This window comes from Corella eumyota, chromosome 1 (genome assembly GCF_963082875.1).
Source record: "Corella eumyota chromosome 1, kaCorEumy4.1, whole genome shotgun sequence".
Lineage (NCBI taxonomy): Eukaryota > Metazoa > Chordata > Ascidiacea > Phlebobranchia > Corellidae > Corella > Corella eumyota.
This window is the reverse complement of record NC_137490.1, coordinates 2,394,531-2,464,733: the sequence shown is the minus strand read 5'-3', so window position 1 is coordinate 2,464,733 and position 70,203 is coordinate 2,394,531. Positions and strand designations below refer to the sequence as shown.

General features: G+C 24.9%; 10 protein-coding genes across 17 annotated transcripts; 9 read left to right on the top strand and 1 right to left on the bottom strand.

Annotated features, from left to right (window-relative positions):
* The first annotated feature begins 3,691 nt into the window (after positions 1 to 3,691).
* On the top strand, positions 3,692 to 5,787 carry LOC145764057 (scaffold protein ILK-like). Its single transcript, XM_082575625.1, has one exon. It carries the CDS (start codon positions 3,892 to 3,894, stop codon positions 5,233 to 5,235), a length of 1,344 nt encoding a protein of 447 aa, XP_082431751.1. The 5' UTR covers positions 3,692 to 3,891; the 3' UTR covers positions 5,236 to 5,787.
* Positions 5,788 to 5,872: 85 nt separating this feature from the next.
* On the top strand, positions 5,873 to 8,922 carry LOC145764058 (proteasome subunit alpha type-4-like). The gene is made up of 6 exons (XM_082575626.1): positions 5,873 to 6,089; positions 6,342 to 6,534; positions 6,898 to 6,986; positions 7,344 to 7,474; positions 7,696 to 7,818; positions 8,420 to 8,922. Exons 1-6 carry the CDS (start codon positions 5,996 to 5,998, stop codon positions 8,579 to 8,581), a joined length of 792 nt encoding a protein of 263 aa, XP_082431752.1. The 5' UTR covers positions 5,873 to 5,995; the 3' UTR covers positions 8,582 to 8,922.
* A 24,712-nt stretch (positions 8,923 to 33,634) lies between these two features.
* Positions 33,635 to 39,956, bottom strand: LOC145760715 (E3 ubiquitin-protein ligase E3D-like). 4 transcript variants are annotated; one of them, XM_082574530.1, is made up of 11 exons: positions 39,830 to 39,956; positions 38,696 to 38,838; positions 38,398 to 38,560; positions 37,693 to 37,802; positions 37,311 to 37,441; positions 36,841 to 37,001; positions 36,443 to 36,569; positions 35,616 to 35,718; positions 35,202 to 35,403; positions 34,699 to 34,794; positions 33,635 to 34,346 (listed from the first exon to the last, which is right to left on the bottom strand). In XM_082574530.1, exons 1-11 carry the CDS (start codon positions 39,901 to 39,903, stop codon positions 34,184 to 34,186), a joined length of 1,473 nt encoding a protein of 490 aa, XP_082430656.1. In that variant the 5' UTR covers positions 39,904 to 39,956; the 3' UTR covers positions 33,635 to 34,183. The 4 variants fall into 4 exon arrangements, with proteins under 4 accessions (XP_082430656.1, XP_082430658.1, XP_082430657.1 ...); XM_082574532.1 differs by having other exon boundaries at positions 35,202 to 35,400; XM_082574531.1 differs by having other exon boundaries at positions 36,443 to 36,566.
* Positions 39,957 to 43,846: 3,890 nt separating this feature from the next.
* LOC145763402 (uncharacterized) lies at positions 43,847 to 46,346 on the top strand. Its single transcript, XM_082574842.1, has 4 exons — positions 43,847 to 44,373; positions 44,499 to 44,583; positions 44,866 to 44,962; positions 45,350 to 46,346. The coding sequence occupies exons 1-4, from the start codon at positions 44,237 to 44,239 to the stop codon at positions 46,183 to 46,185; spliced, it is 1,155 nt and encodes a 384-aa protein (XP_082430968.1). The 5' UTR covers positions 43,847 to 44,236; the 3' UTR covers positions 46,186 to 46,346.
* Positions 46,347 to 48,174: 1,828 nt separating this feature from the next.
* LOC145763378 (uncharacterized) lies at positions 48,175 to 51,235 on the top strand. Of its 3 annotated transcripts, XM_082574815.1 has the most exons (6): positions 48,175 to 48,391; positions 48,496 to 48,580; positions 48,868 to 48,964; positions 49,037 to 49,492; positions 50,559 to 50,621; positions 50,890 to 51,235. In XM_082574815.1, the coding sequence occupies exons 1-5, from the start codon at positions 48,255 to 48,257 to the stop codon at positions 50,570 to 50,572; spliced, it is 789 nt and encodes a 262-aa protein (XP_082430941.1). In that variant the 5' UTR covers positions 48,175 to 48,254; the 3' UTR covers positions 50,573 to 50,621; positions 50,890 to 51,235. The 3 variants fall into 3 exon arrangements, with proteins under 3 accessions (XP_082430941.1, XP_082430940.1, XP_082430939.1); XM_082574814.1 differs by lacking the exon at positions 50,890 to 51,235 and having other exon boundaries at positions 50,559 to 50,650; XM_082574813.1 differs by lacking the exons at positions 50,559 to 50,621; positions 50,890 to 51,235 and having other exon boundaries at positions 49,037 to 49,910.
* Positions 51,236 to 51,746: 511 nt separating this feature from the next.
* LOC145763347 (uncharacterized) lies at positions 51,747 to 54,246 on the top strand. Its single transcript, XM_082574778.1, has 4 exons — positions 51,747 to 52,273; positions 52,399 to 52,483; positions 52,766 to 52,862; positions 53,250 to 54,246. Exons 1-4 carry the CDS (start codon positions 52,137 to 52,139, stop codon positions 54,083 to 54,085), a joined length of 1,155 nt encoding a protein of 384 aa, XP_082430904.1. The 5' UTR covers positions 51,747 to 52,136; the 3' UTR covers positions 54,086 to 54,246.
* A 1,828-nt stretch (positions 54,247 to 56,074) lies between these two features.
* LOC145763454 (uncharacterized) lies at positions 56,075 to 57,811 on the top strand. Its single transcript, XM_082574897.1, has 4 exons — positions 56,075 to 56,291; positions 56,396 to 56,480; positions 56,768 to 56,864; positions 56,937 to 57,811. The coding sequence occupies exons 1-4, from the start codon at positions 56,155 to 56,157 to the stop codon at positions 57,791 to 57,793; spliced, it is 1,176 nt and encodes a 391-aa protein (XP_082431023.1). The 5' UTR covers positions 56,075 to 56,154; the 3' UTR covers positions 57,794 to 57,811.
* Positions 57,812 to 59,526: 1,715 nt separating this feature from the next.
* Positions 59,527 to 61,778, top strand: LOC145763308 (uncharacterized). Of its 2 annotated transcripts, XM_082574747.1 has the most exons (5): positions 59,527 to 60,175; positions 60,300 to 60,384; positions 60,668 to 60,764; positions 61,150 to 61,362; positions 61,516 to 61,628. In XM_082574747.1, coding segments are annotated over exons 1-5 (534 nt in total). In that variant the 5' UTR covers positions 59,527 to 60,038; the 3' UTR covers positions 61,518 to 61,628. The 2 variants fall into 2 exon arrangements, with proteins under 2 accessions (XP_082430873.1, XP_082430872.1); XM_082574746.1 differs by having other exon boundaries at positions 61,150 to 61,778.
* A 2,190-nt stretch (positions 61,779 to 63,968) lies between these two features.
* Positions 63,969 to 65,705, top strand: LOC145763433 (uncharacterized). Its single transcript, XM_082574876.1, has 4 exons — positions 63,969 to 64,185; positions 64,290 to 64,374; positions 64,662 to 64,758; positions 64,831 to 65,705. Exons 1-4 carry the CDS (start codon positions 64,049 to 64,051, stop codon positions 65,685 to 65,687), a joined length of 1,176 nt encoding a protein of 391 aa, XP_082431002.1. The 5' UTR covers positions 63,969 to 64,048; the 3' UTR covers positions 65,688 to 65,705.
* Positions 65,706 to 67,420: 1,715 nt separating this feature from the next.
* On the top strand, positions 67,421 to 69,672 carry LOC145763282 (uncharacterized). Of its 2 annotated transcripts, XM_082574744.1 has the most exons (5): positions 67,421 to 68,069; positions 68,194 to 68,278; positions 68,562 to 68,658; positions 69,044 to 69,256; positions 69,410 to 69,522. In XM_082574744.1, coding segments are annotated over exons 1-5 (534 nt in total). In that variant the 5' UTR covers positions 67,421 to 67,932; the 3' UTR covers positions 69,412 to 69,522. The 2 variants fall into 2 exon arrangements, with proteins under 2 accessions (XP_082430870.1, XP_082430869.1); XM_082574743.1 differs by having other exon boundaries at positions 69,044 to 69,672.
* The last annotated feature ends 531 nt before the right edge of the window (positions 69,673 to 70,203 follow it).

Here is a 70,203-nt window from a genome sequence, read left to right as displayed (position 1 = left end):
GTTAAACATTTCGAAGCAAGTTTAATACTTTTATTTTTTTGATCACTATTTGGCCAGTCTGTTGCCTTACCATATACTTTAATTGCTTTTAAATAACAATTTTCGGCCTCGTTATACAGTTTCATGTTTTTATATGCAACACCCATATTATGGTAACATATACCAAACACTTTATATAAACAAGCATCGTCGTTTAACTGGTTTGACATAAGCGATATCGCTTCTTTGTAAACTTGCACAGATTTGTCGTAATCACCGATTTTACTACAACATGTACCGATATGTTTTAAACACCAAGCTTCATTCACACATTTCTTTACACGATCAGCGTTAATTGTTGTCTTAATTTTCTCGCGTATTTCTTCCAATAGTGGAATGCCGTGTTGTTCAAATTCGATTCGTTCAGATTCTCCCATCGACTTAGCTACTTCTTGCATGGCCCATGCAACCCAAGCTAATTTGTTAACTTTTTTGTTTGGGTCAAAATGTTGACATAAGTTAGCACCACATCGAATTAAAGTCATTGCCGTTCGGTTTGCTTTTTTAACTGTTAGTTGTTCAGCAAAACTCTTTATGTTATTAATTATGACTTTACACTCATCCGGTTTCGGTTGAAGTGAAGTTGTCATGGCAACAATCTCACTGCACATTTCTTTCGTTTCCTCCATTTTATTCATCTCGTACGAACATTCTGCGATTTTAAACATTGTTTTTATACCTTCTACTTCTGTGACGTCATAAAGAATTTGATCGAACGCCGATTTAGCTTCGGAAAAGTTTTTTGATTTCATGAAATTTTCTCCCAATTCTTAACAAACAAAAAAATGTTGATCCAAATTTAGAGAAATTTAACAAACATATTAAACAAATATATGTATGTGTTTAACTATTAACTAATTATTCAACAAAATGTAATTTTTTTAAACAAACCTTTTAGTTGTTCAATTTCAAAACTATTTTTTCTTTGTTTTTTTGTTGTTAAATTTTGCATTTTTGTTGTTAGTTGATTGACTTGGTTGTTGTTTGGCTAAAATTGAATAGTTAGTTTTAACTATTTTTTGATTTTAATATTTAGCATAATTTAAAGAATTGCAAAAACTTTGAAAATGCACTTTTTCAGAATTTTTTAATCTAAAAAAGCTGTAATTGGTACAAATATTTACTAAATTTATTTATTTCGTGCTGATTTTATAAGTTAAAAATATTGTTTACAACCACCTTACTCTATGTACGTTGTGTATGTCGTTTAAACAGGGTTTAAATTAATAATTATTGTTAATTAACCTTGTTAAGTTGTTCTATGACGTTTTCTAAAGTTCGGTTTCGGGGAAGTTCCTTTGCTCCAAATGTTTTTCGGCAATTAGGACAACTAAACATATTTATAATTTAGTTAGGCTATAAGGTAAATAAAGATTCTAGTCAGATATAACTAATATTGTTATTAACATAACACTAAAAATTTTTATTTTATTATCTTTTATTTTATTTATTTTATTTATTTTGTTAAAATATCAACTAACCTTTTATTTAAACCCCCAGGTAATTGATCCAAACAAATCTTGCATAAATTATGTCCACATGGTAACATCATTATCGGTTTCTTAAACGTTTCCAAGCAAATTGGACAATCCAATTCGGCTTTAACTCGGCTATTCATTGTTTTTAATTTCAAAAAAATATTCTTTACTAACAAAAAGTTAAAACTGATGCTATTAACTTAATTTTAATGTTTTTTTTTAAATTGTAAGCTGGTGTAACATTAAACTAAAAACTCCTTTATATATAATAACAAAAGTAAGGATTTACTTCGCGTTGATTGGTCGACTTTGTTTGTCATATACTTGTGTTGTAGTAGTCGTATATTGTTTTAGCACTTTAACTTATTTGGTTGCCTGTCTTCTCGTTTCATTGTTTAAACCATGTTATGTACACATCAGTACTGCGTGGTGTCGTCCAATGTTTGCCAAGTTAAAAAATTTAATTAAAATATTTTTCATTTTCTTTTTCATGGCATTATTTTAAGCGACATATTCTCAGATTTAGTTGAATTTAAAGTGAAATGCAATTGACCAAATGCCACATTAGGGTATATAAATGAAACGTAAAACTATCGATGCCATATTCAATATAAATCGCGTGATTTCTTAAATGTTTTCTTTATTTTTGTTTTATATATCTTGATTCTCGATGTGGGAAGGTCAAATGCGCGACCTAAACATAGAGTAACATTAGTTACTCCGACCCAGTCTCGAGTTATCTTTGGTAGTTTGAGATATTATATTGAAAATAATTGCCCAATTGTTATGTTGTTGATTAAGTACTGGCTCAGGAGGGGTTTTAATCGTTCATAGCAACTTACGTAAGTGCGGTACAGCATGAGATCAGTGGGGATTGAACCCACGACCTCATGTGTGGTGTAGCAAGTGTTCTTACCACTACACCATGCTGCCGGTTTAAATTAATAAATTTAAAATTAATAAATTAATAACTTTAAAAAAAAAAAACAGTTTCAAAACCTCCTTAATTTAACATTTTTTTTCTCGATAATAACAAGAAAACATTATTAAAAATTTTATCGATATTTAAAATAATTTCCCAAAAATAGTCAATAATTTTTACAAAAATATAATGTTACAACATTTTTTGTGGAAGAAAATGTAGGCCAGCAATTCTTATGTAGGCTAATAGATTGGATGTAAACTTTTATTTTTATACACACTTAAATTTTTTTTCTAAATTTAAGTAAATAATTTTTTTTTATTATTTTGACGTTTTGTAAGGTCCGGCTTCGGGGAAGTCCCTCCGCTTCGAACGTTTTTCGACAATTAGGACAACTTAAATTTATATTAAAAAGCAATTAAACGTTAATTTGTGGATGAAAAGATGTTAAAAATAAAATAAGGAAAATTTTGTTAAAATATCAACTTACTTATTATTTAAACCTACAGGTAATTGATCCGAACAAATCTTGCATAAATTATGTTCACATGGTAACATCATTATCGGTTTTTTAAACGTTTCCAAGCTAATTGGACAATCCAATTCGGCTTTAACTTGGCTATTTATTGTTTTTATTTTAAATCTAAACGACGTTACTTTAATTGTAAATACAGTCTATGTCAATTCACTTTTCTTATGGTAATTATACTTTTAAAATTACACAGTTTGAGACTTTGTTAAATATCGTAAGCTACAACAACACACAGCAAATATGTTCTCTATAAGGGAACAAAAGACAAGACGTAAAACTCAAATGAAGTGACTGGAAAAGTTTTGTATAAAAGTTGTGATAATAAATTGAAACTTTGCGAAGATTGTAATTTAACATAAGTGAAACACTGAAACTAATTAAGATTTTAGCCCAGATGTTATTAAAAATTCATACTTTATTGTTAATTATGTTTTAGTTTTTTTTGCATTAATTCAAATATATATTGTAAGCTATGTTATTTAAATTGTTTATGCTTAAATTGTTTTATTATCCATTTTCAGTTTGTTTAATTAAAAATGCTTAAAGGATGCTTAAAATTAATTTAAATAAAATTTATGTAAATTTTTTCCCTTTCACATTGAGGATAAATACCAAAATTTAATATACTCGTTATTATGGTTGATTGCACAATGACGTAAGGAAATTGGAATAAAACATCGAATAAGGTAAAAACGTTTGAAACCAGAAATTTTAGTTAGTTTATAACATTGCGAATTAAATTAAAATGCCTAAGTATTAAATAAATTAACTTCTGTTTTGGTAAGTACTTAGTAAGCAACAAACGAGAGGACAGACTTGCTATATTTAAATTGTGTCTTAAACTTACAGTCAAATATTTTTCAGTTTGTAATTATTTTTTAAAAACTTTACGCGTCAGACTTTGCAGTCAATTTGTAGCCATGAATGACATATTTAGCCATTGCAAAGATGGCAATTTAGTTGCTGTGAAAGTTTGGCTGGACAACACGGAAAATGATCTAAACCAAGGGGACGATCATTTGTTTAGTCCCTTACATTGGGCAAGTCGCGAGGGTCACACCCATATCGTTGATATTTTAATCACACGCGGGGCTCGAATAAATGCGGCCAATATGGGTGACGATACCCCCTTACACAATGCAGCACAGATGGGGCATCTTGATATTGTAAAAAAACTGATTCAGTTGAAATCTGATGTCAACGCATTAAACGAGCATGGTAACACACCGTTGCATTATGCCTGTTTTGGTCAATATGCTGCTGTGGCTGAAGAATTGGTTATGAATGGGGCATTGGTTACGATTTGTAACAAATACGGGCAAACACCACTTTCTAAAGCAAGACCTATGATGGCGAGAAAATTAACTGAGTCAGCGAAATCTCTCGGACAAGACTTGGAGGAGGTTGCATTTAAGGACACCGTGTGGAAGGGAACAACAAGGACCCGGGCAAAGAACGGAACACTTCGGCATGAGAATGTTGATCTTCGACAGTTAAACCTGAAAGGAAAAATTGCTGTTTCGCATTCTGGAGAAACATGGAGGGGTCGTTGGGGTCAGCAGGAGGTCATTACAAAGATCCTCAAAGTGCGGGAAATTACGTCAAGGAAAGCACGAGAATTTCATGAGGAATATCTTCGGTTGCGAATTTTCTCACATCCTAATGTTCTGCCTGTAATGGGTATAGTAAATGCACCGAAAACTCTTGCTACAGTCAGTCCTCATGTTATGGTTGGTTCTTTGTACAACGTAATCCATGAATCAACAGTGACTGTGGATCATACACGATCTGTTGAGTTTGCAACCGATATCGCAAATGGAATGTCGTTTCTTCACTCCCTCGACCCAATAATTCCTCGGTTACATCTTAACAGTCGACATGTGATGATAGATGAAGGAATGCAGTGTAAGATTAACATGGGGGATGTTAAATTCTCTTTTCAGGAGCCTGGTAAGCTTTATAATCCAGCTTGGATGGCACCGGAAGCACTACAGAGGAAACACGAAGATATTAACCGGAAATCTGCCGATATGTGGAGTTTCTCTATTCTGTTATGGGAGATGGCAACTCGTGAGGTTCCATTTTCTGATCTTTCGAACATGGAATGTGGGATGAGAATTGCTTTAGAAGGAATGAGGGTTTCTATTCCACCTGGGATATCTCCACATATCTGTAAGTTGATGAAGATTTGTATGAACGAAGATCCCACAAAGAGACCAAAGTTCGACATGATTATTCCCATCTTGAAAAAAATGGTCACCTAAGTTGTTTCTGTAAGTTGAAAAACAAAGAAATATACACACATGTATCTGCGCTCATTGTACTGCATTGTTTAGCCAGATTTTATTATTTGCAAGCATTAATTGACTTCTTAACAAAGGCCTTTTGACATTTTTATTGGGCTGTAAACTGTCCACTAGCTGCTATTATAATGGACCAAGAAAATTTAAACAATAGCCTACACAGTATTATGTATTGCTAACATGTTAATTAAATGGTTGTTTATAACACAAGCTTGTTAAATTTTTATAGCATTTATGTACTTCTGTATTAAGTTGTCCAAAAAAAAAAAATTATTATTCAACAATTAATAGATGTCTTTATTATTTTTGTTTTCTCCTAAATATTATATTCTTAAGTTTTATTCTTCTACTGAGTTTTTATCACATTGTTAATATTTTGTTGATGATATTTTTTAAAAGTATTAACTGCCCTTTGTTGTATATATTTTGTTACTATAAACATTTTGTTCATTAATGCCCTGTAGATATTCTAATCAAGACAATTTTATTAACAAATCTTACTTACTGCACTAGCTATTTTCATTTTATAATTATGTCGCATTGCTTAAAAATATCAAAACCCATATTATTTTACTTAATTTATCAAAAAATTTTACAATAATATATCCCGGTAAAAACTTTATTAATTCGAACATACTTGAATATCCATTAAACTTGATATTTTTACATTTAACACATAATACTCTTGTATTTGCAATAGGCGTAGAAAATTTAAGTTAAAATGTCGCGAAGATATGACTCGAGGACCACTATTTTTTCACCCGAGGGAAGGTTGTACCAGGTTGAATATGCCATGGAGGCCATTGGACATGCAGGTAAGGAAAATTCCCTCTTTCCATATTTCTATTTTATGTATATACCAACATTTTTTTAAAAGTAAAATTTAATGTTTTTTTAAATTCAATGTTATTTTTATAAATGTTTAGTTAAAAGTTTGCATTTCTATTGATATATAATTTTATTTTAAGGTTATTATTAAATTAAGGTTTTTTAGTATTTTTTAATTTCAATTTTTTACAATATCACATTCATTTAATGGCATATAAATATTATTTTTATTTTGTCAGGTACCTGCCTCGGTATCTTAGCCAATGATGGAATAGTTTTAGCGGCAGAAAAAAGAAACGTTCATAAATTGCTCGACGATGTGTTTTTGTCAGATAAGATCTACACGTTAGATGATAATGTAGCTTGCAGTGTTGCTGGAATAACTTCTGATGCTAATGTACTGGTAGCAGACCTTAGAAGAATTGCTCAACGGTAAATTTAGATTTTTTGTAATACCAAAGTTTTTACATAATAAAAATAATGAATATGTATGTACGTAAAATCCTTTTTTACCAAACGAACATTTTTTTAAAGTATACGAACTGTTATTTAAACTTTATAGTAATGTTTGGTTGGCTGTTTATAGTTGTGGTTGAAATGTGTTAATATGACTAATTTGTTATGACGATTACTCTGTACAATTTAATAATTTGAAGGTTTATATATTGTTTTGTCATTTGCATTTTTTTTGTACTAAACTAATTTAATTAGGATTTTGTAAAACTCGGGTAAACCTATTATGTATATAATAATGTTTTAATTTAAAATCTTAAAATTTTTTTTAAATATTTTTAGATACAAGTTATCTTACCAGGAAAGCATTCCAGTTGAACAACTAGTAACACACTTGTGTGATGTTAAACAAGCTTACACACAGTTTGGAAGTAAGATTTTTACTTTTTTAAATTGTTCCTAATATTACAATTTTTAATTGAAATTTTGTTTACTCCCTTCATATTGTTATAGTGGTTGTAAAGTAATAAAATTGCCTATAAATTTAAAGAAATTACAATTTTTTTAACATATTGTTGAACTTTTTTTTTCGACTTTTTGTTTTGCCAATGTATTTTTATGATTAAACACATAAAATTTTTTATCTACAAATATATAGGCTATTAGATACACTTTAGTTACAATATATCAATTACTTACATAAACTTATTTTTTCTTGATTAATTTTTGTGTGGATTTATGTACTGTAAATTTGCGAAAAATAACTGTGAATTTTATGATTTACTCAGGTCTTCGACCATTTGGAATCTCTATATTATACATGGGTTGGGACAAACATTATGGTTACCAACTCTACATGAGTGATCCAAGTGGAAATTATGGAGGATGGAAGGGAACGTGTATTGGAAACAATAGCCAGGTAATTTGATTTCAAACCTAGTATATTGTTAAATTTTAAATAAATTGAAATTTTAATTAAACCTCCTTTTTTAAATTTTAGCGTTTTTAACATTTTAAATAAAGCCAAATGTATCAAAACTTTTAACATTTTTTTTTAATTTTTAACAATTGTTTTATGCCTTCCTTTTAACATTTATATGAGTTTAAATTTTAAATTTGTTTTAATTTTTTCCTGTTTAGGCGGCAATTTCCATGTTAAAACAGGAATACAAAGAAGAAGAAACAACTCTGAACGATGCATTAAAACTCGCTGTGAAGGTTTTAAGCAAAACTTTAGACACAAATAAACTAACTTCTGAGAGGGTAGACACTTTTTTTTTTGAATAGTAAATATCTACTTTAAAAAAATAATTTTCTTAAAGTCATATATTAGCAATATTTTTTTATTCAAATATTGTTAGAGCTAGTGTCACTGAACACAAAAATGATTTTACCTTTAAATAATTTTACCTACTTTTAAGGTTAGACAACTTTAAAAAAAAATTAATATTACTTAAAAAAAAAAGGAAAAGGCATGTTTGTGATGACGTAGAAAGTTTTTTTATGTTAATTATTTTTCTTTTTTTTTTGAAAATTAAATTGTAAGTACCACAGACATTTTTTAAAAGTTCTAAAGCCATTTTATGATTCAGTGTCAACCATACTAACGTGCTATATACATCACTTACAAAATTAAAAAATTCTGTAACATAACACTTTAACTTTTATAAGGGAACTATCTATTCTCATACCTGTTGTATTGGTACACAAATAAAATAACTTTTTTTTATTTTAACATTAATCAAGTTCATTAAAATGAAACTTAAATTATATATGCAAATAACACCCCAAAAATTTTTACATTTTCTATATTTAATGAAATTACAGAACTTTTTTAGATTTTTATAAACGCTTTTATTATTAGGTTGAGATGGCAACTTTAACAAGAAAAGATGGAAAAACTGTTATTTCAATTTTAAGCAATGCAGTTCTGGATAAATTATGTTCAGAGTATGAAGAAGAAAAAGCTAAAATCGAGGCTGAAAAACGTGAAAAAGAAAAGCAAACTTCCTCGAAAAGAAAATAACAATTTAGACGAATTTTGAAATTTTTTGAAGTTGAAATTTAAACTGCTGACCAAAGCTAAAAAGTACGTTTTTTTCTGGCTAGAAAACTTGTTTTTTTCACCAAAAGTTCACTTAAAATTCACTGTTTTGTTTTTTATTTCAAAAAAATTCATTTTCTTTTTCACCCATTTTTTTTCTCTCAGTTTTGATCTCAAATTAGCACCTGAAAATCGTTTTGTTTTCTTTTTAATTTAGCAAAGTCTTTAAATCTACGTAATATCTATTACAATTGGTATCTTTATGACGTATTTATTGTAATAATGTTACTAAGTAAGCTTTGGTTGTGAATAAATTTGTGAACTTAAAACTTGGTATTCTTAATTCGATAAATTTTAGTGCAAGCGTTTTAAGTTGGACTATACATCTAAAATATTTAAAAAATTATTGACATTTATAGATTGTAAAAAAACCCACGAAATGTATTTGTTTTAAAAATAGGTTGGTTTGAACGTAAATCGTTGGCTGATTAAAGTTATTTTGCTTTAAGGCACCTACACCATTTTTTAAGTGTGTTCTCAAGTAAATTTTACCATTTGGATTATCTTAAAAAGGGTCGTACTGGAATTTTCTTAAAATTATTTTTAGTTGAGTTATATTTTGTACAGGATTTGCCGAGTCACATGACAAACACTTCTTAATAGTACAAACAATAACTAACTTTGATGTCACAATTCACCTTTTTCTGCGTAACAAAGTGAATAAACTAAACAAAAATTATTCCTTGGATTACAATTTACTAATTTTTTTACGTTTATAATGCTTTTATTAAAATTCTAACTGTATCACTAAACCGTCGGACGTTAAAAATACTTAAATGTTTAAAAATGGTTAAAGCACTAATAACGTATAACTAAAATATTTGCGAAAATTATAAATCAAAGACAGGTAAGAAAACCTTTATTAAAAGTTTGTCATTTTTCAAAACAAGAAAATATATATTTTTATACAACTGCGTTACCCTAACTAACAATTAAAATAAAGAAACTAACGAAAAACTCAATAAAACAAAAGTTACAACGTTTTAATATTACTCATATTTAGACAATAATACCCAAGTCGCCTCTCTTTGCAAGGATTATCATGACGTAATCAAATTACTAGGACCACCAAAGTACTTGCTCCTGTATCAGCCTTTGTCACTTTGGGAGCGTTTTGTTATGACATCAACATTGATTGTATTTGCAAATTGTATTACAATTTTTTTTTTACAGTTTCTAATTTTTTTTTTTACATTTATACGTTATTTAGCAATCAATTTCCATTGTCTTATGTAGCCTAGTGCGTGTGCTGTCGCATAGTGTTCCAAGTGTTTCGGATTCGAATCTAAGTAAAGATTGAAAAAAGTATTTTTGATAATAAAATTTATAATTACAACATTACAACAAACACTAATTTCTTAGATATGTCTGTTTATCCACACAGAACTGCACAGGTCCAATTAACGTGTTTACAAAATATTTTTTGAAAATATTAATATTTATAAAAATTATGACACTTTTATTAAAAATTTATGAAATCTTAAAAACTAAAATTTTATATTTAATTAGACGCGCATTGGCCTAACTAACATTCAAGATAAAACATTTTGCGAAAATTTTCAATAGAAAAAAAGTTAGAGCTAATTTTTATTTTGGGTTTAATTAGGTCACGTGATATTTTCGGCCAATTTTATGGCATACAAATTTAAAAAAAAAAATTTAAATTAAAAAATAATTGTTCTAATAGACATGCACAGGTCCAATTAACGTGTTTACAAAATATTTTTTTTAAATATTAATATTCATAAAAATTATGACACTTTTATTAAAAATTTATGAAATCTTAAAACTAAAATTTTATATTTAATTAGACGCGCATTGGCCTAACTAACATTCAAGATAAAACATTTTGCGAAAATTTTCAATAGAAAAAAAGTTGAAGCTAATTTTTATTTTGGGTTTAATTAAGTCACGTAATATTTTCGGCCAATGATATTGCATACAAATTTTAAAAAAAAAATTAAAAAAATTTAAATTAAAAAATAATTGTTCTAATAGAACTGCACAGGTCCAATTAACGTGTTTACAAAATATTTTTTAAAAATATTAATATTCATAAAAATTATGACACTTTTATTAAAAATTTATGAATTCTTAAAAACTAAAATTTTATATTTAATAAGACGCGCATTAGCCTAACTAACATTCAAGATAAAACATTTTGCGAAAATTTTTAATAGAAAAAAAGTTAGAGCTAATTTTTATTTTGGGTTTGATTAGGTCACGTGATATTTTCGGCCAATAATATTGCAAACAAATTTTATAAAAAAAATTAAAAAAATTTAAATTGAAAAATAATTGTTCTAATAGAGCTGCACAGGTCCAATTAACGTGTTTACAAAATATTTTTTGAAAATATTAATATTCATAAAAATTATGACACTTTTATTAAAAATTTATGAAATCTTAAAAACTAAAATTTTATATTTAATAAGACGCGCATTGGCCTAACTAACATTCAAGATAAAACATTTTGCAAAAATTTTTAATAGAAAAAAAGTTAGAGCTAATTTTTATTTTGGGTTTAATTAGGTCACGTGATATTTTTGGCCAATGATATTGCATACAATTTAAAAAAAAAAAATCAAAAATTTTAAATCAAAAAATAATTGTTTTAATAGAACTGCACAGGTCCAATTAACGTGTTTACAAAATATTTTTTGAAAATATTAATATTCATAAAAGTTATGACACTTTTATTAAAAATTTATGAAATCTTAAAAACTAAAATTTTATATTTAATTGGACGCGCATTGGCCTAACTAACATTCAAGATAAAACATTTCGCGAAAATTTTTAATAGAAAAAAAGTTAGAGCTAATTTTTATTTTGGGTTTAATTAGGTCACGTGATATTTTCGGCCAATTTTATGGCATACAAATTTAAAAAAAAAAATTTAAATTAAAAAATAATTGTTCTAATAGACATGCACAGGTCCAATTAACGTGTTTACAAAATATTTTTTTTAAATATTAATATTCATAAAAATTATGACACTTTTATTAAAAATTTATGAAATCTTAAAACTAAAATTTTATATTTAATTAGACGCGCATTGGCCTAACTAACATTCAAGATAAAACATTTCGCGAAAATTTTCAATAGAAAAAAAGTTGAAGCTAATTTTTATTTTGGGTTTAATTAAGTCACGTAATATTTTCGGCCAATGATATTGCATACAAATTTAAAAAAAAAAATTAAAAAAATTTAAATTGAAAAATAATTGTTCTAATAGAGCTGCACAGGTCCAATTAACGTGTTTACAAAATATTTTTTGAAAATATTAATATTCATAAAAATTATGACACTTTTATTAAAAATTTATGAAATCTTAAAAACTAAAATTTTATATTTAATAAGACGCGCATTAGCCTAACTAACATTCAAGATAAAACATTTTGCAAAAATTTTTAATAGAAAAAAAGTTAGAGCTAATTTTTATTTTGGGTTTAATTAGGTCACGTGATATTTTCGGCCAATGATATTGCATACAATTTAAAAAAAAAAAATCAAAAATTTTAAATTAAAAAATAATTGTTCTAATAGAACTGCACAGGTCCAATTAACGTGTTTACAAAATATTTTTTGAAAATATTAATATTCATAAAAGTTATGACACTTTTATTAAAAATTTATGAAATCTCAAAACCTAAAATTTTAAATTTAATTAGACGCGCAATGGCGTAACTAACATTCAAGATAAAACATTTTACAAAAATTTTGAGTAGAACAAAAGTTTGAGGTAATTTTTATTTTGGGTTTAATTAGGTCACGTAATATTTTCGGCCAATGATATTGCATACAAATTAAAAAAAAAAATTATAAAATTTAAATTGAAAAATAATTGTTCTAATAGAGCTGCACAGGTCCAATTAACGTGTTTACAAAATATTTTTTGAAAATATTAATATTCATAAAAATTATGACACTTTTATTAAAAATTTATGAAATCTTAAAAACTAAAATTTTATATTTAATAAGACGCGCATTGGCCTTACTAACATTCAAGATAAAACATTTTGCAAAAATTTTTAATAGAAAAAAAGTTAGAGCTAATTTTTATTTTGGGTTTAATTAGGTCACGTGATATTTTCGGCCAATGATATTGCATACAATTTAAAAAAAAAAAATCAAAAATTTTAAATCAAAAAATAATTGTTCTAATAGAACTGCACAGGTCCAATTAACGTGTTTACAAAATATTTTTTGAAAATATTAATATTCATAAAAGTTATGACACTTTTATTAAAAATTTATGAAATCTTAAAAACTAAAATTTTATATTTAATTAGACGCGCATTGGCCTAACTAACATTCAAGATAAAACATTTTGCGAAAATTTTCAATAGAAAAAAAGTTAGAGCTAATTTTTATTTTGGGTTTAATTAGGTCACGTGATATTTTCGGCCAATTTTATGGCATACAAATTTAAAAAAAAAAATTTAAATTAAAAAATAATTGTTCTAATAGACATGCACAGGTCCAATTAACGTGTTTACAAAATATTTTTTTTAAATATTAATATTCATAAAAATTATGACACTTTTATTAAAAATTTATGAAATCTTAAAACTAAAATTTTATATTTAATTAGACGCGCATTGGCCTAACTAACATTCAAGATAAAACATTTTGCGAAAATTTTCAATAGAAAAAAAGTTGAAGCTAATTTTTATTTTGGGTTTAATTAAGTCACGTAATATTTTCGGCCAATGATATTGCATACAAATTTAAAAAAAAAAATTAAAAAAATTTAAATTGAAAAATAATTGTTCTAATAGAGCTGCACAGGTCCAATTAACGTGTTTACAAAATATTTTTTGAAAATATTAATATTCATAAAAATTATGACACTTTTATTAAAAATTTATGAAATCTTAAAAACTAAAATTTTATATTTAATAAGACGCGCATTAGCCTAACTAACATTCAAGATAAAACATTTTGCAAAAATTTTTAATAGAAAAAAAGTTAGAGCTAATTTTTATTTTGGGTTTAATTAGGTCACGTGATATTTTCGGCCAATGATATTGCATACAATTTAAAAAAAAAAAATCAAAAATTTTAAATTAAAAAATAATTGTTCTAATAGAACTGCACAGGTCCAATTAACGTGTTTACAAAATATTTTTTGAAAATATTAATATTCATAAAAGTTATGACACTTTTATTAAAAATTTATGAAATCTCAAAACCTAAAATTTTAAATTTAATTAGACGCGCAATGGCCTAACTAACATTCAAGATAAAACATTTCGCGAAAATTTTTAATAGAAAAAAAGTTAGAGCTAATTTTTATTTTGGGTTTAATTAGGTCACGTGATATTTTCGGCCAATAATATTGCATACAAATTTTATAAAAAAAATTAAAAAATTTAAATTGAAAAATAATTGTTCTAATAGAACTGCACAGGTCCAATTAACGTGTTTACAAAATATTTTTTGAAAATATTAATATTCATAAAAATTATGACACTTTTATTAAAAATTTATGAAATCTTAAAAACTAAAATTTTATATTTAATAAGACGCGCATTAGCCTAACTAACATTCAAGATAAAACATTTTGCAAAAATTTTTAATAGAAAAAAAGTTAGAGCTAATTTTTATTTTGGGTTTAATTAGGTCACGTGATATTTTCGGCCAATGATATTGCATACAATTTAAAAAAAAAAAATCAAAAATTTTAAATTAAAAAATAATTGTTCTAATAGAACTGCACAGGTCCAATTAACGTGTTTACAAAATATTTTTTGAAAATATTAATATTCATAAAAGTTATGACACTTTTATTAAAAATTTATGAAATCTCAAAACCTAAAATTTTAAATTTAATTAGACGCGCAATGGCCTAACTAACATTCAAGATAAAACATTTCGCGAAAATTTTTAATAGAAAAAAAGTTAGAGCTAATTTTTATTTTGGGTTTAATTAGGTCACGTGATATTTTCGGCCAATAATATTGCATACAAATTTTATAAAAAAAATTAAAAAATTTAAATTGAAAAATAATTGTTCTAATAGAACTGCACAGGTCCAATTAACGTGTTTACAAAATATTTTTTGAAAATATTAATATTCATAAAAATTATGACACTTTTATTAAAAATTTATGAAATCTTAAAAACTAAAATTTTATATTTAATAAGACGCGCATTGGCCTAACTAACATTTAAGATAAAACATTTTGCAAAATTTTTTAATAGAAAAAAAGTTAGAGCTAATTTTTATTTTGGGTTTAATTAGGTCACGTGAAATTTTCGGCCAATGATATTGCATACAATTTAAAAAAAAAAAATCAAAAATTTTAAATCAAAAAATAATTTTTCTAATAGAACTGCACAGGTCCAATTAACGTGTTTACAAAATATTTTTTGAAAATATTAATATTCATAAAAGTTATGACACTTTTATTAAAAATTTATGAAATCTTAAAAACTAAAATTTTATATTTAATTGGACGCGCATTGGCCTAACTAACATTCAAAATAAAACATTTCGCGAAAATTTTTAATAGAAAAATAGTTAGAGCTAATTTTTATTTTGGGTTTAATTAGGTCACGTGATATTTTCGGCCAATGATATTGCATACAAATTAAAAAAAAAAATTATAAAATTTAAATTGAAAAATAATTGTTCTAATAGAGCTGCACAGGTCCAATTAACGTGTTTACAAAATATTTTTTGAAAATATTAATATTCATAAAAATTATGATACTTTTATTAAAAATTTATGAAATCTTAAAAACTAAAATTTTATATTTAATAAGACGCGCATTGGCCTTACTAACATTCAAGATAAAACATTTTGCAAAAATTTTTAATAGAAAAAAAGTTAGAGCTAATTTTTATTTTGGGTTTAATTAGGTCACGTGATATTTTCGGCCAATGATATTGCATACAATTTAAAAAAAAAAAATCAAAAATTTTAAATCAAAAAATAATTGTTCTAATAGAACTGCACAGGTCCAATTAACGTGTTTACAAAATATTTTTTGAAAATATTAATATTCATAAAAGTTATGACACTTTTATTAAAAATTTATGAAATCTTAAAAACCAAAATTTTATATTTAATTAGACGCGCATTGGCCTAACTAACATTCAAGATAAAACATTTTGCGAAAATTTTCAATAGAAAAAAAGTTAGAGCTAATTTTTATTTTGGGTTTAATTAGGTCACGTGATATTTTCGGCCAATTTTATGGCATACAAATTTAAAAAAAAAAATTTAAATTAAAAAATAATTGTTCTAATAGACATGCACAGGTCCAATTAACGTGTTTACAAAATATTTTTTTTAAATATTAATATTCATAAAAATTATGACACTTTTATTAAAAATTTATGAAATCTTAAAACTAAAATTTTATATTTAATTAGACGCGCATTGGCCTAATTAACATTCAAGATAAAACATTTTGCGAAAATTTTCAATAGAAAAAAAGTTGAAGCTAATTTTTATTTTGGGTTTAATTAAGTCACGTAATATTTTCGGCCAATGATATTGCATACAAATTTAAAAAAAAAAATTAAAAAAATTTAAATTGAAAAATGATTGTTCTAATAGAACTGCACAGGTCCAATTAACGTGTTTACAAAATATTTTTTGAAAATATTAATATTCATAAAAATTATGACACTTTTATTAAAAATTTATGAAATCTTAAAAACTAAAATTTTATATTTAATAAGACGCGCATTAGCCTAACTAACATTCAAGATAAAACATTTTGCAAAAATTTTCAATAGAAAAAAAGTTAGAGCTAATTTTTATTTTGGGTTTAATTAGGTCACGTGATATTTTCGGCCAATGATATTGCATACAATTTAAAAAAAAAAAATCAAAAATTTTAAATTAAAAAATAATTGTTCTAATAGAACTGCACAGGTCCAATTAACGTGTTTACAAAATATTTTTTGAAAATATTGATATTCATAAAAGTTATGACACTTTTATTAAAAATTTATGAAATCTCAAAACCTAAAATTTTAAATTTAATTAGACGCGCAATGGCCTAACTAACATTCAAGATAAAACATTTCGCGAAAATTTTTAATAGAAAAATAGTTAGAGCTAATTTTTATTTTGGGTTTAATTAGGTCACGTGATATTTTCGGCCAATAATATTACATACAAATTTTTTTAAAAATAAAAAAAAAATTTGAATTGAAAAATAATTGTTCTAATAGAACTGCACAGGTCCAATTAACGTGTTTACAAAATATTTTTTGAAAATATTAATATTCATAAAAATTATGACACTTTTATTAAAAATTTATGAAATCTTAAAAACTCAAATTTTATATTTAATTAGACGCGCATTGGCCTAACTAACATTCAAGATAAAACATTTCGCGAAAATTTTTAATAGAAAAATAGTTAGAGCTAATTTTTATTTTGGGTTTAATTAGGTCACGTGATATTTTTGGCCAATAATATTGCATACAAATTTTTTAAAAAATAAAAAAAAAATTTGAATTAAAAAATAATTGTTCTAATAGAACTGCACAGGTCCAATTAACGTGTTTACAAAATATTTTTTGAAAATATTAATATTCATAAAAATTATGACACTTTTATTAAAAATTTATGAAATCTTAAAAACTCAAATTTTATATTTAATTAGACGCGCATTGGCCTAACTAACATTCAAGATAAAACATTTTGCGAAAATTTTCAATAGAAAAAAAGTTGAGGCTAATTTTTATTTTGGGTTTAATTAAGTCACGTAATATTTTTGGCCAATGATATTGCATACAAATTAAAAAAAAAAATTATAAAATTTAAATTGAAAAATAATTGTTCTAATAGAGCTGCACAGGTCTAATTAACGTGTTTACAAAATATTTTTTGAAAATATTAATATTCATAAAAATTATGACACTTTTATTAAAAATTTATGAAATCTTAAAAACTAAAATTTTATATTTAATAAGACGCGCATTGGCCTTACTAACATTCAAGCTAAAACATTTTGCAAAAATTTTTAATAGAAAAAAAGTTAGAGCTAATTTTTATTTTGGGTTTAATTAGGTCACGTGATATTTTCGGCCAATGATATTGCATACAATTTAAAAAAAAAAAATCAAAAATTTTAAATCAAAAAATAATTGTTCTAATAGAACTGCACAGGTCCAATTAACGTGTTTACAAAATATTTTTTGAAAATATTAATATTCATAAAAGTTATGACACTTTTATTAAAAATTTATGAAATCTTAAAAACTAAAATTTTATATTTAATTAGACGCGCATTGGCCTAACTAACATTCAAGATAAAACATTTTGCAAAAATTTTCAATAGAAAAAAAGTTGAAGCTAATTTTTATTTTGGGTTTAATTAAGTCACGTAATATTTTCGGCCAATGATATTGCATACAAATTTAAAAAAAAAAATTAAAAAAATTTAAATTGAAAAATAATTGTTCTAATAGAGCTGCACAGGTCCAATTAACGTGTTTACAAAATATTTTTTGAAAATATTAATATTCATAAAAATTATGACACTTTTATTAAAAATTTATGAAATCTTAAAAACTAAAATTTTATATTTAATAAGACGCGCATTAGCCTAACTAACATTCAAGATAAAACATTTTGCAAAAATTTTTAATAGAAAAAAAGTTAGAGCTAATTTTTATTTTGGGTTTAATTAGGTCACGTGATATTTTCGGCCAATGATATTGCATACAAATTTAAAAAAAAAAATTTAAATTAAAAAATAATTGTTCTAATAGACATGCACAGGTCCAATTAACGTGTTTACAAAATATTTTTTTTAAATATTAATATTCATAAAAATTATGACACTTTTATTAAAACTTTATGAAATCTTAAAACTAAAATTTTATATTTAATTAGACGCGCATTGGCCTAATTAACATTCAAGATAAAACATTTTGCGAAAATTTTCAATAGAAAAAAAGTTGAAGCTAATTTTTATTTTGGGTTTAATTAAGTCACGTAATATTTTCGGCCAATGATATTGCATACAAATTTAAAAAAAAAAATTAAAAAAATTTAAATTGAAAAATGATTGTTCTAATAGAACTGCACAGGTCCAATTAACGTGTTTACAAAATATTTTTTGAAAATATTAATATTCATAAAAATTATGACACTTTTATTAAAAATTTATGAAATCTTAAAAACTAAAATTTTATATTTAATAAGACGCGCATTAGCCTAACTAACATTCAAGATAAAACATTTTGCAAAAATTTTCAATAGAAAAAAAGTTAGAGCTAATTTTTATTTTGGGTTTAATTAGGTCACGTGATATTTTCGGCCAATGATATTGCATACAATTTAAAAAAAAAAAATCAAAAATTTTAAATTAAAAAATAATTGTTCTAATAGAACTGCACAGGTCCAATTAACGTGTTTACAAAATATTTTTTGAAAATATTGATATTCATAAAAGTTATGACACTTTTATTAAAAATTTATGAAATCTCAAAACCTAAAATTTTAAATTTAATTAGACGCGCAATGGCCTAACTAACATTCAAGATAAAACATTTCGCGAAAATTTTTAATAGAAAAATAGTTAGAGCTAATTTTTATTTTGGGTTTAATTAGGTCACGTGATATTTTCGGCCAATAATATTGCATACAAATTTTTTTAAAAATAAAAAAAAAATTTGAATTGAAAAATAATTGTTCTAATAGAACTGCACAGGTCCAATTAACGTGTTTACAAAATATTTTTTGAAAATATTAATATTCATAAAAATTATGACACTTTTATTAAAAATTTATGAAATCTTAAAAACTCAAATTTTATATTTAATTAGACGCGCATTGGCCTAACTAACATTCAAGATAAAACATTTCGCGAAAATTTTTAATAGAAAAATAGTTAGAGCTAATTTTTATTTTGGGTTTAATTAGGTCACGTGATATTTTTGGCCAATAATATTGCATACAAATTTTTTAAAAAATAAAAAAAAAATTTGAATTAAAAAATAATTGTTCTAATAGAACTGCACAGGTCCAATTAACGTGTTTACAAAATATTTTTTGAAAATATTAATATTCATAAAAATTATGACACTTTTATTAAAAATTTATGAAATCTTAAAAACTCAAATTTTATATTTAATTAGACGCGCATTGGCCTAACTAACATTCAAGATAAAACATTTTGCGAAAATTTTCAATAGAAAAAAAGTTGAGGCTAATTTTTATTTTGGGTTTAATTAAGTCACGTAATATTTTTGGCCAATGATATTGCATACAAATTAAAAAAAAAAATTATAAAATTTAAATTGAAAAATAATTGTTCTAATAGAGCTGCACAGGTCTAATTAACGTGTTTACAAAATATTTTTTGAAAATATTAATATTCATAAAAATTATGACACTTTTATTAAAAATTTATGAAATCTTAAAAACTAAAATTTTATATTTAATAAGACGCGCATTGGCCTTACTAACATTCAAGCTAAAACATTTTGCAAAAATTTTTAATAGAAAAAAAGTTAGAGCTAATTTTTATTTTGGGTTTAATTAGGTCACGTGATATTTTCGGCCAATGATATTGCATACAATTTAAAAAAAAAAAATCAAAAATTTTAAATCAAAAAATAATTGTTCTAATAGAACTGCACAGGTCCAATTAACGTGTTTACAAAATATTTTTTGAAAATATTAATATTCATAAAAGTTATGACACTTTTATTAAAAATTTATGAAATCTTAAAAACTAAAATTTTATATTTAATTAGACGCGCATTGGCCTAACTAACATTCAAGATAAAACATTTTGCAAAAATTTTCAATAGAAAAAAAGTTGAAGCTAATTTTTATTTTGGGTTTAATTAAGTCACGTAATATTTTCGGCCAATGATATTGCATACAAATTTAAAAAAAAAAATTAAAAAAATTTAAATTGAAAAATAATTGTTCTAATAGAGCTGCACAGGTCCAATTAACGTGTTTACAAAATATTTTTTGAAAATATTAATATTCATAAAAATTATGACACTTTTATTAAAAATTTATGAAATCTTAAAAACTAAAATTTTATATTTAATAAGACGCGCATTAGCCTAACTAACATTCAAGATAAAACATTTTGCAAAAATTTTTAATAGAAAAAAAGTTAGAGCTAATTTTTATTTTGGGTTTAATTAGGTCACGTGATATTTTCGGCCAATGATATTGCATACAATTTAAAAAAAAAAAATCAAAAATTTTAAATTAAAAAATAATTGTTCTAATAGAACTGCACAGGTCCAATTAACGTGTTTACAAAATATTTTTTGAAAATATTAATATTCATAAAAGTTATGACACTTTTATTAAAAATTTATGAAATCTCGAAACCTAAAATTTTAAATTTAATAAGACGCGCAATGGCCTAACTAACATTCAAGATAAAACATTTCGCGAAAATTTTTAATAGAAAAAAAGTTAGAGCTAATTTTTATTTTGGGTTTAATTAGGTCACGTGATATTTTCGGCCAATAATATTGCATACAAATTTTATAAAAAAAATTAAAAAAATTTAAATTGAAAATGAATTGTTCTAATAGAGCTGCACAGGTCCAATTAACTTGTTTACAAAATATTTTTTGAAAATATTAATATTCATAAAAATTATGACACTTTTATTAAAAATTTATGAAATCTTAAAAACTAAAATTTTATATTTAATAAGACGCGCATTGGCCTAACTAACATTCAAGATAAAACATTTTGCAAAAATTTTTAATAGAAAAAAAGTTAGAGCTAATTTTTATTTTGGGTTTAATTAGGTCACGTGAAATTTTCGGCCAATGATATTGCATACAATTTAAAAAAAAAAAATCAAAAATTTTAAATCAAAAAATAATTTTTCTAATAGAACTGCACAGGTCCAATTAACGTGTTTACAAAATATTTTTTGAAAATATTAATATTCATAAAAGTTATGACACTTTTATTAAAAATTTATGAAATCTTAAAAACTAAAATTTTATATTTAATTGGACGCGCATTGGATAACTAACATTCAAGATAAAACATTTCGCGAAAATTTTTAATAGAAAAATAGTTAGAGCTAATTTTTATTTTGGGTTTAATTAGGTCACGTAATATTTTCGGCCAATGATATTGCATACAAATTAAAAAAAAAAAATTATAAAATTTAAATTGAAAAATAATTGTTCTAATAGAGCTGCACAGGTCCAATTAACGTGTTTACAAAATATTTTTTGAAAATATTAATATTCATAAAAATTATGACACTTTTATTAAAAATTTATGAAATCTTAAAAACTAAAATTTTATATTTAATTGGACGCGCATTAGCCTAACTAACATTCAAGATCAAACATTTCGCGAAAATTTTCAATAGAAAAAAAGTTAGAGCTAATTTTTATTTTGGGTTTAATTAAGTCACGTGATATTTTCGGCCAATAATATTGCATACAATTTTTTTAAAAATAAAAAAAAAATTTGAATTAAAAAATAATTGTTTTAATAGAACTGCACAGGTCCAATTAACGTGTTTACAAAATATTTTTTGAAAATATTAATATTCATAAAAATTATGACACTTTTATTAAAAATTTATGAAATCTTAAAAACTCAAATTTTATATTTAATTAGACGCGCATTGGCCTAACTAACATTCAAGATAAAACATTTTGCAAAAATTTTCAATAGAAAAAAAGTTGAAGCTAATTTTTATTTTGGGTTTAATTAAGTCACGTAATATTTTCGGCCAATGATATTGCATACAAATTAAAAAAAAAAAATTATAAAATTTAAATTGAAAAATAATTGTTCTAATAGAGCTGCACAGGTCCAATTAACGTGTTTACAAAATATTTTTTGAAAATATTAATATTCATAAAAATTATGACACTTTTATTAAAAATTTATGAAATCTTAAAAACTAAAATTTTATATTTAATAAGACGCGCATTGGCCTAACTAACATTCAAGATAAAACATTTTGCAAAAATTTTTAATAGAAAAAAAGTTAGAGCTAATTTTTATTTTGGGTTTAATTAGGTCACGTGATATTTTCGGCCAATGATATTGCATACAATTTAAAAAAAAAAAATCAAAAATTTTAAATCAAAAAATAATTGTTCTAATAGACATGCACAGGTCCAATTAACGTGTTTACAAAATATTTTTTGAAAATATTAATATTCATAAAAGTTATGACACTTTTATTAAAAATTTATGAAATCTTAAAAACTAAAATTTTATATTTAATTGGACGCGCATTGGCCTAACTAACATTCAAGATAAAACATTTCGCAAAAATTTTCAATAAAAAAAAAGTTAGAGCTAATTTTTATTTTGGGTTTAATTAGGTCACGTGATATTTTGGCCAATTTTATTACATACAAATTTTTTGAAAAATAATAAAAAAATTTAAATTGAAAAATAATTGTTCTAATAGAACTGCACAGGTCCAATTAACGTGTTTACAAAATATTTTTTGAAAATATTAACATTCATAAAAATTATGACACTTTTATTAAAATTTTATGAACGTGATATTTTCGGCCAATAATATTGCATACAAATTTTTTGAAAAAAATTAAAAAAATTTAAATTAAAAAATAATTGTTCTAATAGAACTGCACAGGTCCAATTAACGTGTTTACAAAATATTTTTTGAAAATATTAATATTCATAAAAACTATGACACTTTTATTAAAAATTTATGAAATCTTAAAAACTAAAATTTTATATTTAATTGGACGCGCATTGGCCTGACTAACATTCAAGATAAAACATTTAGCGAAAATTTTCAATAGAAAAAAAGTTAGAGCTAATTTTTATTTTGGGTTTAATTAGGTCACGTGATATTTTTGGACAATAATATTGCATACAAATTTTTTGAAAAAAATCAAAAAAAATTTAAATTAAAAAATAATTGTTCTAATAGAACTGCACAGGTCCAATTAATGTGTTTACAAAATATTTTTTGAAAATATTGATATTCATAAAAATTATGACACTGTTATTAAATATTTATGAAATCTTAAAAACTAAAATTTTATATTTAATTAGACGCGCATTGGCCTTACTAACATTCAAGATAAAACATTTCGCAAAAATTTTCAATAGAAAAAAAGTTAGAGCTAATTTTTATTTTGGGTTTAATTAGGTCACGTGATATTTTCGGCCAATAAAATTGCATACAAATTTTTTGAAAAATAATAAAACAATTTAAATTAAAAAGTAATTGTTCTAATGGAACTGCACAGGTCCAATTAACGTGTTTACAAAATAATTTTTGAAAATATTAATATTCATAAAAATTATGACACTTTTATTAAAAATTTATGAAATCTTAAAAACTAAAATTTTATATTTAATTAGATGCGCATTGGCCTAACTAACATTCAAGATAAAACATTTCGCGAAAATTTTCAATAAAAAAAAAGTTAGAGCTAATTTTTATTTTGGGTTTAATTAGGTCACGTGATATTTTCGGCCAATAATATTGCATACAAATTTTATAAAAAAAATTAAAAAAATTTAAATTAAAAAATAATTGTTCTAATAGAACTGCACAGGTCCAATTAACGTGTTTACAAAATATTTTTTGAAAATATTAATATTCATAAAAGTTATGACACTTTTATTAAAAATTTATGAAATCTCAAAACCTAAAATTTTATATTTAATTAGACGCGCAATGGCCTAAATAACATTCAAGTTTAAACATTTCGCGAAAATTTTTATTAGAACAAAAGTTTAAGCTAATTTTTTATTTGGGTTTAATTAGGTCACGTGATAATTTTGGCCAATGATATTGCATACAAATTTTTTAAAAAAAATTAAAAAAATTTAAATTAAAAAATAATTGTTCTAATAGAACTGCACAGGTCCAATTAACGTGTTTACAAAATATTTTTTAAAAAAATTTAATATTCATAAAAATTATGACACTTTTATTAAAAATTTATGAAATCTTAAAAACTAAAATTTTATATTTAATTGGACGCGCATTGGCCTAACTAACATTCAAGATAAAACATTTCGCGAAAATTTTCAATAGAAAAATAGTTAGAGCTAATTTTTATTTTGGGTTTAATTAGGTCACGTGATATTTTCGGCCAATAATATTGCATACAAATTTTTTGAAAAATAATAAAAAAATTTAAATCAAAAAATATTTGTTCTAATAGAACTGCACAGGTTCAATTAACGTGTTTACAAAATATTTTTTGAAAATATTAATATTCATAAAAATTATGACACTTTTATTAAAAATTTATGAAATCTTAAAAACTAAAATTTTATATTTAATTAGACGCGCATTGGCCTAACTAACATTCAAGATAAAACATTTCGCGAAAATTTTTATTAGAACAAAAGTTTCAGCTAATTTTTATTTTGGGTTTAATTAGGTCACGTGATATTTTCGGCAAATAATATTGCATACAAATTTTTTGAAAAAAAATAAAAAAATTTAAATCAAAAATTAATTGTTTTAATAGAACTGCACAGGTCCAATTAACGTGTTTACAAAATATTTTTTGAAAATATTAATATTCATAAAAGTTATGAAACTTTTATTAAAAATTTATGAAATCTTAAAAACTAAAATTTTATATTTAATTAGACGGGCGTTGGCCTAACTAACATTCAAGATAAAACATTTCGCGAAAATTTTCAAAAAAAAAAAGTTAGAGCTAATTTTTATTTTGGGTTTAATTAGGTCACGTGATATTTTCGGCCAATAATATTGCATACAAATTTTTTGAAAAATAATAAAAAAATTTAAATTGAAAAATAATTGTTCTAATAGAACTGCACAGGTCCAATTAACGTGTTTACAAAATATTTTTTGAAAATATTAATATTCATAAAAATTATGACACTTTTATTAAAAATTTATGAAATCTTAAAAACTAAAATTTTATATTTAATTAGACGCGCATTGGCCTAACTAACATTCAAGATAAAACATTTCGCGAAAATTTTCAATAAAAAAAAAGTTAAAGCTAATTTTTATTATGGGTTTAATTAGGTCACGTGATATTTTCGGCCAATAATATTGCATACAAATTTTTTAAAAAAAATTAAACAAATTTAAATTAAAAAATAATTGTTCTAATAGCACTGCACAGGTCCAATTAACGTGTTTACAAAATATTTTTTGAAAATATTAATATTCATAAAAATTATGACACTTTTATTAAAAATTTATGAAATCTGAAAAACTAAAATTTTATATTTAATTAGACGCGCATTGGCCTAACTAACATTCAAGATAAAACATTTCGCGAAAATTTTCAATAGAAAAAAAGTTAGAGCTAATTTTTATTTTGGGTTTAATTAGGTCACGTGATATTTTCGGCCAATAATATTGCATACAAATTTTTTAAAAAAAATTAAAAAAATTTAAATTGAAAAATAATTGTTCTAATAGAAGTGCACAGGTCCAATTAACGTGTTTACAAAATATTTTTTGAAAATATTAATATTCATAAAAATTATGACACTTTTATTAAAAATTTATGAGATCTCAAAACCCAAAATTTTGTATTTAATTAGACGCGCATTGACCTAACTAACATTCAAGATAAAACATTTCGCGAAAATTTTCAATAGAAAAAAAGTTAGAGCTAATTTTTATTTTGGGTTTAATTAGGTCACGTGATATTTTCGGCCAATGATATTGCATACAAATTTTTTTTTAAAAATTAAAAAATAATTGTTCTAATAGCACTGCACAGGTCCAATTAACGTGTTTATCAAAATTTTTTTGAAAATATTAATATTCATAAAAATTATGACACTTTTATTAAAAATTTATGAAATCTTAAAAACTAAAATTTTTTATTTAATTAGGCGCGCATTGGCCTAACTAACATTCAAGATAAAACGTTTTGCAAAAATTTTTAATAGAAGAAAAGTTAGAGCTAATTTTTATTTTGGGTTTAATTAGGTCACGTGATATTTTCGGCCAATAATATTGCATACAATTTTTTTTAAAAAAATAAAAAATTTTAAATCAAAAAATAATTGTTCTGTTAGAACTGCACGGGTCCAGTTAATGTGATTACAAAATATTTTTTAAAAATATTAATATTCATAAAAATTATGACACTTTTATTAAAAATTTATGAAATCTTAAAAACTAAAATTTTATATTTAATTGGACGCGCGTTGGCCTAACTAACGATCAAGATAAAACATTTCGCGAAAATTTTCAATAAAAAAAAAGTTAGAGCTAATTTTTATTTTGGGTTTAATTAGGTCACGTGATATTTTCGGCCAATAATATTGCATACAAATTTTTTGAAAAATAATAAAAAAATTTAAATTGAAAAATAATTGTTCTAATAGAACTGCACAGGTCCTATTAACGTGTTTACAAAATATTTTTTGAAAATATTAATATTCATAAAAATTATGACACTTTTATTAAAAATTTATGAAATCTGAAAAACTAAAATTTTATATTTAATTAGACGCGCATTGGCCTAACTAACATTCAAGATAAAACATTTCGCGAAAATTTTCAATAGAAAAAAAGTTAGAGCTAATTTTTATTTTGGGTTTAATTAGGTCACGTGATATTTTCGGCCAATAATATTGCATACAAATTTTTTATAAAAAATTAAAAAAATTTAAATTGAAAAATAATTGTTCTAATAGAAGTGCACAGGTCCAATTAACGTGTTTACAAAATATTTTTTGAAAATATTAATATTCATAAAAGTTATGACACTTTATTAAAAATTTATGAATTTTCAAAACCTAAAATTTTATATTTAATTAGACGCGCAATGGCCTAACTAACATTCAAGATAAAAACTTTCGCGAAAATTTTTAATAGAAAAAAAGTTAGAGCTAATTTTTATTTTGGGTTTAATTAGGTCACGTGATATTTTTGGACAATAATATTGCATACAAATTTTTTAAAAAAAAACTAAAAAAATTTAAATTAAAAAATAATTGTTCTAATAGAACTGCACAGGTCCAATTAATGTGTTTACAAAATATTTTTTGAAAATATTGATATTCATAAAAATTATGACACTTTTATTAAATATTTATGAAATCTTAAAAACTAAACGTTTATATTTAATTAGACGCGCATTGGCCTTACTAACATTCAAGATAAAACATTTCGCAAAAATTTTCAATAGAAAAAGAGTTAGAGCTAATTTTTATTTTGGGTTTAATTAGGTCACGTGATATTTTCGGCCAATAAAATTGCATACAAATTTTTTGAAAAATAATAAAACAATTTAAATTAAAAAGTAATTGTTCTAATGGAACTGCACAGGTCCAATTAACGTGTTTACAAAATAATTTTTGAAAATATTAATATTCATAAAAATTATGACACTTTTATTAAAAATTTATGAAATCTTAAAAACTAAAATTTTATATTTAATTAGATGCGCATTGGCCTAACTAACATTCAAGATAAAACATTTCGCGAAAATTTTCAATAAAAAAAAAGTTAGAGCTAATTTTTATTTTGGGTTTAATTAGGTCACGTGATATTTTCGGCCAATAATATTGCATACAAATTTTTTGAAAAAAATTAAAAAAATTTAAATTAAAAAATAATTGTTTTAATAGAACTGCACAGGTCCAATTAACGTGTTTACAAAATATTTTTTGAAAATATTAATATTCATAAAAGTTATGACACTTTTATTAAAAATTTATGAAATCTCAAAACCTAAAATTTTATATTTAATTAGACGCGCAATGGCCTAACTAACATTCAAGATAAAACATTTCGCGAAAATTTTTATTAGAACAAAAATTTAAGCTAATTTTTTATTTGGGTTTAATTAGGTCACGTGATAATTTTGGCCAATGATATTGCATACAAATTTTTTAAAAAAAATTAAAAAAATTTAAATTAAAAAATAATTGTTCTAATAGAACTGCACAGGTCCAATTAACGTGTTTACAAAATATTTAAAAAAAAAATTTAATATTCATAAAAATTATGACACTTTTATTAAAAATTTATGAAATCTTAAAAACTAAAATTTTATATTTAATTGGACGCGCATTGGCCTAACTAACATTCAAGATAAAACATTTCGCGAAAATTTTTAAAAGAAAAATAGTTAGAGCTAATTTTTATTTTGGGTTTAATTAGGTCACGTGATATTTTCGGCCAATAATATTGCATACAAATTTTTTGAAAAATAATAAAAAAATTTAAATTGAAAAATAATTGTTCTAATAGAACTGCACAGGTCCAATTAACGTGTTTACAAAATATTTTTTGAAAATATTAATATTCATAAAAATTATGACACTTTTATTAAAAATTTATGAAATCTGAAAAACTAAAATTTTATATTTAATTAGACGCGCATTGGCCTAACTAACATTCAAGATAAAACATTTCGCGAAAATTTTCAATAGAAAAAAAGTTAGAGCTAATTTTTATTTTGGGTTTAATTAGGTCACGTGATATTTTCGGCCAATAATATTGCATACAAATTTTTTATAAAAAATTAAAAAAATTTAAATTGAAAAATAATTGTTCTAATAGAAGTGCACAGGTCCAATTAACGTGTTTACAAAATATTTTTTGAAAATATTAATATTCATAAAAGTTATGACACTTTTATTAAAAATTTATGAATTCTCAAAACCTAAAATTTTATATTTAATTAGACGCGCAATGGCCTAACTAACATTCAAGATAAAAACTTTCGCGAAAATTTTTAATAGAAAAAAAGTTAGAGCTAATTTTTATTTTGGGTTTAATTAGGTCACGTGATATTTTTGGACAATAATATTGCATACAAATTTTTTGAAAAAAATCAAAAAAAATTTAAATTAAAAAATAATTGTTCTAATAGAACTGCACAGGTCTAATTAATGTGTTTACAAAATATTTTTTGAAAATATTGATATTCATAAAAATTATGACACTTTTATTAAATATTTATGAAATCTTAAAAACTAAAATTTTATATTTAATCAGACGCGCATTGGCCTTACTAACATTCAAGATAAAACATTTCGCAAAAATTTTCAATAGAAAAAGAGTTAGAGCTAATTTTTATTTTGGGTTTAATTAGGTCACGTGATATTTTCGGCCAATAAAATTGCATACAAATTTTTTGAAAAATAATAAAACAATTTAAATTAAAAAGTAATTGTTCTAATAGAACTGCACAGGTCCAATTAACGTGTTTACAAAATAATTTTTGAAAATATTAATATTCATAAAAATTATGACACTTTTATTAAAAATTTATGAAATCTTAAAAACTAAAATTTTATATTTAATTAGATGCGCATTGGCCTAACTAACATTCAAGATAAAACATTTCGCAAAAATTTTCAATAGAAAAAAAGTTAGAGCTAATTTTTATTTTGGGTTTAATTAGGTCACGTGATATTTTCGGCCAATAATATTGCATACAAATTTTTTGAAAAAAATTAAAAAAATTTAAATTAAAAAATAATTGTTTTAATAGAACTGCACAGGTCCAATTAACGTGTTTACAAAATATTTTTTGAAAATATTAATATTCATAAAAGTTATGACACTTTTATTAAAAATTTATGAAATCTCAAAACCTAAAATTTTATATTTAATTAGACGCGCAATGGCCTAACTAACATTCAAGATAAAACATTTCGCGAAAATTTTTATTAGAACAAAAGTTTAAGCTAATTTTTTATTTGGGTTTAATTAGGTCACGTGATAATTTTGGCCAATGATATTGCATACAAATTTTTTAAAAAAAATTAAAAAAATTTAAATTAAAAAATAATTGTTCTAATAGAACTGCACAGGTCCAATTAACGTGTTTACAAAATATTTAAAAAAAAAATTTAATATTCATAAAAATTATGACACTTTTATTAAAAATTTATGAAATCTTAAAAACTAAAATTTTATATTTAATTGGACGCGCATTGGCCTAACTAACATTCAAGCTAAAACATTTCGCGAAAATTTTTAATAGAAAAATAGTTAGAGCTAATTTTTATTTTGGGTTTAATTAGGTCACGTGATATTTTTTATTTTGGGTTTAATTAGGTCACGTGATATTTTCGGCCAATAATATTGCATACAAATTTTTTGAAAAATAATAAAAAAATTTAAATCAAAAAATATTTGTTCTAATAGAACTGCACAGGTTCAATTAACGTGTTTACAAAATATTTTTTGAAAATAATAATATTCATAAAAGTTATGACACTTTTATTAAAAATTTATGAAATCTCAAAACCTAAAATTTTATATTTAATTAGACGCGCAATGGCCTAACTAACATTCAAGATAAAACATTTCGCGAAAATTTTTATTAGAACAAAAGTTTCAGCTAATTTTTATTTTGGGTTTAATTAGGTCACGTGATATTTTCGGCCAATAATATTGCATACAAATTTTTTGAAAAAAAATAAAAAAATTTAAATCAAAAAATAATTGTTTTAATAGAACTGCACAGGTCCAATTAACGTGTTTACAAAATATTTTTTGAAAATATTAATATTCATAAAAGTTATGACACTTTTATTAAAAATTTATGAAATCTTAAAAACTAAAATTTTATATTTAATTAGACGGGCGTTGGCCTAACTAACATTCAAGATAAAACATTTCGCGAAAATTTTCAATAGAAAAAAAGTTAGAGCTAATTTTTATTTTGGGTTAAATTAGGTCACGTGATATTTTCGGCCAATGATATTGCATACAATTTTTTTTTTTTAAAATAAAAAATTTTAAATCAAAAAAGAATTGTTCTGTTAGAACTGCACAGGTCCGATTAACGTGTTTACAAAATATTTTTTGAAAATATTAATATTCATAAAAGTTATGACACTTTTATTAAAAATTTATGAAAACTCAAAACCCAAAATTTTATATTTACTTAGACGCGCATTGGACTAACTAACATTCGAGATAAAACATTTCGCGAAAATTTTTAATAGAACAAAAGTTTAAGCTAATTTTTATTTTGGGTTCAATTAGGTCACGTGATATTTTCCGCCAATGATATTGCATACAAATTTAAAAAAAATATAAATTTTAAATCGAAAAAGAAATGTTCAAGATAAATCATTTTGGAAAAAATTTTTAGTAGCAAATATTTTCAAAACCTTTTTCGGACTTACCTAGATTCGAACCATAAACACCTGAAATGTTGTACGACAGCATATGCATTCGGCTACGTGAATCACTAGCAAGTAGCTGCAAAATAACGTATAAATGTAAAAAAAGAATTAAGAAATGCAAAAAAAAAATTATATACTAAATTTTAAATACAATGCTGATATCATAACAAAAAGCCAATTAAGATGAAACTTTATCTTAATTGGCATTTCTATAATACAGTTTATTGATTCGATGGTGATAAAAAAACAGGCTGGTGAAAGAGCAAGTTCTTTGGCAGTCCAGCTAAGATAGTGATCTTATTTTTATTCTTGCAAGAAAAGGAGGCTTAATCAGCATCGTCTAAATTCGAGTAAAATATAAATGCTGTAACTTTTGTTTTAATCAGTTTTTTTCGTTAAAATCTTATTTGTTGGTTAGAGTAACGCAGTTGTATCGTAACAATATTGGACTGTCGTTATCTACTTCTTAGTCACGTGCTTACACCTTTTATTTCTTCTAGTCACGTGTTTACGCCTACTGTTATCTTTATTAGCTTTTTGGACTAGTTTTTTTTTAGTGTTGAATGAATATTCTAATATTTTGTATATTTATTTCGATTCTATTTGAATAAGTTTAAATAAGATTGTTATTGTATAAATAAAGATTAAACCAGAAACTCAATTACGTTACAGTATAAAAATATTTATTTTTATGTTTTGAAAATTGACGCATTTTTAGTAAGAGTGTCATATTTTTTAAAGATATGTTTATTTCACGAAAATATTTAAATGATAAGTTGGTTAGAACATTGTCGTTTTAATGGCAAGGTTAATTATAGAGTTGGAATTTTGATTGTTTTAAAACATTTTTTTGAACAAAACTGTATTTTCGATGACGTCACAAGCACGCGGGCAGGCACTACAAGTACAGTCTAGCGCATAATATAAAAACATTGTAACTTTTGTTTTATTCAGTTTTTTTGTTTATTTCTTTGTAAAAAGTTCATAACTTTTAAATATATCAATATTTCACGAATATATTTTAATTAAAAAATATATTTATTTTTTACGAAAAAAATATTTATTTTCTACGAAAATATTTTAATTATAAGTTAGTTAGTGTACTGCTGTTTTAATGGTAAAATTAAATATTGATTTTAAAAAAAAATTTTTTTGAACGAAACTATATTATTGATGACGTCACATGCACGCGGGCATGTACTGTTAAGGCAGCAGCAATAGTCTAGCACGTAATGTTGAAAAAAAAATAACTTACTTATAATTCGGCCCAATGTTATGTTTTTATCGCTTTGTGCCCAATGTTATGTTTTATCGAAATTTGTAAACTGAATATTTTTTGCAGGTTATATGTTAAGGAATGTAATATTAAAATATTTATATTTTTAACATAGACTTGGGAATTGTATATAATTAGCTATGTTATCGCTTTGTGCCCAATGTTATGTTTTATCGAAATTTGTAAACTGAATATTTTTTGCAGGTTATATGTTAAGGAATGTAATATTAAAATATTTATATTTTTAACATAGACTTGGGAATTGTATATAATTAGCTATGTTAACTTACGGTTTACGAATGTTTGCCTTGTTAATTTGCGAAGTCTAGTTGTTTTACGCCTACAAGCTGTAAAATTACATTTATAAATAGTTAGTTTAAAAAAATCAATGTCCTCCAATTTATACTGTAATTGGAAATATTATATGTGCCTATGTTTGTTTTTACTATTACAAGGCAAAAGTATTAGTTAATTGTAATTGTTAGGTTTCTAAAATGTAAGCATTATTTTCAGTATGATATGTGATGTTATGTGAAAACCTAGTTTAATAAATGATTATTATAATATTTAAGTTATGTTAAATTCACTTTACAAAAATTCTTATTTCAAAAAACGAATTGTTTATTTTGTTTCAAAATAGGAGGTAAATTTTAACAAAAAACTAAAACAAACGAAATAAAACTGCTGAAAGTTGCACGCAAACCTTAAAAGTTGTTGGCAGTAACTAAATTTAGCAAGCTTAGAAAATAAAGGCAGTTGTTTTAAGAATACAAATATCATATGAGCTAGGTAAAGTTACAATTACTACTTATGATTGTTTTGTTTAGACGAATATTTTTTAATTAAGGCTAAATAAAGATTTTTGGGTACACTGCTAAATTTAAACTGTTTGTAATAAAGGGCAGTATGTACAAATGAATTTTTAAATGTTTAATTAATTTTAAACAAATTTTCTTTAAAAATCAAATTTTTATATTGTTTCATCATTTTTTAAAAATCAAATTTTTTATTACAAAATTGTTTTATCATTTTGGCAATTTTTTTTTGCCTAATAAAAGAGTGTTTTACCATTCAAAAGCCTTATATTCAAAAAATCAGCTAACCGGAATTTTTTTTTATATTCCAAAATGTTAAAGATTTCTGCATTCAATAACTTCAAGATTAATCCAGTCTTAAAAATCCAACGACAAAATCATCGATAACACGATGAGCAACTGGCATGGTCAGAGTACTTGAAAGAAGAACAAGTAACATTTGAACACAAATATGGGTTGGGTAGGTTAATGTTAACGTTCTTTCGTCTTTTAACCATTTCTCGGAAAGCCTAAATTTTACAAAGTTGATTAAGTTTAAAAAATAATTTTATTTTCGTAATGAAATTAACAAACTAAAAATTAATTATTAAAGTTTTATTTTAAAAGCATTGTAAATTTGGCATAAACTTAAAAAAACCTACATAGTATATTTTGAAATGCATTATATTTTAAATTGTTTTTTTGACTAATATTTTTATAGTATTAGTATTTTTAAGTTTTAACCAAATAAATCTAGTTTTATAACATTAGCAGTTAGCAATATTAAAAATAAAGAGTATTTAGGCTGCTTAATATTGTCAGGAATTGAAGCCACACAAAGTTTCAACTGTTTTATTGTACTGTCTAATATTGTCAACTTACAGTTTTATACTATCGGTTGCAGTGCTAGCATACATCACTTTAACAATTCTTTCACATCCAGTAATATCAGCTGATCTAATCTCACTTGAAGTGCCCCTGTGATGTCATAATCAATTATTTAATTTAAATTGATGTCGTTGGTTTAATTTCCACTGCTCTCGTGCTGTAGAACCCTTAAATAAGGCGCTATAAACGGTATAAACTCCTGCTGAGCCAGGACTTAATCAGCAGCATAATTATCAGGCAATTACAATCTATAATATTCTTAACTGCTAAAGGCAACTCGAGACTGGATTTGGGTAACTGATGCTACTTTATGTTAAGGTTGCGCATTCAACCTTCCCACATCGAGAATAAATTTACACAAAAAAATTGTTTTACAATTTAAATACATAATTTTGAGGTGATATAAACCAAAATTGCCAATATGCTCTATTAACAACAAAAAGGATTACAAGTGATTAAAAAATATTTTTTAAACAATATTTTAAGTTAAAATTTACCCTATTGCAAGCAAGTGAGTTGAAAATGAAAACAAGTTCGAAATAACTTCCGAAACTTTTGGTTCATTTGTTTTTGCCGGTGCAGGACTGTTGACTTTGGTTTGTCCTGTGTCATGTGCCTGATTGTGGTTATAATCCCCACTCCCACAATGGCGATGTGATGTATGATCAAGAGGTTTAAAAGGTTGGCAGGACTCATCTTCTAAAAATAATAAAAAAATTATAAATTTGTGACCAAATTTAAAAAATTACTAATTTTTTAATAGATTAATAAAGCTGGTTCTTAAAAATTGGTTCCCACAGCTAAAATCCAAAAAAGATTTACCTAACTTAAACAATTTTAAAATTTAAAAGTTACAAGATTAAAAAATATATTTTACAAAATTAAAATATTTAAAACTTTTTTAGTCTTACCACTAGATGAGCTATAATTTGGTTTGTTTTCTAACAATTGTTCAAAAAGATTCATATTTCCGTTATTTATAAACAATCGGGTATTTGTGTTTAAAACTCGAATCTAAAACAGAAAAAATTTAAATTTATAAATTATATGTAAAAGCATATTTGTTGCAAATTACTTTTAAAATAAAAATATATATTCTATCAAGGTAAATAACATCCTAAAAATTGTAACCAGAAGATTTAAATTTCAAACTTAAAATACAACCAAAAAATATTACTAGTTAGGCTATGAAACATAAAACAATTGAACATGGTTTTAAAATGCCTAATTATATATTGTAGTTAAAATGTTTAATTTACTTATGCAATACTATATATAATAGAGCTTAGTCAAAGTTATAAATAAATGTCCATTTTATAGGCCAACAAAATAGAAAAAAAATGCCATTTGTGGTGTGCAGGTAAATTATCAGGTTTAAATATTAGTTGAGATATTATGGCTATTGACTAGTTTTAATTAAGAAGCAGCGTGGTGTAGTGTCAAGAACAACTGCTACACCACCATGAGGTCATGGGTTTGATCTCCATTGCTATCATGCTGTAGCTCCCTGTAAACTGTTGCTGAGCCAGCATTTTATCAGCAGCATAATTACTGGGCAATTTTAATCTATATAATATTCCAAACTGCTAAAGGCAACTCGAGACTGGGTCGGAGTAACTTATGTTACTCTATGTTTAGGTCACGCATTTAACCTTTCCACATCAAGGATAAAGATATATACATAAAAAGGATTTGACCTCCTTATAAATTAAAGATTTTTACAAGTTAAAATACTTGCCAGCAAATGTGTTTTCTGTTTATGATCTTGTATAATGAAGAGATGAGTGGTGTGAGCTAGAACTGCATTGCTAAGTTGTTGTGCCAATAATCTCTCCAGGAAAAACTCACTAAAAAAGATGGGCCTGCTAACAAAAGCTATTATGCTTTGTTTGTTTGTCACTTTTATTGCAACTTTTAAAAAGTTGTTCAAATATTAAAAATGCTGTTTTTATGATACAATCCTAAGTACTAGGATTTTAAATTGTTTATATATAAACCGAAAACCTAATTTAATTTAAACAAAAATTATTCAAACTAAAGTTTAAATAAATGGAATTATTATTTAATTGGTGATATACCCCAAAAAATGTTGAAACTGATTTTAAAAGCTTAAAAATATCTAAATTATTAACTTACCTCACAGAGACATTGTCATTTTCCTTAGCAAAGGAAAGAACTTCAACACAACTTTTATTTAAACCGAAAGCAGCGACTTTATTCTCAAATTTGTGGGCTTCACCCAGATTTGCCCGACATCGTGAACAACCAACCAATATTTTTAAATTCGGTTTGCCAGTCTAAAAAAATTTTTTTATTAATAATTTCTTAATAATTTTTTCTAAATAAGTTTTTTTAATAACTTTTTTTTTAATTTTTTTTTTTAATAAATTTTTTTCCTAATAATTTTTAAATTAATAAAATCCTAATTTTTTTCTTTTTTTTTCAAAAATTTTTCTAAAAGAACAGTGTTAATAATTGTCTTAAAAGTAGGTAATACACTTTAAAAGTAACATCATTTTTAAATAAACTTACAAAAAAAAAAAAAATTGTTAAAAATTTTCAAGTGGCAAAATTTTAAAATAGAATAAAAGTAGTTTTAAGGTTGCCTTGTCTTTTTGTTGTGATTTGCGAACGAAAATATTTTCTTTCTTGATAATATTAGAATGAACCATAATTTGAAATTCACTCAACAAACAATCCTTTTCTCTTGGCCTTATCACATTTTGGGTAACATAGGCTAAAAAAAATTTCAATTGGATAATAGTTTCTATTAAATACAAATATAAAATACAAAAAACAATGACAGCACACATTTATTATAGACTATAGAAATGAAATTCTTTGTAACTATAAAGTAATATATATAAATAGTATATAGAAATGCCTTTTAAAATGAAAGATATGATAGTAAAATTTAATAAAAATAAGTAATTATCTATACTGGTATGGTATTGGGTCAATAGAGCTTGTGAGCATTGGAAATCTTACATGGAATAACTTTGGTGCCTTCTTTGTCGTGAAAATGACTGCAGCACGACCAATTATTAAACATCTCTCTCCAGGTTTGAGATGGAAGAGGTAAAATCCGGTTAAATTTTCTACAAAAAAATTTAATTTGAAATAAAATATGGTCAATAAATTTTTTTTTATATATATCTTTATTCTTGATGTGGAAAGGTTGACTTCACAAACTCAACATAGAGTAACATTTGTTGCCCCAATCCTAGTCTTAATTAGCTTTTGGCAGATTGAAATTTTTTAGACTATATTTGCCTGATAATCAAGCTGCTAAAGTATTGGTTTAGAAGGAGTGTATACTGTTTATGGCGACTTACTTAAGGTTTTTATCGATACTTAAGGTCTTTATCAATACTTAAGGTCTTTAACAAAGTCTAAACTAAAATGCCTTATTATGTAAATTTGGTAAATGTATGATATGAAAAGCAAAAGTTTTAAATAAATTTAAAAAAATTATCTAAAAGTTGAAAATACTAAAAAAGATTTAATATAAATCATTTTTGTACAAATTTAAAAAGTAATTTAAATTAACAATAAAAAAAATTTGTCTAAATAGCATAAAGAAATTACAGTATATACCTAAAATATAACTGTAGGCTATATATATTTAAAAATTCTAACAATTAAAATAAATAATAAATTTCAAAAAAAGATAAATCAAGAATTTTAACTTACACTTTATTAACAAACAGAGGGAGTCCACATGTTTTGCATCTACATTGACAAATTCCATTTTCCATTTGTTCTATTTGCCCTCCAACTCTTCTTACTGAAGTGCTGAGAAAGCCAGTCTGGGGTTCGGGGTTTGAATCCCGCAGCTGGAGTCGAACTCCAATTCCTTACAAAAAATAAAGTTTGTAAAAAACTTTTACTACTATGAAAAAAAAACAGACAAAGCTACTTGCAAAAAAATATATAAATGCAAAACTTCTTTAAAACATAAATAAACTGCTTAAATATCCAATATTTCTACCTTCATTTTCGTGTTTCTGTATAGAGGTACAGGATGATGGTTCAATTTCTACCACAAGAGGATAAATTTCCCTTTTTCCATCCAACTGCATTGAGATTAATTTGTTGGGATATATTTCCAGTAATTTTGGATGGTCGCTTCCCCTTATTTAATAAATTAGAATATTATTTTTAAAAAAAGATTTTTTATTACTTTCCTAAGAATTACACTTTGAAAGACAAACATGAATTATGTTGATAATGAGTATATATATAACACAATGTCAAAGTAATTATAAGGGGGACCAAAAGCTTCGACCAGAGGGTTCGGCCTGCAAAAAAACACGAGGGGTCGGTGACAAAATTGCCGCGTAAAATGTCAGCTTAAGAGTAAGACCATATTTTATCGATATTCAAAATAAAATTTGACAAAAAAGTATAATACATAAAAAAATTTTAATAAGTTGTTATTACAACTACAACTTTACACAAAATTTTAAAATTGTAACACCAGAAACATTTTTTAAAATCTTTTTTTTTTTTTTGATTGTAGGCCTATTTCCACGGTACCTATAAACTATACAGGATCGAATAAATCAAATGGACCGAATGGATCACATGCATTATGCTTATTCTGAATAGGTGAGGGTCGGGGTTAGGGTTTAATTTATGCAATATTTTTTCCATTCTATTCATTCGGTTCATTCGATAACAATTTGATATACATTTGATCCATTCGACCCATTCGGTACAGTATAGTTTATAGCCTCCCAGTCTGAAAAGTAGGGCAGTTTTCGATGAGATCTCGTGCAATGCAAGCGTAAAAAATGGCGTGAGTGCGCGTTCACGCGTACTACGATTTTCGGTCTACGCGTGCACACGTGATTTATGTTAGCGTGCTTACTTAAATCTGGCTTAAATATACAAGGCGTCAGCATTGCGCTGGACACATTTTTTTAAAAACCAGGCGTGCAAAACGTTAATTTCAGGCGTGCATTTTTTTCACCGAAAAAAATCTCGTGCGTGCACGCTGCGCTACTTTCCAGACTGGCAGTATAGGTACCCCTATTTCCACGGACAGACAGACAGACAGACAGAAAGTCTGAATAAATACTGTAAATGTGAAAATTACGGTACTGCATTAAAATAAACCTACCTCAGCACGAGGTCAACAGAATGAATTCTGTCGTAAACTTCCATAAATACATTTCCATCGTCATCTTTATCCATTTTTTGGTCAAACTTAAAAGCTGTCAATTTCTTCGACTATTGTCTGATTGTTTGTTTATCAATTTATGTTGTGTTTAAAATCGCGGAAAACACTTTAACAAGGTAAGCACTTTACAATACATTTTACACCATGTAACAAATAATTTTATCCATTTTATTCTTTCAGTAAACGTTTAGTCATTTAAGTGACAAACTAAACCTATTAGTTCGTTCTTAATGTTTTATTATTTTTTTTACTAATTAATTAAAGTAAAAAATTATGTCTAGTTATTTAATTGGCAGCCTAAACTTATTAGTTTATGCTGGATCTTTTAATTAGATTTTTCGCGAATCAATTATATTAATATAATTTTACGTTACATTTACATACCCTAATGTGGCATTTGGTCAATTGCATTTTATTTTAAATTCAAATAAATCTGAGAATATGTTGCTTAAAATAATATAATGACAAATAAATCGAAAAATATTTTAATTTAATATCTTAACTTAGCAAACATTGAACGACACTACACAGTACTGATGTGTACATAACATAGTTTAAACAATGAAACGAGAGGACAGGCAACTAAATAAGAAAATTGCTAAAACAATATACGACTATTACAATACAGGTATATGACAAACAAAGTCGATTAATCAACGCAATTTAAATCCTCACCTTTATTTACTTTATAAAAGAGTTTTTAGTTCAATGCAGCTTACAGCTATAAAAATACATTAAAAGTAAGTTAATATTATCAGTTTTAACTTTAAGTTTTAAGTTTTAACTTTTTGTAATTTAAACCTTGTAATAATAATTTAAACCCTGTTTAAATGACATACACAATGTACATAGAGTAAGGTAGTTGTAGATAATACGAATTTTATAATAAATATTTGTACATGTACAGTATACAGCTATTTGACATACATATTTAATAAAAAAAATATTGCATAACCTAGATATAGTCTTTAGTTAGCAACCTAGCCTAAAAAACATACAAAATTCTTTAGTTCATAGAATTGTTTAAAACTTAATCATTAAAATCACAAATTAATAAAATGTAACCATTTATTTTTAGCCAAACAACAGCCAAGTCAATCAACTAACAACAAGAATGCAAAATTTATCAACACAAAGGCAAAGAAAAAATAGTTTTGAAATTCAACAACTAAAAGGTTTGTTCAATAAAATTACATTTTTTGAAGTTTAACATATTTTAGTTTTGTATTTAAATTTTATATGTTTAGAATTGGGAGAAAATTTTATGAAATCTAAAAACTTTTCCGAAGCTAAATCGACGTTTGATCAAATTCTTTATGACGTCACAGAAGTAGAACGCATAAAAACAATGTTTAAAATCGCAGAATGTTTGTACGAGATGAATAAAATGGAAGAAACGAAAGAAATGTGCTGTGAGATTGTTGCCATGACAACTTCATTTCAACCGAAACCGGATGAGTGTAAAGTCATAATTAATAACATAGTTAGTTTCGCTAAACAACTAACTGCTAAAAAAGCAAACCGAACAGCAATGACTTTAATTCGATGCAGTGCTAACTCATGTCAACATTTTGACCCAAACACAAAAGTTGATTATTTATCTGTGGTTGCAGGAGCCATGGAAGAAGTAGCTCAGTCGATGGGAAAATCTGAACAAATCGAATTTGAACAACACGGCATTCCACTATTGGAAGAAATACGCGGTAAAATTAAGACAACAATTAACGCTGATCGTGTAAAGAAATGTGAGAATGAAGCTTGGTGTTTAAAATTTATCGGTTATTGTTTACTTAATATCGGTGATTACGATAAATCTGTGCAAGTTAACAAAGAAGCGATATCGCTTATGTTAAACGACGATGCTTGTTTATATAAAGTGTTTGGTATGTGTTATAATAATATGGCTGTTGCATATGAAAACATGAAACTGTATAACGAGGCCGAAAATTGTTATTTAAAAGCAATTGAAATATATCATAAGGCAACTGACTGAGTAAATAATGATGAAAAAAATAAATTTATTAAACTTTCTTCGAAATGGTTAACCGAGTTCGTTGAACTCAAACAAAAATTACCTTTTTCTGACGTCACAAAACAAATTTAACTTGGTTATTCATTAACAATCACAAACTTAAAATCTAATAAAATAAATTGTTTAACAAGTTAAATTTTTTTCTTTTAGGTAAAATTATTATTTTTTAAAATTTATTTTTTAATTTTTATTTTGTTTTTATCGTTTTATTTAAATATTATTTTATACTTTAATGTTTGTTATGATTGTTAAATTTCAAAATCAAAAAATCAAATAAAATAATTTTTTTTTTTCACAATATATGAGTTAAAATTACAAAACAAAATAGTAAACCAACTTGCTATATGATAAAATTTTCATATTTTTAATCAATATTACAAAATATAATATTCAACACTAGATGTCCCTGTTTAGCCAACTAAAACTTAGGCCTAAAACACTTTTTAAAAACTTTAAATTTTTATAAAAAAAAAAACGATTTAAAAAAAGAAAAATTTAACCTTTTTTTAATATTTCTCTTATTTGTGTTATATTAAAACCTCAAATTTAAAATTTAAAATTTATTTTAACAATTTTAACTAAACAGGTTAAAAAAATTAAAATGAATTCAAAAATTATTTGTTTATTATTATTTCTAAAATCGGTAAGCAATTTTAAATAAATTTAATTATACAAAATAAAATAAATTAAATGTTTTATAAAAACTTATTTTTTAAATTGAAACCAAAATATTTCAGGTGTTTGGAAATAATATTGGAAATAGTGATTTATTTTGACAACGGTTGATGCACTTAACCCGCGTAAGTAAACTTAAAAGTATCAATAAGTGTGAAAATAATTAATTCTGTTAATATTGTAAAATTTGGTTTAAAACCTAAATATTTATTTTAAAAGTTATTTTAAATGCAATCAGCGAAGTAATAAATACAATATCAAGTAAGCTTTAATTAAAACAAATTTTAATTATTTTAGGCTGATTAAATATAAGTTAGAAAAAAAAAATTAATTTTAATTTAATTAGATAAAGTTTCAAAATTTACAAGAAATCTAAAAACACGATTTTTACAGCGTATGCTACACTACCCCACGTGACGTCATCGGTGACGTGACAACTTAATTCCCCAATTAGCTTAAAAAAGTTAAAAACCGATAAAAAACAAACTTTACTGATAGAGTTAAATTAAAAATAAAACATAAGAGCAAACACTAGATGTCCCTGTTGAGCTACCTTTCACAACTTAGCCTAAAACGTTTTAAAATCTAGTATTAAAGTAAACCAGTTATGACATTGGGTTACGAGGCCTCTAATACCATTTGTTGTCCCGGTATTTACTTATAACTTAAACACGTCACAATATTACATTCTTCAACAATAATAATAATATATTATTTTTTATAATTTAACTAAACAAGTTGAAATATAAGCGTGAATATCGCTTTTTTTAGGTAATTTAATATCGCTTTTTTTAGGTAATTTAACATAATTCACATGTTTCAATTTTAACTTAATAAAAAATAATGTTTATTAAAAACTTAATAACTTTAACGTATATTGATAATTATTTACACACTACTTATTTTGCTTACAAGTAACTATGTATTATAATACTGTGTAACTTTACAACGTGTTGTATAATGTTATCAAAATTAAAACTCAAACCAAAAATATTTTCTTATTAGTTATAACCCAGCATCAATATTTAAGTTGATTATACGTTTTAAATATAACAAAGAAATCATATATAATCACTTCTTAATAATTAACTTATATTTAATAGTAGATATATCAGTATTAATGTTATAGATAATGCTGTAAGTAAGGCTGAAGTTGTTTAATTATTAAACTGTTAGGATGACAGAGTTTTGATCAATATATTTAAGTTTAAAGAAACAATTAAGTTGCACATAAAACATTTTTTCGCAAATTTAATTTTATTTATTGAGTAAAATTAAGGTTTAATAATATTTGTGTAAAAACTTGTTTATTAAATGATTTAAAAAGACAAAATAGCAGGTTATGCAAGATTAGATTTCAGTTATCCCAACGAGGCCAAGTGTTATTTATTGAAGCGTTATGTAGCAGATTAAAATAGATTTCGTTTTTGCTTAAAAATAAATAAAAGAGAATAAAGAAGCAAAGAGTAAAAGAGCAAGTTTTGTCATGGTCATGAATCTAAATTAACTTTAAAATTTTTTCTTCACAAAAAGTTTTTTTCTATATAGAATGTTAATACAGCGTAAGGCTGCCACTAGCTTACTAACATAATTGTAATAGCTACACAGTTTTATACGAAACTTAATTTAAACTAAAAACAATGAATAGTCAAATTAGAGCCGAATTGGGTTGTCCAATTTGCTTAGAAACGTTTAAAAAACCGATAATGATGTTACCACGTGGACATAATTTATGCAAGATTTGTTTGGATCAATTACCTGGAGGTTTAAATAAAAGGTAAGTTAATGCTTTAACAAAAAACACAAAATTACTTATATTTAGTTGTATAATAATAACATTATTAATCTAATTCTACTATTTTTTTTCAATTTGTAGCTTAACTAAATTAAAATTATTTTTAGTTGTCCTTATTGTCGAAAAATGTTTGGAGCGGAGGGACTTCCCCGAAACCTAACCTTGGAAAACGTCATAGAACAACTTAACAAGGTTAATTTACAAAAATTTTTAAATTAAACCTCGTTTAAACGACATACAAAACATATATAGAGTAAGATGGTTGTAGAGAATATTTAAACTAAATCAGCACGAAATGAATAAATTTAGTAAATATTTGTACATGTACCAACTACAGCTATTTTAGATTAATAAAATATTGAAAATGTTGCATAGTTAGTAATATAACCTACATTATATACAGAATGTCAAAGTTTTTGCATTATTTTTATTATGCTTAATGATAGAATAAAAAAGCTTACCATTTTATTTTAGCCAAACAACAGCCAAGTCAATCAACTAACAACAAAAATGCAAAATTTAACAACACAAAAACAAAGAAAAAATAGTTTTGAAATTCAACAACTAAAAGGTTTGTTTAACAAAATTACATTTTATTGAAGTTTTACAAATATTAATCTTGATCAAATAGGTTTTTTAAATTTTTATAATTTTTTAAGCGCTTTTGGCTGGTAAATTTTCAAAATTATCAGCATAGCCATAATTTGTTAAATTTTTTTAAATACGGCCTACCTAATTAAAAATACTTTTAAAGATAAAAAATGTCTTATATAATATGGCTAAATACTGCTTTTTATGTTAAGTTTGTTTTCTGCAAAAAAAAAAAAATCCCGATATGTCGAAAACTACTTGACTAATTTTTAAAATAATGGTATCCTCGTGTAAGTTGAAAAAATTTCAACATAATTAACAAAAAAACTCTACGACCGAACCAACTCTTTAACTAAATTTTGTTTAGAATTGGGAGAAAATTTCATGAAATCAAAAAACTTTTCCGAAGCTAAATCGACGTTTGATCAAATTCTTTATGACGTCACAGAAGTAGAACGCATAAAAACAATGCTTAAAATCGCAGAATGTTTGAACGAGATGAATAAAATGGAAGAAACAAAAGAGATGTGCTGTGAGATTGTTGCCATGACAACTTCACTTCAACCGAAACCAGATGAGTGTAAAGTCATAATTAATAACATATTTAGTTTCGCTAAACAACTAACTGTTAAAAAAGCAAACCGAACAGCAATGACTTTAATTCGATGTGGTGCTAACTTATGTCAACATTTTTACCCAAACACAAAAGTTAATCGACTACAATGGGTTGCGGGAGCCATGGAAAAAGTAGCTGAGTCGATGGGAAAATCTGAACGAATCGAATTTGAACAACACGGCATTCCACTATTGGAAGAAATACGCGGTAAAATTAAGATAACAATTAACGCTGATCGTGTAAAGAAATGTGTGCGTGAAGCTTTGTGTTTAAAAATTATCGGTGCATGTTATTTTTATATCGTTGATTACGATAAATCTGTGCAAGTTAACAAAGAAGCGATATCGCTTATGTCAAACGAGTTAAACGACGATGCTTGTTTATATCAAGTGTTTGGTAATTGTTACCATAATATGGGTTCTGCATATCATAACATGAAACTGTATAACGAGGCCGAAAATTGTTTTTTAAAAGCAATTGAAATATTTCATAAGGTAACTGACTGGCCAAATAATGATCAAAAAAATGAAGATATTAAATTTTCTTCTAAATGGTTAACCAATGTCGTTGAACTTAAACAAACATAAAACTATTATGACGTCACAAAACAAATTTAACTTGGTTATTCATTAACAATCGAGAACTTTAAAGTTAATTGTTTTACAAGTTAATATTTTAAAGTAAAAGTTTTTCAATTTTTTTTTTATGTTTTTTATTTCATTTATTTATTCTGTTTATTGTAATTTAAACCCTGTTTAAACGACATACACAATGTATATGTTTAAATTTATTTTTGTATTAAAGTGTTAAGTCTTGTTTAGCATATTTTCAAAAAAATAAAAAAAATTGTAAAATTTAAATTTAGTACGTTTTTAAGCACTTTTTCAAATAACAAATTTAAAATTTTAAAATAAAATGGTAGTCAAAACGAGATAAAGACGAAAATTAAGAAAGGAAATGCGAAACGACAACATTTAGAGAATCACAAAGCCCGCGATCAGACTGTTTGCTCGACGGGGTAACGTGGAACGAATCCCCGTGCTTATTTACGATTAAACACGGGGATTGTTCACGGTCTCGAGAACGTGATTCGCGACGCAGTGACACCGAGCGAAAGAAAATACCATCACCACACACGAGGTTGTATATCTGAATCGTATAAACAGTCTAAAGTATAAATATAAACAAAAGTAGTTGAACACGTGACCGGAAGTAAAATTAGAAGATCTAAAGGGGCTTAGAAATGCATTAGTGGTATAGAAAAAAACACGAATATCCCGTTTTACAAGAATTCCTTACGTAAAAATCTAAAAATTTTACCGGAATTCCATTTTACTAATATTTTAACATTTTTACGCGAAGTTTTTTCCTTAGTGTTGTTATTTAATAGATATATAATCAAAATAAATATAAAAAAAAATAAAATAATAAAAAAATGCCCAAAATGTTGTTTACTAAATATTATCACGTCATAAAACACATTGTTGTATGAATCAAAATTGGGGACAAACTTAAATAATACTCGAGGCATGCGACAATTTCTTTAAGAAATACAATTTTCTATTTTTAATAAAAATTTTTGCGTATAAAAGTGTCAAAATATTAGTATAATATAATTCTAGTTAAATTGTTAGGTGTACATGTTAAAAATTTTCATAAATTAAAATATTCGTGTTTTTTCCTATACCTGTAATGCATTTCTAAGACCCATTTTGGCCTTCATGAATCGGAAAAATGACGTAACGATCCGGATGAATCAGTTAAACTACTTGTGTTTATATATATACTTTGGAATAGTCTAAGGTTTCAATGAATGGCCGCCTACCAATGCGACAGTAATAAACTAGATGTTTCTGTAGAGATACCTTCTTTAACAAGATGGCCCAAAATGTTTAAAAAAAATTCACATTTAAAAAAATCCTTTTTATATTTTTCTATCTTGAAAATTATTTTTTACTATGTAACTAAACATGTTAAAATGTAAAAATTTAGAAATAATTTGTTTAATATTTTGTTATAACTTTTGTTACGTTTTAAGTTATTGAAAATAAATGTTTAATTTAAAATTAATTTAATTAAACAGGTTAAAATATAAAATTAAATTCTTATCGTTATTTTAGTTAGTTTAACATAATTTACATAGTTTAATTTTAATTTAATGATGTTTAAAATTATTTAAAAATAATAACTTAAAAATAGAAATTATAATTTTTGACTTCAAATATTGAAATGTAAATATATTTAATAAATTGTAAATTTGTTGAAAATAAAAATAAGTAATTTTGACGTCATAAATAAAATCACAACAATAAACAACCCTAGCCATTTTAAAGGCAAAGGTTAGATTAAAACATTTTAGGTTCTTTAGTAATTTCGATGTTTTGATATCAATTTACAATCAACGCAATGTTTTGATTTATTATCACATACTTTATACAAAAACTATTCCAGTCACTTGATATGAGCTTTACGTCTTGTCTTTTGTTTCTCTATAAAAAGAACATATTTGCTGTGTGTTGTTGTAGCTTACAATATTTAACAAAATCCTGAAATGTTTTATTTTAAACTCTCAATGACAAAACGCAGGGTATAGTAAGACATTGCCTATCCTTACAATTAAAGTTAAATCTGTTCGTTTATATTAAAACTAAAAACAATGAATAGTCAAGTTAGAGCTGAATTAGATTGTCCAATTTGTTTGGAAACGTTTAAAAAACCGATAATGATGTTACCATGTGGACATAATTTATGCAAGATTTGTTTGGATCAATTACCTGGAGGTTTATACAAAAGGTGAGTTTTTATTTTAAAAAATTATCAAAACAAATTGTATTAGATATATTTGACTAAAATCTCTTTTTACGTTACAACTTAACTTAAATTCACTTAATTTTTAGTTGTCTTAATTGTCGAGAAACGTTTAAAGCGGAGGGAATTCCCCGAAATCGAACCTTAGAAAACGTCATAGAACAACTTAACAAGGTTGATTAACAAAAAAATATTAATTTAAACCTTGTTAAAACGACATACACAACGTACATAGAGTAAAGTTGTTGTAGAGAATACGAATTTCATAATAAATATTTGTACATGTACAGTATACAGCTATTTTATATACATATTTAATAAGAAAAATATTGCATAACCAAGATATAGTCTTTAGTTAGCAACCTAGCCTAAAAAATATACAAAATTCTTTAGTTCATAGAATTGTTTAAAACTTAATCATTAAAATCACAAATTAATAAAATGTAACCATTTATTTTTAGCCAAACAACAGCCAAGTCAATCAACTAACAACAAGAATGCAAAATTTATCAACACAAAGGCAAAGAAAAAATAGTTTTGAAATTCATCAACTAAAAGGTTTGTTCAATAAAATTACATTTTTTGAAGTTTAACATATTTTAGTTTTGTATTTAAATTTTATATGTTTAGAATTGGGAGAAAATTTTATGAAATCTAAAAACTTTTCCGAAGCTAAATCGACGTTTGATCAAATTCTTTATGACGTCACAGAAGTAGAACGCATAAAAACAATGTTTAAAATCGCAGAATGTTTGTACGAGATGAATAAAATGGAAGAAACGAAAGAAATGTGCTGTGAGATTGTTGCCATGACAACTTCATTTCAACCGAAACCGGATGAGTGTCATGTTATAATTAATAACATAATTAGTTTCACTAAACAACTAACTGCTAAAAAAGCAAACCGAACAGCAATGACTTTAATTCGATGCAGTGCTAACTCATGTCAACATTTTGACCCAAACACAAAAGTTGATTATTTATCTGTGGTTGCAGGAGCCATGGAAGAAGTAGCTCAGTCGATGGGAAAATCTGAACAAATCGAATTTGAACAACACGGCATTCCACTATTGGAAGAAATACGCGGTAAAATTAAGACAACAATTAACGCTGATCGTGTAAAGAAATGTGAGAATGAAGCTTGGTGTTTAAAATTTATCGGTTATTGTTTACTTAATATCGGTGATTACGATAAATCTGTGCAAGTTAACAAAGAAGCGATATCGCTTATGTTAAACGACGATGCTTGTTTATATAAAATGTTTGGTATGTGTTATAATAATATGGCTGTTGCATATGAAGACATGAAACTGTATAACGAGGCCGAAAATTGTTATTTAAAAGCAATTGAAATATATCATAAGGCAACTGACTGGGTAAATAATGATGAAAAAAATAAATTTATTAAACTTTCTTCGAAATGGTTAACCGAGTTCGTTGAACTCAAACAAAAATTACCTTTTTCTGACGTCACAAAACAAATTTAACTTGGTTATTCATTAACAATCACAAACTTAAAATCTAATAAAATAAATTGTTTAACAAGTTAAATTTTTTTCTTTTAGGTAAAATTATTATTTTTTAAAATTTATTTTTTAATTTTTATTTTGTTTTTATCGTTTTATTTAAATATTATTTTATACTTTAATGTTTGTTATGATTGTTAAATTTCAAAATCAAAAAATCAAATAAAATAATTTTTTTTTTTCACAATATATGAGTTAAAATTACAAAACAAAATAGTAAACCAACTTGCTATATGATAAAATTTTCATATTTTTAATCAATATTACAAAATATAATATTCAACACTAGATGTCCCTGTTTAGCCAACTAAAACTTAGGCCTAAAACACTTTTTAAAAACTTTAAATTTTTATAAAAAAAAAAACGATTTAAAAAAAGAAAAATTTAACCTTTTTTTAATATTTCTCTTATTTGTGTTATATTAAAACCTCAAATTTAAAATTTAAAATTTATTTTAACAATTTTAACTAAACAGGTTAAAAAAATTAAAATGAATTCAAAAATTATTTGTTTATTATTATTTCTAAAATCGGTAAGCAATTTTAAATAAATTTAATTATACAAAATAAAATAAATTAAATGTTTTATAAAAACTTATTTTTTAAATTGAAACCAAAATATTTCAGGTGTTTGGAAATAATATTGGAAATAGTGATTTATTTTGACAACGGTTGATGCACTTAACCCGCGTAAGTAAACTTAAAAGTATCAATAAGTGTGAAAATAATTAATTCTGTTAATATTGTAAAATTTGGTTTAAAACCTAAATATTTATTTTAAAAGTTATTTTAAATGCAATCAGCGAAGTAATAAATACAATATCAAGTAAGCTTTAATTAAAACAAATTTTAATTATTTTAGGCTGATTAAATATAAGTTAGAAAAAAAAAATTAATTTTAATTTAATTAGATAAAGTTTCAAAATTTACAAGAAATCTAAAAACACGATTTTTACAGCGTATGCTACACTACCCCACGTGACGTCATCGGTGACGTGACAACTTAATTCCCCAATTAGCTTAAAAAAGTTAAAAACCGATAAAAAACAAACTTTACTGATAGAGTTAAATTAAAAATAAAACATAAGAGCAAACACTAGATGTCCCTGTTGAGCTACCTTTCACAACTTAGCCTAAAACGTTTTAAAATCTAGTATTAAAGTAAACCAGTTATGACATTGGGTTACGAGGCCTCTAATACCATTTGTTGTCCCGGTATTTACTTATAACTTAAACACGTCACAATATTACATTCTTCAACAATAATAATAATATATTATTTTTTATAATTTAACTAAACAAGTTGAAATATAAGCGTGAATATCGCTTTTTTTAGGTAATTTAATATCGCTTTTTTTAGGTAATTTAACATAATTCACATGTTTCAATTTTAACTTAATAAAAAATAATGTTTATTAAAAACTTAATAACTTTAACGTATATTGATAATTATTTACACACTACTTATTTTGCTTACAAGTAACTATGTATTATAATACTGTGTAACTTTACAACGTGTTGTATAATGTTATCAAAATTAAAACTCAAACCAAAAATATTTTCTTATTAGTTATAACCCAGCATCAATATTTAAGTTGATTATACGTTTTAAATATAACAAAGAAATCATATATAATCACTTCTTAATAATTAACTTATATTTAATAGTAGATATATCAGTATTAATGTTATAGATAATGCTGTAAGTAAGGCTGAAGTTGTTTAATTATTAAACTGTTAGGATGACAGAGTTTTGATCAATATATTTAAGTTTAAAGAAACAATTAAGTTGCACATAAAACATTTTTTCGCAAATTTAATTTTATTTATTGAGTAAAATTAAGGTTTAATAATATTTGTGTAAAAACTTGTTTATTAAATGATTTAAAAAGACAAAATAGCAGGTTATGCAAGATTAGATTTCAGTTATCCCAACGAGGCCAAGTGTTATTTATTGAAGCGTTATGTAGCAGATTAAAATAGATTTCGTTTTTGCTTAAAAATAAATAAAAGAGAATAAAGAAGCAAAGAGTAAAAGAGCAAGTTTTGTCATGGTCATGAATCTAAATTAACTTTAAAATTTTTTCTTCACAAAAAGTTTTTTTCTATATAGAATGTTAATACAGCGTAAGGCTGCCACTAGCTTACTAACATAATTGTAATAGCTACACAGTTTTATACGAAACTTAATTTAAACTAAAAACAATGAATAGTCAAATTAGAGCCGAATTGGGTTGTCCAATTTGCTTAGAAACGTTTAAAAAACCGATAATGATGTTACCACGTGGACATAATTTATGCAAGATTTGTTTGGATCAATTACCTGGAGGTTTAAATAAAAGGTAAGTTAATGCTTTAACAAAAAACACAAAATTACTTATATTTAGTTGTATAATAATAACATTATTAATCTAATTCTACTATTTTTTTTCAATTTGTAGCTTAACTAAATTAAAATTATTTTTAGTTGTCCTTATTGTCGAAAAATGTTTGGAGCGGAGGGACTTCCCCGAAACCTAACCTTGGAAAACGTCATAGAACAACTTAACAAGGTTAATTTACAAAAATTTTTAAATTAAACCTCGTTTAAACGACATACAAAACATATATAGAGTAAGATGGTTGTAGAGAATATTTAAACTAAATCAGCACGAAATGAATAAATTTAGTAAATATTTGTACATGTACCAACTACAGCTATTTTAGATTAATAAAATATTGAAAATGTTGCATAGTTAGTAATATAACCTACATTATATACAGAATGTCAAAGTTTTTGCATTATTTTTATTATGCTTAATGATAGAATAAAAAAGCTTACCATTTTATTTTAGCCAAACAACAGCCAAGTCAATCAACTAACAACAAAAATGCAAAATTTAACAACACAAAAACAAAGAAAAAATAGTTTTGAAATTCAACAACTAAAAGGTTTGTTTAACAAAATTACATTTTATTGAAGTTTTACAAATATTAATCTTGATCAAATAGGTTTTTTAAATTTTTATAATTTTTTAAGCGCTTTTGGCTGGTAAATTTTCAAAATTATCAGCATAGCCATAATTTGTTAAATTTTTTTAAATACGGCCTACCTAATTAAAAATACTTTTAAAGATAAAAAATGTCTTATATAATATGGCTAAATACTGCTTTTTATGTTAAGTTTGTTTTCTGCAAAAAAAAAAAAATCCCGATATGTCGAAAACTACTTGACTAATTTTTAAAATAATGGTATCCTCGTGTAAGTTGAAAAAATTTCAACATAATTAACAAAAAAACTCTACGACCGAACCAACTCTTTAACTAAATTTTGTTTAGAATTGGGAGAAAATTTCATGAAATCAAAAAACTTTTCCGAAGCTAAATCGACGTTTGATCAAATTCTTTATGACGTCACAGAAGTAGAACGCATAAAAACAATGCTTAAAATCGCAGAATGTTTGAACGAGATGAATAAAATGGAAGAAACAAAAGAGATGTGCTGTGAGATTGTTGCCATGACAACTTCACTTCAACCGAAACCAGATGAGTGTAAAGTCATAATTAATAACATATTTAGTTTCGCTAAACAACTAACTGTTAAAAAAGCAAACCGAACAGCAATGACTTTAATTCGATGTGGTGCTAACTTATGTCAACATTTTTACCCAAACACAAAAGTTAATCGACTACAATGGGTTGCGGGAGCCATGGAAAAAGTAGCTGAGTCGATGGGAAAATCTGAACGAATCGAATTTGAACAACACGGCATTCCACTATTGGAAGAAATACGCGGTAAAATTAAGATAACAATTAACGCTGATCGTGTAAAGAAATGTGTGCGTGAAGCTTTGTGTTTAAAAATTATCGGTGCATGTTATTTTTATATCGTTGATTACGATAAATCTGTGCAAGTTAACAAAGAAGCGATATCGCTTATGTCAAACGAGTTAAACGACGATGCTTGTTTATATCAAGTGTTTGGTAATTGTTACCATAATATGGGTTCTGCATATCATAACATGAAACTGTATAACGAGGCCGAAAATTGTTTTTTAAAAGCAATTGAAATATTTCATAAGGTAACTGACTGGCCAAATAATGATCAAAAAAATGAAGATATTAAATTTTCTTCTAAATGGTTAACCAATGTCGTTGAACTTAAACAAACATAAAACTATTATGACGTCACAAAACAAATTTAACTTGGTTATTCATTAACAATCGAGAACTTTAAAGTTAATTGTTTTACAAGTTAATATTTTAAAGTAAAAGTTTTTCAATTTTTTTTTTATGTTTTTTATTTCATTTATTTATTCTGTTTATTGTAATTTAAACCCTGTTTAAACGACATACACAATGTATATGTTTAAATTTATTTTTGTATTAAAGTGTTAAGTCTTGTTTAGCATATTTTCAAAAAAATAAAAAAAATTGTAAAATTTAAATTTAGTACGTTTTTAAGCACTTTTTCAAATAACAAATTTAAAATTTTAAAATAAAATGGTAGTCAAAACGAGATAAAGACGAAAATTAAGAAAGGAAATGCGAAACGACAACATTTAGAGAATCACAAAGCCCGCGATCAGACTGTTTGCTCGACGGGGTAACGTGGAACGAATCCCCGTGCTTATTTACGATTAAACACGGGGATTGTTCACGGTCTCGAGAACGTGATTCGCGACGCAGTGACACCGAGCGAAAGAAAATACCATCACCACACACGAGGTTGTATATCTGAATCGTATAAACAGTCTAAAGTATAAATATAAACAAAAGTAGTTGAACACGTGACCGGAAGTAAAATTAGAAGATCTAAAGGGGCTTAGAAATGCATTAGTGGTATAGAAAAAAACACGAATATCCCGTTTTACAAGAATTCCTTACGTAAAAATCTAAAAATTTTACCGGAATTCCATTTTACTAATATTTTAACATTTTTACGCGAAGTTTTTTCCTTAGTGTTGTTATTTAATAGATATATAATCAAAATAAATATAAAAAAAAATAAAATAATAAAAAAATGCCCAAAATGTTGTTTACTAAATATTATCACGTCATAAAACACATTGTTGTATGAATCAAAATTGGGGACAAACTTAAATAATACTCGAGGCATGCGACAATTTCTTTAAGAAATACAATTTTCTATTTTTAATAAAAATTTTTGCGTATAAAAGTGTCAAAATATTAGTATAATATAATTCTAGTTAAATTGTTAGGTGTACATGTTAAAAATTTTCATAAATTAAAATATTCGTGTTTTTTCCTATACCTGTAATGCATTTCTAAGACCCATTTTGGCCTTCATGAATCGGAAAAATGACGTAACGATCCGGATGAATCAGTTAAACTACTTGTGTTTATATATATACTTTGGAATAGTCTAAGGTTTCAATGAATGGCCGCCTACCAATGCGACAGTAATAAACTAGATGTTTCTGTAGAGATACCTTCTTTAACAAGATGGCCCAAAATGTTTAAAAAAAATTCACATTTAAAAAAATCCTTTTTATATTTTTCTATCTTGAAAATTATTTTTCACTATGTAACTAAACATGTTAAAATGTAAAAATTTAGAAATAATTTGTTTAATATTTTGTTATAACTTTTGTTACGTTTTAAGTTATTGAAAATAAATGTTTAATTTAAAATTAATTTAATTAAACAGGTTAAAATATAAAATTAAATTCTTATCGTTATTTTAGTTAGTTTAACATAATTTACATAGTTTAATTTTAATTTAATGATGTTTAAAATTATTTAAAAATAATAACTTAAAAATAGAAATTATAATTTTTGACTTCAAATATTGAAATGTAAATATATTTAATAAATTGTAAATTTGTTGAAAATAAAAATAAGTAATTTTGACGTCATAAATAAAATCACAACAATAAACAACCCTAGCCATTTTAAAGGCAAAGGTTAGATTAAAACATTTTAGGTTCTTTAGTAATTTCGATGTTTTGATATCAATTTACAATCAACGCAATGTTTTGATTTATTATCACATACTTTATACAAAAACTATTCCAGTCACTTGATATGAGCTTTACGTCTTGTCTTTTGTTTCTCTATAAAAAGAACATATTTGCTGTGTGTTGTTGTAGCTTACAATATTTAACAAAATCCTGAAATGTTTTATTTTAAACTCTCAATGACAAAACGCAGGGTATAGTAAGACATTGCCTATCCTTACAATTAAAGTTAAATCTGTTCGTTTATATTAAAACTAAAAACAATGAATAGTCAAGTTAGAGCTGAATTAGATTGTCCAATTTGTTTGGAAACGTTTAAAAAACCGATAATGATGTTACCATGTGGACATAATTTATGCAAGATTTGTTTGGATCAATTACCTGGAGGTTTATACAAAAGGTGAGTTTTTATTTTAAAAAATTATCAAAACAAATTGTATTAGATATATTTGACTAAAATCTCTTTTTACGTTACAACTTAACTTAAATTCACTTAATTTTTAGTTGTCTTAATTGTCGAGAAACGTTTAAAGCGGAGGGAATTCCCCGAAATCGAACCTTAGAAAACGTCATAGAACAACTTAACAAGGTTGATTAACAAAAAAATATTAATTTAAACCTTGTTAAAACGACATACACAACGTACATAGAGTAAAGTTGTTGTAGAGAATACGAATTTCATAATAAATATTTGTACATGTACAGTATACAGCTATTTTATATACATATTTAATAAGAAAAATATTGCATAACCAAGATATAGTCTTTAGTTAGCAACCTAGCCTAAAAAATATACAAAATTCTTTAGTTCATAGAATTGTTTAAAACTTAATCATTAAAATCACAAATTAATAAAATGTAACCATTTATTTTTAGCCAAACAACAGCCAAGTCAATCAACTAACAACAAGAATGCAAAATTTATCAACACAAAGGCAAAGAAAAAATAGTTTTGAAATTCATCAACTAAAAGGTTTGTTCAATAAAATTACATTTTTTGAAGTTTAACATATTTTAGTTTTGTATTTAAATTTTATATGTTTAGAATTGGGAGAAAATTTTATGAAATCTAAAAACTTTTCCGAAGCTAAATCGACGTTTGATCAAATTCTTTATGACGTCACAGAAGTAGAACGCATAAAAACAATGTTTAAAATCGCAGAATGTTTGTACGAGATGAATAAAATGGAAGAAACGAAAGAAATGTGCTGTGAGATTGTTGCCATGACAACTTCATTTCAACCGAAACCGGATGAGTGTCATGTTATAATTAATAACATAATTAGTTTCACTAAACAACTAACTGCTAAAAAAGCAAACCGAACAGCAATGACTTTAATTCGATGCAGTGCTAACTCATGTCAACATTTTGACCCAAACACAAAAGTTGATTATTTATCTGTGGTTGCAGGAGCCATGGAAGAAGTAGCTCAGTCGATGGGAAAATCTGAACAAATCGAATTTGAACAACACGGCATTCCACTATTGGAAGAAATACGCGGTAAAATTAAGACAACAATTAACGCTGATCGTGTAAAGAAATGTGAGAATGAAGCTTGGTGTTTAAAATTTATCGGTTATTGTTTACTTAATATCGGTGATTACGATAAATCTGTGCAAGTTAACAAAGAAGCGATATCGCTTATGTTAAACGACGATGCTTGTTTATATAAAATGTTTGGTATGTGTTATAATAATATGGCTGTTGCATATGAAGACATGAAACTGTATAACGAGGCCGAAAATTGTTATTTAAAAGCAATTGAAATATATCATAAGGCAACTGACTGGGTAAATAATGATGAAAAAAATAAATTTATTAAACTTTCTTCGAAATGGTTAACCGAGTTCGTTGAACTCAAACAAAAATTACCTTTTTCTGACGTCACAAAACAAATTTAACTTGGTTATTCATTAACAATCACAAACTTAAAATCTAATAAAGTAAATTGTTTAACAAGTAAAATTTTTTTCTTTTAGGTAAAATTATTATTTTTTAAAATTTATTTTTTAATTTTTATTTTGTTTTTATCGTTTTATTTAAATATTATTTTATACTTTAATGTTTGTTATGATTGTTAAATTTCAAAATCAAAAAATCAAATAAAATAATTTTTTTTTTTCACAATATATGAGTTAAAATTACAAAACAAAATAGTAAACCAACTTGCTATATGATAAAATTTTCATATTTTTAATCAATATTACAAAATATAATATTCAACACTAGATGTCCCTGTTTAGCCAACTAAAACTTAGGCCTAAAACACTTTTTAAAAACTTTAAATTTTTATAAAAAAAAAAAACGATTTAAAAAAAGAAAAATTTAACCTTTTTTTAATATTTCTCTTATTTGTGTTATATTAAAACCTCAAATTTAAAATTTAAAATTTATTTTAACAATTTTAACTAAACAGGTTAAAAAAATTAAAATGAATTCAAAAATTATTTGTTTATTATTATTTCTAAAATCAGTAAGCAATTTTAAATAAATTTAATTATACAAAATAAAATAAATTAAATGTTTTATAAAAACTTATTTTTTAAATTGAAACCAAAATATTTCAGGTGTTTGGAAATAATATTGGAAATAGTGATTTATTTTGACAACGGTTGATGCACTTAACCCGCGTAAGTAAACTTAAAAAGTATCAATAAGTGTGAAAATAATTAATTCTGTTAATATTGTAAAATTTGGTTTAAAACCTAAATATTTATTTTAAAAGTTATTTTAAATGCAATCAGCGAAGTAATAAATACAATATCAAGTAAGCTTTAATTAAAACAAATTTTAATTATTTTAGGCTGATTAAATATAAGTTAGAAAAAAAAGATTAATTTTAATTTAATTAGATAAAGTTTCAAAATTTACAAGAAATCTAAAAACACGATTTTTACAGCGTATGCTACACTACCCCACGTGACGTCATCGGTGACGTGACAACTTAATTCCCCAATTAGCTTAAAAAAGTTAAAAACCGATAAAAAACAAACTTTACTGATAGAGTTAAATTAAAAATAAAACATAAGAGCAAACACTAGATGTCCCTGTTGAGCTACCTTTCACAACTTAGCCTAAAACGTTTTAAAATCTAGTATTAAAGTAAACCAGTTATGACATTGGGTTACGAAGCCTCTAATACCATTTGTTGTCCCGGTATTTACTTATAACTTAAACACGTCACAATATTACATTCTTCAACAATAACAATAATATATTATTTTTTATAATTTAACTAAACAAGTTGAAATATAAGCGTGAATATCGCTTTTTTTAGGTAATTTAATATCGCTTTTTTTAGGTAATTTAACATAATTCACATGTTTCAATTTTAACTTAATAAAAAATAATGTTTATTAAAAACTTAATAACTTTAACGTATATTGATAATTATTTACACACTACTTATTTTGCTTACAAGTAACTATGTATTATAATACTGTGTAACTTTACAACGTGTTGTATAATGTTATCAAAATTAAAACTCAAACCAAAAATATTTTCTTATTAGTTATAACCCAGCATCAATATTTAAGTTGATTATACGTTTTAAATATAACAAAGAAATCATATATAATCACTTTTTAATAATTAACTTATATTTAATAGTAGATATATCAGTATTAATGTTATAGATAATGCTGTAAGTAAGGCTGAAGTTGTTTAATTATTAAACTGTTAGGATGACAGAGTTTTGATCAATATATTTAAGTTTAAAGAAACAATTAAGTTGCACATAAAACATTTTTTCGCAAATTTAATTTTATTTATTGAGTAAAATTAAGGTTTAATAATATTTGTGTAAAAACTTGTTTATTAAATGATTTAAAAAGACAAAATAGCAGGTTATGCAAGATTAGATTTCAGTTATCCCAACGAGGCCAAGTGTTATTTATTGAAGCGTTATGTAGCAGATTAAAATAGATTTCGTTTTTGCTTAAAAATAAATAAAAGAGAATAAAGAAGCAAAGAGTAAAAGAGCAAGTTTTGTCATGGTCATGAATCTAAATTAACTTTAAAATTTTTTCTTCACAAAAAGTTTTTTTCTATATAGAATGTTAATACAGCGTAAGGCTGCCACTAGCTTACTAACATAATTGTAATAGCTACACAGTTTTATACGAAACTTAATTTAAACTAAAAACAATGAATAGTCAAATTAGAGCCGAATTGGGTTGTCCAATTTGCTTAGAAACGTTTAAAAAACCGGTAATGATGTTACCACGTGGACATAATTTATGCAAGATTTGTTTGGATCAATTACCTGGAGGTTTAAATAAAAGGTAAGTTAATGCTTTAACAAAAAACACAAAATTACTTATATTTAGTTGTATAATAATAACATTATTAATCTAATTTTACTATTTTTTTCAATTTGTAGCTTAACTAAATTAAAATTATTTTTAGTTGTCCTTATTGTCGAAAAATGTTTGGAGCGGAGGGACTTCCCCGAAACCTAACCTTGGAAAACGTCATAGAACAACTTAACAAGGTTAATTTACAAAAATTTTTAAATTAAACCTCGTTTAAACGACATACAAAACATATATAGAGTAAGATGGTTGTAGAGAATATTTAAACTAAATCAGCACGAAATGAATAAATTTAGTAAATATTTGTACATGTACCAACTACAGCTATTTTAGATTAATAAAATATTGAAAATGTTGCATAGTTAGTTATATAACCTACATTATATACAAAATGTCAAAGTTTTTGCATTACTTTTTATTATGCTTAATGATAGAATAAAAAAGCTAACCATTTAATTTTAGCCAAACAACAGCCAAGTCAATCAACTAACAACAAAAATGCAAAATTTATCAACACAAAAACAAAGAAAAAATAGTTTTGAAATTCAACAACTAAAAGGTTTGTTTAACAAAATTACACTTTATTAAAGTTTTACAAATATTAATCTTGATCAAATAGGTTTTTTAAATTTTTATAATTTTTTAAGCGCTTTTGGCTGGTAAATTTTCAAAATTAACAGCATAGCCATAATTTGTTAAATTTTTTTAAATACGGCCTACCTAATTAAAAATACTTTTAAAGATAAAAAATGTCTTATATAATATGGCTAAATATTGCTTTTTATGTTAAGTTTGTTTTCTGCAAAAAAAAAAATCCCGATATCTCAAAAATTACTTGACTTATTTTTAAAATAATGGTATCCTCGTGTAAGTTGAAAAAATTTCAACATAATTAACAAAGAAACTCTACGACCGAACCAACTCTTTAACTAATTTTTGTTTAGAATTGGGAGAAAATTTCATGAAATCAAAAAACTTTTCCGAAGCTAAATCGACGTTCGATCAAATTCTTTATGACGTTACAGAAGTAGAACGCATAAAAACAATGCTTAAAATCGCAGAATGTTTTAACGAGATGAATAAAATGGAAGAAACAAAAGAGATGTGCTGTGAGATTGTTGCCATGACAACTTCACTTCAACCGAAACCAGATGAGTGTAAAGTCATAATTAATAACATATTTAGTTTCGCTAAACAACTAACTGTTAAAAAAGCAAACCGAACAGCAATGACTTTAATTCGATGTGGTGCTAACTTATGTCAACATTTTTACCCAAACACAAAAGTTAATCGACTACAATGGGTTGCAGGAGCCATGGAAAAAGTAGCTGAGAGTTGGGAGAATCTGAACGAATCGAATTTGAACAACTCGGCATTCCACTATTGGAAGAAATACGCGGTAAAATTAAGACAACAGTTAACGCTGATCGTGTAAAGAAATGTGTACGTGAAGCTTTGTGTTTAAAAATTATCGGTGCATGTTATTTTTATATCGGTGAGTACGATAAATCGGTGCAAGTTAACAAAGAAGCGATATCGCTTATGTCAAACGAGTTAAACGACGATGCTTGTTTATATCAAGTGTTTGGTAATTGTTACCATAATATGGGTTCTGCATATCATAACATGAAACTGTATAACGAGGCCGAAAATTATTTTTTAAAAGCAATTGAAATATTTCATAAGGTAACTGACTGGCCAAATAATGATCAAAAAAATGAAGATATTAAATTTTCTTCTAAATGGTTAACCAATGTCGTTGAACTTAAACAAACATAAAACTATTATGACGTCACAAAACAAATTTAACTTGGTTATTCATTAACAATCGAGAACTTTAAAGTTAATTGTTTTACAAGTTAATATTTTAAAGTAAAAGTTTTTCAATTTTTTTTATTTCATTTATTTATTCTGTTTATTGTAATTTAAACCCTGTTTAAACGACATGCACAATGTATATGTTTAAATTTATTTTTGTATTAAAGTGTTAAGTCTTGTTTACTATATTTTTAAAAAAATTAAAAAAAAATTATAAAATTTAAATTTAGTACGTTTTTAAGCACTTTTTCAAATAACAAATTTATAATTTCAAAATAAAATGGTAGTCAAAACGAGATAAAAACGAAAATTAAGAAAGGAAAATGCGAAACGACAACATTTAGGAAATTACGAAGCCCGCGATCAGGCTGTTTGCTCGACGGGGTAGCGTGGAACGAATCCCCGTGCTTATTTACGATTAAACCCGGGGATTGTTCACAGTCTCGAGAACGTGATTCGCGACGCAGTGACACCGAGCGAAAGAAAATACCATCACCACACACGAGGTTGTATATTTGAATCGTATAAACAGCCCAAAGTATAAATATAAACAAAAGTAGTTGAACACGTGATTGGAAGTAAAATTAGAAGATCAAAATGGGTCTTAAAAATGCATTACAGGTATAGGAAAAAACACAAATATCCCGTTTTACAAGAATTCCTTACGTAGAAATCTAAAAATTTTACCGGAATTCGATTTTACTAATATTTTAACATTTTTACGCAAAGTTTTTTCCTTAGTGTTGTTATTAAATAGAGATATAATCAAAATAAAAGTAAAAAAGAAATAAAATAATGAGAAAATGCCCAAAATGTTGTTTACTAAATATTATCACGTCATAAAACACATTGTTGTATGAATCAAAATTGGGGACAAACTTAAATAATACTCAGGGCATGCGACAATTTCTTTGAGAAAATACAATTTTCTATTTTTATTAAAAATTTTTGCGTATAAAAGTGTCAAAATATTAGTATAATATAATTCTAGTTAAATTGTTAGGTGCCCATGTTAGGAATTTTCGCAAATCAAAATATTCGTGTTTTTTCCTATACCTGTAATGCATTTCTAAGACCCATTTTGGCCTTCATGAATCGGAAAAATGACGTAACGATCCGGATGAATCAGTTAAACTACTTGTGTTTATATATATACTTTGGAATAGTCTAAGGTTTCAATGAATGGCCGCCTACCAATGCGACAGTAATAAACTAGATGTTTCTGTAGAGATACCTTCTTTAACAAGATGGCCCAAAATGTTTAAAAAAAATTCACATTTAAAAAAATCCTTTTTATATTTTTCTATCTTGAAAATTATTTTTTACTATGTAACTAAACATGTTAAAATGTAAAAATTTAGAAATAATTTGTTTAATATTTTGTTATAACTTTTGTTACGTTTTAAGTTATTGAAAATAAATGTTTAATTTAAAATTAATTTAATTAAACAGGTTAAAATATAAAATTAAATTCTTATCGTTATTTTAGTTAGTTTAACATAATTTACATAGTTTAATTTTAATTTAATGATGTTTAAAATTATTTAAAAATAATAACTTAAAAATAGAAATTATAATTTTTGACTTCAAATATTGAAATGTAAATATATTTAATAAATTGTAAATTTGTTGAAAATAAAAATAAGTAATTTTGACGTCATAAATAAAATCACAACAATAAACAACCCTAGCCATTTTAAAGGCAAAGGTTAGATTAAAACATTTTAGGTTCTTTAGTAATTTCGATGTTTTGATATCAATTTACAATCAACGCAATGTTTTGATTTATTATCACATACTTTATACAAAAACTATTCCAGTCACTTGATATGAGCTTTACGTCTTGTCTTTTGTTTCTCTATAAAAAGAACATATTTGCTGTGTGTTGTTGTAGCTTACAATATTTAACAAAATCCTGAAATGTTTTATTTTAAACTCTCAATGACAAAACGCAGGGTATAGTAAGACATTGCCTATCCTTACAATTAAAGTTAAATCTGTTCGTTTATATTAAAACTAAAAACAATGAATAGTCAAGTTAGAGCTGAATTAGATTGTCCAATTTGTTTGGAAACGTTTAAAAAACCGATAATGATGTTACCATGTGGACATAATTTATGCAAGATTTGTTTGGATCAATTACCTGGAGGTTTATACAAAAGGTGAGTTTTTATTTTAAAAAATTATCAAAACAAATTGTATTAGATATATTTGACTAAAATCTCTTTTTACGTTACAACTTAACTTAAATTCACTTAATTTTTAGTTGTCTTAATTGTCGAGAAACGTTTAAAGCGGAGGGAATTCCCCGAAATCGAACCTTAGAAAACGTCATAGAACAACTTAACAAGGTTGATTAACAAAAAAATATTAATTTAAACCTTGTTAAAACGACATACACAACGTACATAGAGTAAAGTTGTTGTAGAGAATACGAATTTCATAATAAATATTTGTACATGTACAGTATACAGCTATTTTATATACATATTTAATAAGAAAAATATTGCATAACCAAGATATAGTCTTTAGTTAGCAACCTAGCCTAAAAAATATACAAAATTCTTTAGTTCATAGAATTGTTTAAAACTTAATCATTAAAATCACAAATTAATAAAATGTAACCATTTATTTTTAGCCAAACAACAGCCAAGTCAATCAACTAACAACAAGAATGCAAAATTTATCAACACAAAGGCAAAGAAAAAATAGTTTTGAAATTCATCAACTAAAAGGTTTGTTCAATAAAATTACATTTTTTGAAGTTTAACATATTTTAGTTTTGTATTTAAATTTTATATGTTTAGAATTGGGAGAAAATTTTATGAAATCTAAAAACTTTTCCGAAGCTAAATCGACGTTTGATCAAATTCTTTATGACGTCACAGAAGTAGAACGCATAAAAACAATGTTTAAAATCGCAGAATGTTTGTACGAGATGAATAAAATGGAAGAAACGAAAGAAATGTGCTGTGAGATTGTTGCCATGACAACTTCATTTCAACCGAAACCGGATGAGTGTCATGTTATAATTAATAACATAATTAGTTTCACTAAACAACTAACTGCTAAAAAAGCAAACCGAACAGCAATGACTTTAATTCGATGCAGTGCTAACTCATGTCAACATTTTGACCCAAACACAAAAGTTGATTATTTATCTGTGGTTGCAGGAGCCATGGAAGAAGTAGCTCAGTCGATGGGAAAATCTGAACAAATCGAATTTGAACAACACGGCATTCCACTATTGGAAGAAATACGCGGTAAAATTAAGACAACAATTAACGCTGATCGTGTAAAGAAATGTGAGAATGAAGCTTGGTGTTTAAAATTTATCGGTTATTGTTTACTTAATATCGGTGATTACGATAAATCTGTGCAAGTTAACAAAGAAGCGATATCGCTTATGTTAAACGACGATGCTTGTTTATATAAAATGTTTGGTATGTGTTATAATAATATGGCTGTTGCATATGAAGACATGAAACTGTATAACGAGGCCGAAAATTGTTATTTAAAAGCAATTGAAATATATCATAAGGCAACTGACTGGGTAAATAATGATGAAAAAAATAAATTTATTAAACTTTCTTCGAAATGGTTAACCGAGTTCGTTGAACTCAAACAAAAATTACCTTTTTCTGACGTCACAAAACAAATTTAACTTGGTTATTCATTAACAATCACAAACTTAAAATCTAATAAAGTAAATTGTTTAACAAGTAAAATTTTTTTCTTTTAGGTAAAATTATTATTTTTTAAAATTTATTTTTTAATTTTTATTTTGTTTTTATCGTTTTATTTAAATATTATTTTATACTTTAATGTTTGTTATGATTGTTAAATTTCAAAATCAAAAAATCAAATAAAATAATTTTTTTTTTTCACAATATATGAGTTAAAATTACAAAACAAAATAGTAAACCAACTTGCTATATGATAAAATTTTCATATTTTTAATCAATATTACAAAATATAATATTCAACACTAGATGTCCCTGTTTAGCCAACTAAAACTTAGGCCTAAAACACTTTTTAAAAACTTTAAATTTTTATAAAAAAAAAAAACGATTTAAAAAAAGAAAAATTTAACCTTTTTTTAATATTTCTCTTATTTGTGTTATATTAAAACCTCAAATTTAAAATTTAAAATTTATTTTAACAATTTTAACTAAACAGGTTAAAAAAATTAAAATGAATTCAAAAATTATTTGTTTATTATTATTTCTAAAATCAGTAAGCAATTTTAAATAAATTTAATTATACAAAATAAAATAAATTAAATGTTTTATAAAAACTTATTTTTTAAATTGAAACCAAAATATTTCAGGTGTTTGGAAATAATATTGGAAATAGTGATTTATTTTGACAACGGTTGATGCACTTAACCCGCGTAAGTAAACTTAAAAAGTATCCATAAGTGTGAAAATAATTAATTCTGTTAATATTGTAAAATTTGGTTTAAAACCTAAATATTTATTTTAAAAGTTATTTTAAATGCAATCAGCGAAGTAATAAATACAATATCAAGTAAGCTTTAATTAAAACAAATTTTAATTATTTTAGGCTGATTAAATATAAGTTAGAAAAAAAAGATTAATTTTAATTTAATTAGATAAAGTTTCAAAATTTACAAGAAATCTAAAAACACGATTTTTACAGCGTATGCTACACTACCCCACGTGACGTCATCGGTGACGTGACAACTTAATTCCCCAATTAGCTTAAAAAAGTTAAAAACCGATAAAAAACAAACTTTACTGATAGAGTTAAATTAAAAATAAAACATAAGAGCAAACACTAGATGTCCCTGTTGAGCTACCTTTCACAACTTAGCCTAAAACGTTTTAAAATCTAGTATTAAAGTAAACCAGTTATGACATTGGGTTACGAAGCCTCTAATACCATTTGTTGTCCCGGTATTTACTTATAACTTAAACACGTCACAATATTACATTCTTCAACAATAACAATAATATATTATTTTTTATAATTTAACTAAACAAGTTGAAATATAAGCGTGAATATCGCTTTTTTTAGGTAATTTAATATCGCTTTTTTTAGGTAATTTAACATAATTCACATGTTTCAATTTTAACTTAATAAAAAATAATGTTTATTAAAAACTTAATAACTTTAACGTATATTGATAATTATTTACACACTACTTATTTTGCTTACAAGTAACTATGTATTATAATACTGTGTAACTTTACAACGTGTTGTATAATGTTATCAAAATTAAAACTCAAACCAAAAATATTTTCTTATTAGTTATAACCCAGCATCAATATTTAAGTTGATTATACGTTTTAAATATAACAAAGAAATCATATATAATCACTTTTTAATAATTAACTTATATTTAATAGTAGATATATCAGTATTAATGTTATAGATAATGCTGTAAGTAAGGCTGAAGTTGTTTAATTATTAAACTGTTAGGATGACAGAGTTTTGATCAATATATTTAAGTTTAAAGAAACAATTAAGTTGCACATAAAACATTTTTTCGCAAATTTAATTTTATTTATTGAGTAAAATTAAGGTTTAATAATATTTGTGTAAAAACTTGTTTATTAAATGATTTAAAAAGACAAAATAGCAGGTTATGCAAGATTAGATTTCAGTTATCCCAACGAGGCCAAGTGTTATTTATTGAAGCGTTATGTAGCAGATTAAAATAGATTTCGTTTTTGCTTAAAAATAAATAAAAGAGAATAAAGAAGCAAAGAGTAAAAGAGCAAGTTTTGTCATGGTCATGAATCTAAATTAACTTTAAAATTTTTTCTTCACAAAAAGTTTTTTTCTATATAGAATGTTAATACAGCGTAAGGCTGCCACTAGCTTACTAACATAATTGTAATAGCTACACAGTTTTATACGAAACTTAATTTAAACTAAAAACAATGAATAGTCAAATTAGAGCCGAATTGGGTTGTCCAATTTGCTTAGAAACGTTTAAAAAACCGGTAATGATGTTACCACGTGGACATAATTTATGCAAGATTTGTTTGGATCAATTACCTGGAGGTTTAAATAAAAGGTAAGTTAATGCTTTAACAAAAAACACAAAATTACTTATATTTAGTTGTATAATAATAACATTATTAATCTAATTTTACTATTTTTTTCAATTTGTAGCTTAACTAAATTAAAATTATTTTTAGTTGTCCTTATTGTCGAAAAATGTTTGGAGCGGAGGGACTTCCCCGAAACCTAACCTTGGAAAACGTCATAGAACAACTTAACAAGGTTAATTTACAAAAATTTTTAAATTAAACCTCGTTTAAACGACATACAAAACATATATAGAGTAAGATGGTTGTAGAGAATATTTAAACTAAATCAGCACGAAATGAATAAATTTAGTAAATATTTGTACATGTACCAACTACAGCTATTTTAGATTAATAAAATATTGAAAATGTTGCATAGTTAGTTATATAACCTACATTATATACAAAATGTCAAAGTTTTTGCATTACTTTTTATTATGCTTAATGATAGAATAAAAAAGCTAACCATTTAATTTTAGCCAAACAACAGCCAAGTCAATCAACTAACAACAAAAATGCAAAATTTATCAACACAAAAACAAAGAAAAAATAGTTTTGAAATTCAACAACTAAAAGGTTTGTTTAACAAAATTACACTTTATTAAAGTTTTACAAATATTAATCTTGATCAAATAGGTTTTTTAAATTTTTATAATTTTTTAAGCGCTTTTGGCTGGTAAATTTTCAAAATTAACAGCATAGCCATAATTTGTTAAATTTTTTTAAATACGGCCTACCTAATTAAAAATACTTTTAAAGATAAAAAATGTCTTATATAATATGGCTAAATATTGCTTTTTATGTTAAGTTTGTTTTCTGCAAAAAAAAAAATCCCGATATCTCAAAAATTACTTGACTTATTTTTAAAATAATGGTATCCTCGTGTAAGTTGAAAAAATTTCAACATAATTAACAAAGAAACTCTACGACCGAACCAACTCTTTAACTAATTTTTGTTTAGAATTGGGAGAAAATTTCATGAAATCAAAAAACTTTTCCGAAGCTAAATCGACGTTCGATCAAATTCTTTATGACGTTACAGAAGTAGAACGCATAAAAACAATGCTTAAAATCGCAGAATGTTTTAACGAGATGAATAAAATGGAAGAAACAAAAGAGATGTGCTGTGAGATTGTTGCCATGACAACTTCACTTCAACCGAAACCAGATGAGTGTAAAGTCATAATTAATAACATATTTAGTTTCGCTAAACAACTAACTGTTAAAAAAGCAAACCGAACAGCAATGACTTTAATTCGATGTGGTGCTAACTTATGTCAACATTTTTACCCAAACACAAAAGTTAATCGACTACAATGGGTTGCAGGAGCCATGGAAAAAGTAGCTGAGAGTTGGGAGAATCTGAACGAATCGAATTTGAACAACTCGGCATTCCACTATTGGAAGAAATACGCGGTAAAATTAAGACAACAGTTAACGCTGATCGTGTAAAGAAATGTGTACGTGAAGCTTTGTGTTTAAAAATTATCGGTGCATGTTATTTTTATATCGGTGAGTACGATAAATCGGTGCAAGTTAACAAAGAAGCGATATCGCTTATGTCAAACGAGTTAAACGACGATGCTTGTTTATATCAAGTGTTTGGTAATTGTTACCATAATATGGGTTCTGCATATCATAACATGAAACTGTATAACGAGGCCGAAAATTATTTTTTAAAAGCAATTGAAATATTTCATAAGGTAACTGACTGGCCAAATAATGATCAAAAAAATGAAGATATTAAATTTTCTTCTAAATGGTTAACCAATGTCGTTGAACTTAAACAAACATAAAACTATTATGACGTCACAAAACAAATTTAACTTGGTTATTCATTAACAATCGAGAACTTTAAAGTTAATTGTTTTACAAGTTAATATTTTAAAGTAAAAGTTTTTCAATTTTTTTTATTTCATTTATTTATTCTGTTTATTGTAATTTAAACCCTGTTTAAACGACATGCACAATGTATATGTTTAAATTTATTTTTGTATTAAAGTGTTAAGTCTTGTTTACTATATTTTTAAAAAAATTAAAAAAAATTATAAAATTTAAATTTAGTACGTTTTTAAGCACTTTTTCAAATAACAAATTTATAATTTCAAAATAAAATGGTAG

Excerpts from the sequence above, each read along its gene's own strand:
- LOC145764057 (XM_082575625.1), top strand. The coding sequence starts at position 3,892 with ATGAATGACATATTTAGCCATTGCAAAGATGGCAATTTAGTTGCTGTG.
- LOC145764058 (XM_082575626.1), top strand. The coding sequence starts at position 5,996 with ATGTCGCGAAGATATGACTCGAGGACCACTATTTTTTCACCCGAGGGA. Across the intron at positions 6,535-6,897 it reads CTTAGAAGAATTGCTCAACG|ATACAAGTTATCTTACCAGG; the intron begins GTAAATTTAGAT and ends AAATATTTTTAG. Across the intron at positions 7,819-8,419 it reads ATAAACTAACTTCTGAGAGG|GTTGAGATGGCAACTTTAAC; the intron begins GTAGACACTTTT and ends TTTTATTATTAG.
- LOC145760715 (XM_082574530.1), bottom strand. The coding sequence starts at position 39,903 with ATGGATAAAGATGACGATGGAAATGTATTTATGGAAGTTTACGACAGA. Across the intron at positions 38,839-39,829 it reads TCTGTTGACCTCGTGCTGAG|GGGAAGCGACCATCCAAAAT; the intron begins GTAGGTTTATTT and ends TTATTAAATAAG. Across the intron at positions 34,347-34,698 it reads GCAACCGATAGTATAAAACT|GCTTTCCGAGAAATGGTTAA; the intron begins GTAAGTTGACAA and ends TGTAAAATTTAG.
- LOC145763402 (XM_082574842.1), top strand. The coding sequence starts at position 44,237 with ATGAATAGTCAAATTAGAGCCGAATTGGGTTGTCCAATTTGCTTAGAA. Across the intron at positions 44,584-44,865 it reads TCATAGAACAACTTAACAAG|CCAAACAACAGCCAAGTCAA; the intron begins GTTAATTTACAA and ends ATTTTATTTTAG. Across the intron at positions 44,963-45,349 it reads TGAAATTCAACAACTAAAAG|AATTGGGAGAAAATTTCATG; the intron begins GTTTGTTTAACA and ends AATTTTGTTTAG.
- LOC145763378 (XM_082574813.1), top strand. The coding sequence starts at position 48,255 with ATGAATAGTCAAGTTAGAGCTGAATTAGATTGTCCAATTTGTTTGGAA. Across the intron at positions 48,581-48,867 it reads TCATAGAACAACTTAACAAG|CCAAACAACAGCCAAGTCAA; the intron begins GTTGATTAACAA and ends ATTTATTTTTAG. Across the intron at positions 48,965-49,036 it reads TGAAATTCATCAACTAAAAG|AATTGGGAGAAAATTTTATG; the intron begins GTTTGTTCAATA and ends TTATATGTTTAG.
- LOC145763347 (XM_082574778.1), top strand. The coding sequence starts at position 52,137 with ATGAATAGTCAAATTAGAGCCGAATTGGGTTGTCCAATTTGCTTAGAA. Across the intron at positions 52,484-52,765 it reads TCATAGAACAACTTAACAAG|CCAAACAACAGCCAAGTCAA; the intron begins GTTAATTTACAA and ends ATTTTATTTTAG. Across the intron at positions 52,863-53,249 it reads TGAAATTCAACAACTAAAAG|AATTGGGAGAAAATTTCATG; the intron begins GTTTGTTTAACA and ends AATTTTGTTTAG.
- LOC145763454 (XM_082574897.1), top strand. The coding sequence starts at position 56,155 with ATGAATAGTCAAGTTAGAGCTGAATTAGATTGTCCAATTTGTTTGGAA. Across the intron at positions 56,481-56,767 it reads TCATAGAACAACTTAACAAG|CCAAACAACAGCCAAGTCAA; the intron begins GTTGATTAACAA and ends ATTTATTTTTAG. Across the intron at positions 56,865-56,936 it reads TGAAATTCATCAACTAAAAG|AATTGGGAGAAAATTTTATG; the intron begins GTTTGTTCAATA and ends TTATATGTTTAG.
- LOC145763308 (XM_082574746.1), top strand. The coding sequence starts at position 60,039 with ATGAATAGTCAAATTAGAGCCGAATTGGGTTGTCCAATTTGCTTAGAA. Across the intron at positions 60,176-60,299 it reads CCTGGAGGTTTAAATAAAAG|TTGTCCTTATTGTCGAAAAA; the intron begins GTAAGTTAATGC and ends AATTATTTTTAG. Across the intron at positions 60,385-60,667 it reads TCATAGAACAACTTAACAAG|CCAAACAACAGCCAAGTCAA; the intron begins GTTAATTTACAA and ends ATTTAATTTTAG.
- LOC145763433 (XM_082574876.1), top strand. The coding sequence starts at position 64,049 with ATGAATAGTCAAGTTAGAGCTGAATTAGATTGTCCAATTTGTTTGGAA. Across the intron at positions 64,375-64,661 it reads TCATAGAACAACTTAACAAG|CCAAACAACAGCCAAGTCAA; the intron begins GTTGATTAACAA and ends ATTTATTTTTAG. Across the intron at positions 64,759-64,830 it reads TGAAATTCATCAACTAAAAG|AATTGGGAGAAAATTTTATG; the intron begins GTTTGTTCAATA and ends TTATATGTTTAG.
- LOC145763282 (XM_082574743.1), top strand. The coding sequence starts at position 67,933 with ATGAATAGTCAAATTAGAGCCGAATTGGGTTGTCCAATTTGCTTAGAA. Across the intron at positions 68,070-68,193 it reads CCTGGAGGTTTAAATAAAAG|TTGTCCTTATTGTCGAAAAA; the intron begins GTAAGTTAATGC and ends AATTATTTTTAG. Across the intron at positions 68,279-68,561 it reads TCATAGAACAACTTAACAAG|CCAAACAACAGCCAAGTCAA; the intron begins GTTAATTTACAA and ends ATTTAATTTTAG.